Source organism: Centroberyx affinis, unplaced genomic scaffold (genome assembly GCF_046629955.1).
Source record: "Centroberyx affinis isolate AG114_WGS23_722 - 3 ecotype Tasmania unplaced genomic scaffold, CSIRO-AGI_Caff_v1 ptg004038l_1, whole genome shotgun sequence".
NCBI classification, from domain to species: domain Eukaryota; kingdom Metazoa; phylum Chordata; class Actinopteri; order Beryciformes; family Berycidae; genus Centroberyx; species Centroberyx affinis.
The window spans coordinates 1-70474 of record NW_027281836.1 but is presented as its reverse complement, the minus strand read 5'-3'; the positions used below and the strand labels follow the sequence as shown (position 1 = coordinate 70474).

General features: G+C 39.6%; 2 protein-coding genes across 2 annotated transcripts; one reads left to right on the top strand and one right to left on the bottom strand.

The window, feature by feature from the left end:
* Positions 1 to 7439: 7439 nt before the first annotated feature.
* Positions 7440 to 12241, top strand: cplx2b (complexin 2b). Its single transcript, XM_071542203.1, has 3 exons — positions 7440 to 7584; positions 10191 to 10366; positions 11129 to 12241. The coding sequence occupies exons 1-3, from the start codon at positions 7440 to 7442 to the stop codon at positions 11324 to 11326; spliced, it is 519 nt and encodes a 172-aa protein (XP_071398304.1). The 3' UTR covers positions 11327 to 12241.
* An 18733-nt stretch (positions 12242 to 30974) lies between these two features.
* Positions 30975 to 54582, bottom strand: slc25a48 (solute carrier family 25 member 48). Its single transcript, XM_071542204.1, has 7 exons — positions 54466 to 54582; positions 50130 to 50173; positions 48781 to 48852; positions 40244 to 40496; positions 36499 to 36759; positions 33963 to 34096; positions 30975 to 31596 (listed from the first exon to the last, which is right to left on the bottom strand). The coding sequence occupies exons 1-7, from the start codon at positions 54524 to 54526 to the stop codon at positions 31492 to 31494; spliced, it is 930 nt and encodes a 309-aa protein (XP_071398305.1). The 5' UTR covers positions 54527 to 54582; the 3' UTR covers positions 30975 to 31491.
* Between the last annotated feature and the right edge of the window lie 15892 nt (positions 54583 to 70474).

Below are 70474 nucleotides of genomic sequence, written 5' to 3'. Positions count from 1 at the left end.
AGTATTTCCATTTTATGCTACTTTGTACTTATACTCCACTACATTTTAGAGGGAAATATTGTACTTTTTACTCCATTACATTTATTTCACAGCTATAGTTACTAGTTACTTTTCAGATCAATATTCTATATTTAAAACATTTGATCATCTTTATAAAATAACTATAAAATAGCATTGTTATAGATTAGACTACCCAAAAGTATAGCTAAATTGTTAAGATTAGCTTCACGTTGACAACTTTAAAATGCTGCTTACATGTACATGTATGTCAATAAATCAGTATTAATATTCCAATAATTTATGAAAAATATAACTCTCTAAATGGGGACAGTTTGCATAATGAGTACGTTTACTTTGATACTCTAAATACATTTTGTTGCCAATACTTATGTACTTTTACTTAAGTAAGATTTTGAATGCAGGACTTTTACTTGTAATGGAGTATCTTTACATTGTTGTATTGCTACTTTTACTTAAGTAAAAGATCTCAGTACTTCTTCCACCACTGACAGTCAGTTTAAAAAGAGAGGAAAGGAAAGGAAATGAAATGAAAGGCAAGGCAGAGGGAGGGAAGAGAGGGAAGGAGGAGGAGGAGGAGGATGTAGGAGACGTGTGAAGGTTAAAGACGCTGATGGGTGGAAGGGGAAACATCGAGTCTCTGTGGGGAGCGCAGGAATAATGACTGTCCCACTTCATTCGCTCTCTGTAGCCTGCGGTCCTTCTCACAGCCGCACCAAGAAGACACAATGTTCATTTGTGGCTCTAAGGTCAGGTACATCGTTACAGAGCGCACGGAGAACGTAATTTGCTTAAGTGTATTGACGTATTTCCGAATGAAACAGAGAAAGTCAGGGCGGGGAAGGGTCAGTGGGAGGGGCTTATTTGAATATTAATGAGATATGGAGGAAGCAATCTCTGAACCCATCGTCTGTCGGTCTGACGACGATTAGACTCTGGGGGCGACGGCCAATATTTCGGGGTTTCCGGTGTAGCCAGCGGACATCCGGGCCAAGACTTCCTCTTCCGTGCGCCGGTCATTGTTTACAGTCCGATTAGCAACTTGAGACATGAGAGTCGAACGTTTCTCCACACAAAACACAAACATCAATACTTTTTGTAGGTGTTTTAGGTCCAGACGACATTTCGGCTAATCTCTATAAACAGATATCTGCATATGAGACGCCGTCTCTCAACTCCAACTCCAAAGTGCTTTACATCAACAGAAGGCAGATAAAAGACAGATAAAAGAGATAAAAGACAGATAAAAAGATACAATTCATATAAAAGAACAAGCAAAATGCATTGCATTAAAAGAATCAAATCAAGTAAAATAGAAAGATATTTTTACCCCCTTAAAGGAAACACAGAATCAAAAATAATAAATAGGCCAATAATGCAAGATTGGGAATCTTATTCTCTCGTTTTATTGTTTTGTCTGCATCAAAATTTGACAACCATTGCCTCTAATTAGCCATGATAGGAACCAAGGCAATCTGGTTGCCAGTTTCAGTGAGACCTATGCACTGACAGATGATATGGATTGAGTGCAGTAGGTAAAAATATCGCAACCAGTCCGTCAATAAACTAGTTGAACTTTTGACGAAGCAAACAGGTAAACATCATCCACTAATCAGCCAATGAAATCTGTCCAGAGCCGTTCTGCGACGGCCTGCTGGGAAAACAAAATGGAGGAACAGATTATCACCGCGGTCCCTGCCTCTCCAGAACGGTATAATCCAGCTCTTGGAAATGTCCAAAAGGAGCCCGCTTCGAAAGGTTTGGAGCCCCGCCCACAACAACACGACCGAGGAGGTTCCAACACCAAAGACTTGTCTGTGAATTTGTATGAGTTTACTTCTTCTTTGTAGCTGTTACTTTAACAGTATTTGTATTTAGCGCTTCCAACCTGAAACGAATAGCCTTGCGTTACACCAAAAAAGTAAATTACAACACTTCTTTAGAAACTAACATTGGAAATCAAGCTGATGCTGTCTAACAGTGTCAGAGGATCCGGGTGGATTTTTCCTTTAAGAAATGAATGGGCCCACCTGCAGCAAACCAGCATGGCTGATTAATCTGTCCTCCCCGGAGCTCACAGGTCTCCTCTGTGTAGAAACGAGGGCATTCATCTCTCTTTTTCCAGATCACCCCCCGCCCTCCCTACAACACACACACACACACACACACACACACACACACACACACCTTTAAAGCAGGAGATTCATGTACTTAAATCTCACGGTGACCTTGCTGAGCATCAGAGGGTTTAGTATGAAGTTTACTGATGAAACTACAAGACAAAACTAGTCGTAGTATTCTTTATGTTTTCTGCAGTTTTTGTCAATATGATACATGATGATGAACATTGCCATTGGCTGTTGTTTTGCTTGCACACGCTTGTTTTTCCTCTTGTTTTGTTCTCTTTTTTTCTTATCAATCCTGGACCATTCTTTTGCCAACTGAAAGAAAACATCTCCCCTGGGATCCTCTTACACTGTTATTAATTTGTGATGTCAAATGCGTTCCAGGAGTGCTGTAAGTTTCGTAATTTACTGTTCAAATTTGAAAAAAACAGTTGAAAAGGGAGTTGTATTTCACACGCTGCTGTTGCATTGCATTCTGGTCTCTCTCCTGCTCCTGTGGGTGGAGAAACTGGTCTCTCTCCTCTTCTACGATGGATCTCTCCCTGTATGATTGCTGAACGTCTCTCGGTGCAAAAATGGTTGGCCGGTTATCCACCAAGAAGAAAAATACAACAAATTACTGAATGGACCCAGAAATGCACCAACAGTTGTTTATTTTTTTAACACCGTTATATAATATAGCATACTATGGCATACTGCACTGTATTATGAGACACTACAACATAACATAAGATAAAACATTTTAGCACCTTATGGTAATGTGTGTGCATATATTTTTTAGCATAGAGGGATTCAAAAGTTATTTAGGTAATGTTAGTGCCGTTCACTGTACATTCAGCCAAATACGACCAAATACAGTCATAAAAAATTGCTTTTATTACCATCTATGATCACGAATATTGATTCTTGTGGAGCAGCTATTAATTCAGTGTACGTACAGTAGTCTCATGCGGCCATAATGATGACAGTGACAAATGCTCATAGCGCTGAATAGCAGACGAACAGTTTTTCCAGAGATTTAACTCATGTTTTTGTTTTTTTGAATATATTATTATGAGATTTTTTCCAATATATAAGCATACAGAAATGGAATAAAAAAGATGTAAAATACCAAAGACAGACACTAACAAACAAAATGCCAGATTACAAATGAAGTACATAACATGAATGACTATTAAACTCACAATGTGTTGAACTATTTTGCTATTTTACCATTTTTCACATTTTAGAATAATAGTAAAGACATCAAAACTATGAAATAACACAAATGGAATTATGCAATGACCAAAACACTATCTTATATTTTAGATACTTTGCCTTGATGGAAAGGCAAAGACTTTGGAAAGAAATTCATACATAGGATCAACTTCACTATTTGTATTTGTCTAGGAAACTAATTTCAAGCATTTAAGCAGAAGCCTTTAGATCAAAATGGCTTTAAGAGAATGAAAAACACGGAACATTCAGTCAGGTGGGTCTAAACCTTTGACTGGTAGTGTACATGTATGCACTTTATAGCATGTACTTCATCTTGATATGTGCGTGTCACCTGAGGCTTGATGACAACAAAGCACTGAAACTCTGCGGCTGTATCATTACCGCACAGTATGCATTTTATCTTAATAGGTGATTCCACTTTTCCCATGCGATACACTACAGTGATTGTGTGTTGAACGTTGAAATCCCTGCTGTCTGCTGTAACTGTCTTTTTAAGCTGCAAGACAAATTGCCTCAATGAGGACATTCAACTTTTCTAATCTAATCAATCAGTCCCCGCTGAGATGTTTTATTAGACGTGGCTTCCTGATAAATTTACAGCGATGTTTTTCCCCCTCGGAGGGTAATTTATTATGATGATGATGAGAACTACGACATCGAGTCTGGGCTGAGTGAAGCAGAGGAAGGCTGGACGCTCTCCCGTGTCCATGCCTCTGTCCTCAAACGAGCGTAAATTGATGCAGGAGGTCTAACCTTGACGAGCGGCGAAGGTTTTCTCTCGGCTCTGGCTCGTTCTGTTGAGGGAATAGTGACAGCAGGAGGCTAATAGAGAGGAGGAGGTGTGTGTGTGTGTGTGTGTGTGGGGGGGGGGGTTGCTGGGTTGCTAACAGAGTGTCCTTTAGTGTGTGTGAAGGCAATCCTGTGCATGTGTCCTTGTGTGCTTTTTATTCCGTCTCCATCTTTGTCCCTCAGCCTCTCTGTGGTGTTTCTGCACTGCACTTCCCACAGATCACCTGTCAATCAAACAGTGTGGGCGGAGCTTGGATTTTCCTGTTGATGCAGTTTGAGTTTCTCTTTTCTTTGTCTGTTTTCACCCATGGTGGCTATCGCTGCTCAAGCTAACTACCCAGTTCTTCTTCCTTCCAGAAAACCGGGAAACGTAAAACGCATCACTTTCTGTGCGGCACAGGATTTTTCCCATGAGCCACCAGACACCGGCTGATTTACTGGATATAGGTTGAATCACTATTGTGTTAGAGCAATCAGGCAAAGACGAGCAAAACAGACATTTATTTATATGAATGTGTCATGTCACTTTAACATTCATCCAACCATGAATTCCCCCTGAGATCAACAATCTCATTTTCAAGGGAGATTTGGCAAGAAAGCAGCATCAACACAATGTATGTGTAGGTGTGTGTGTATGTGTGTGTGTGTGTGTGTGTGTGTGTGTGTGTGTGTGGGGGGGGGGGGGTCTGTGCGCTTGTGCGTGATGAAAGCATCCATAACAGCCTTTGTGCATGCTCACATACGTGAACGCACTTGCCTATCTACACACATTCCTGTGCACACACACAGTAGATGTTTGCACACACACACACGGTTCCAGGACACACGGTGTGTATTGTTGTGAGGCAATGAGGCACCGTAGCGGACAGTCTGACCTTAACCCGCTCCCCAGGGGGTCCCGGGGAACATTTCACTGCCCCCCCCCGCCCCACCCAGCTGGGCGCTAATTTGTCATCCTGAGGTTTGCTGCCACACGGCGCTGCGGGGCAATTAGGACCGCCGTATGAGCCGGCTGCAGAGCGGGAGGACCAGCCGCCCAGGGGCTCACACACCACACCGCCTGTAAAACCACACAACAGTACAACATCTTTAAATCAAGATTTCTTCTCAATAATGTATTCTTTTTTTTTTTTTTCGGAAATATTTTGGTAACACTTTACAATAAGGGTACATTAATTAAGGGATAGTTAGTGCTTAATAAGCATTACCTAACCCTTAATTAACAGTTAACTAATGTGTCTGGTAATCATTTACTAATGGTGTTCATGTTAACTAAGGTATTAATTTATACAATATTTAATAGTCATCTTTATAAACTATTAAAATAATGTATAAATTAATACCTTAGTTAACATGAACACCATTAGTAAATTACACATTAATTAACTGATAATTAATTATTAATTATTAAGCATTAACTAACCCTTAACTTAGTGTACCCTTATTGTAAAGTGTTACCAATATTTGTATCTGATTTACATTATATGGTTAAAGGGGCAATAAGAAAGGTTTTCCCTGCCGTGCAGCACAAAATGACCATAATGTATCTGTGGGGGCTGATCAGCTACGAACGCTAAAAAGCCTTGTTCTTAGACCACTGAAGCACTGCAACACAGTTCAATTACCTAGTTCCATAACGTTACTTAAATACCACAAGATAATAACGTTACCTACAGATAAAGTTTGTAGGGCAGCAGAAGACGAGTTACTAACACAGGCGAGTTTGGAGCAAATTGTGTAATGTTGTTTCACGTTTGTTTCTACACCGGCAGACTCTGTGGATTGAATACAATGCTGCTGGTCTGCTGTCTGTGCATCTCCACATGACAGACATGACATGATGTGCACATCAGAGATCGATTTAGATACATTTCTATACACTGACCAACTTGATTTGGTGCCTCTATGGAAACACTGCACACTGCATCTCACAGTCAAAGACACCCTCTAGAGGCCATTTGACGAAGCGCATCATCTCACTAAGCGTCCCTGACTGACTGACTGACTGACTGACTGACTGACTGACTGCCTCACCTGAATTTGCCTTGTGATGCCGGCTGGGCCGTGGGCATCGCATAGCAAATGATAAAGCAGTTTTATTATTTTAGTATTTAGCATGTTGATATATTATCTCTTCACTAGACTTCTTTTTTTTCCTCAAGTATTATAGTATATAATTTTCAAAAAGATATTGAACATAAACATTACAAGATGTTGGACAACAAAACAGGTGTTACGGTTATTAATGGTCCATATAAGTAAAATATCCCTTGCTTCACTAGATGTTTCTGTTGGAGCTAGCTTACTCCTCTCTATTGTGAAAATGTGACTTCATTGTTTGTGTCAATTACAGGCCACTGTAGCTGAAGGGGATGGGTGCATTGGCACTGCAGACAATTCTTTCTTGAATGTTACGCAGAATAACTAAATTAATACTGTTAGACAAAACTAAATCGTCACCCTATAGAAATCTGGCCATCCCTTTTAATTGCTGAGAATTGCAGAGAGAGTAGACAGTATTTCAACAAGCATGTAGTAAAAGTTGAACTTGGGCACATACATAGAGCCTGAATCATCTGTAAGTCAAAGTGTATTGGTATAGTTCTTTTCCAAATAAGCTGAATCTCAATTTCAAAAACTAAATTTGAATTTCTAAAACTGAATTTTAAATTAAAGCTAAAAGTTAAAATAATTAATGATCACATTCAGTTTTACGTCATTGCATTAAATTTCAAATTGTGCCTTACAAATTCAATTTTATCATTTAATTTATTCAACAAATCCATTTTTTTTTTATTTTGACGGTTTAATATGAGCAAGACAAATTAAGACTCTAAGACTTTTGGCACTGATCTCTCTCCATACTACCTTTAAAGTACAGAAGGTACAGCTGGAAAAATTTCTCCAAGTCACATTTGGAGCAGAAGAAACAGATCTGCCTTCACTATACTTTGCATTTATAAGTCAATCCTTAGCATGTATCCTGCAGTGAAGTCAATTATAGATTTAAGCTTGTCTGCTGTTAATCATGGGCTATACATTTACTTATTTATTTAACAAGTGTACATGTTAACACACTCAATGCCCTATTGGAGCACTAATGGCTTTTCAATAGATACAACAGCGGGATATAAATGATGTTGAGCAAGGCTACGGTTTTATTTCCCAAGACATTTAATCCAGGGGATACATTGCAGAAAATACACAGCTTTGCATTATCCCCTTGCTTTTCCTCAAATAATCCCCTTAATGGTAAAATACCTGATTCTGGCAAGAGAAAAGCTCTGGATGGCAAACCAGGCCGGCAGCCAGGCTCTTCCCTCGCCAGCGCCCGAGAGGCAGATCAATACCCAGATTAAGTTTTCTCTCTGCTGGACGATCCATAATTCATACACTCTCAGGTGGTCCTGTATTTACTATCGATCAGACCGAGGTAACAACAGCAATATCAATAGGCCAGAGGGAGTCGCTTTCACATCTAGAAAGCAGCTTCTGTCGGGGATAAAGAGGTGAAGCTGGTTTAAGAACAGAGGCAGAGGACAGAAGCAGATCAAACACTCTCCCTTCCTCAGCTGTGACTGCCGAGGTGCCGTTGTGCAAGGCAGGTAACCCCAGATATGTCCAGTAGAGCTGCTCAGAAGCAGTAGGAGACTGAGGTTGAGCTGGGAAGGTCGCAGTGTGAATGTGTGTGAGTGAATGAATGTGAAGCAGGTTGATGCAGAAATGCCTTGTCAGGAAATCTTCCCTCGGTAAATCAAGATTAAAAAAATATTCTTATGTTTGTTATCAAGAACCAAAAAAAGGGAAATCTGCACTCTCAAAAAGAACCAGCATGTTTCAAATAAAAAATATATAGTTTGCCAAGCTGTATATTTTTTATTTTGAATTAAGAATTAATTTGAAATCGATGCACCAGATAAGCCTTATTTTATGTCCATTTTCTCACCCAGCATATGGACTTAATTAGTCATTTACTATGTTTGTTATCAAGCAAGAATAGCTATATAGCACGGTAAAAGGGAAAGAGGACTGTTTCTGATTGGAGTTAACCAACAATCATGTGAAAGTGTATAGCTGTGACAAATAACCCCCCAAAAAAAACAATTTAATTCATTTCTGTAACTAGTGTAACTTTGGTTTTAAGTCAGTTCTCTGGAGCGTCTTTTTCTGTTATAGGAGGCAGGCTGATGTAAGTTGTTTGTAACAATGTGATAAAAAAAAACATCCTAATATGAAATATGGTATGACAATATCGTCGAGATGATCGGTGTCCTCTATCTCACACCAGAGGAATTAATGTTTCTCCAAATTATGACCATATTTCCCATAAACCCTGTTGCTTTTTTTCTTTTTCTTTGCGTCTTCGGTCAAATTTTTTCTTTTCTTCGTCTTCACTGAAGAGGATCAACATGTTGGACGTGATTTCTCCATCTTCCTTTCCCTCCTTCCACCATCTGCTGCCAGAAACTCTGAAAGCTTTAGCTCCGTTTTGCTCTGGAAGAACAGAACCTCTTCCTGTTTTGTGCCGTAAAGCGATCCAGCAGATTTCCCTCCAGATCCACCAGGTGAAAGAGAAACAATGGAGGATGGAGGAGGCTTCTTGGCAACGGTCTCCTTTCTTTACAGTAATTATACAAACGTCTCAAAATGAATGATTTATTTATGTTAAAATGCTACACACAGCACCTTTTAATCTGTGATTAATAATTGAGTGTGAGGGTTAAAACCTGGCTGCCGAGGTACAGGTGGGGCGGACAGATGGCCGACACCGGATGGAAGGATGTGTCTTCTTCTGTTCCAGTGATTCTTTGAGGCTTTTCCAACTGGCTCTTCTTCTCTTGCTTCGTCTTCCAAGACGCTGCCACCGCCTCGAGGGTCTCCAGGGAATCCTGTTGTCACTTAATCCTCAGAACTGCTAACGCACGCTGTTTACATATTACAATATGACAGAGCTGGGTGTTACTGGTCTACTGTGATTTCTTTGTATTCATGTAGCCTTGAGTGTTATATGAAATTATGTCAGTGAATGTATTTTTGCTGCACTAAAACAGCAGTTAAAGAATTGTAGTAGTTTTCAGTTTTGGGTTTGTACAAGTTTGTTGCATCTTTAATTAGCGGAGCATAAGAACACATTTGGAGACAGGAGTTAAGCATTTATGCCCTTGGCCCAGCGTTAGAGTTACATCACCATGAGGTGGGAAAATCTGTTTGGGGGAAGTGAGCCAGATGTCCTTCCTCTTCCCTTACAGCTGATATGGGTTATTGAACCTATACTGATATTTTTACACTGAAGCTGCTAATAGCTGATATTTTGTGCTGATATTCAGTGTCTTTAAATTTCACCATTTTCATGCCAAGAAGTATAAATATTCAGTGTTTTCCTCTGAATTTTACTCTTTGGACACTAAAACTCTCCACTGAAACAAGAGTAATGAAATCCCCCCCACCAAAACACACACACACACAGACACACACAGACACACACACACACACACACACACACACACAGACACACCTTAGTCAATGGTAGAGAGGCTGTGGGATACATTACTGCCTTTTAATGAGGAATTAATTACAAAAAACATCACTGAACAATTACATTTTGCAAAGAAAATCAAATTTCATTGCAGGTTATACAGACTTTTTCTGTAGCTGTGGTCAGGAGGAATCTCCATCATATAAAAGGTGGATGATATCTGATATTTAATAAAAGGCCAATATCAGCCCAATATATCAGTCTAGTCCATGTTGAGATCCAACAATTTTGGTTAAAATGGTGACAATTAAAAATCCATTATTAAACACTGAAATTTATCTGTAGATTTGACCTTACAGTTCAATAGAAAATTATACTTTAACATCAAATGGGCAAATTATGCAGGAGAGGTGTGGTGGCCAGGTGTATTGTTGTTTTTCAAATTCCCCTTAAAATTCATAATTAAGATTGAATTTAATCAGTCCTCTTGCGTTAACAGTCGCCAGTCTCCAGTCAAATCGGCCCCCGCTTGACTCCAGTGTGTGTGTGTCCTTTATCTGCAGGAGCCACCAAAGACATGGGTAAGATGCTGGGTGGGGAGGAGGAGAAGGATCCGGACGCAGCCAAGAAGGAGGAGGAGCGGCAGGAGGCGCTGAGGCAGCAGGAGGAGGAGAGGAAGGCCAAGCACGCCCGCATGGAGGCAGAGAGGGAAAAAGTACGGCAGACCATCAGGGACAAGGTAAGGAAGCGGTCCTGGGGTTTGACTAATGCTTGATGCATAGCACTATGAACTATGATTGTGCTTAAGTGCGCACAGCATGTGTTACTTTTGTTTTAGCCAGCCATCTTTGTTTTAACAAATCTGTTCCTAGGGGTTTTTCCACCTTCATGTACATTCATCAGCATCAGGAGAGACAAATCTGACTTCAGTTCTTGTAACTTTAGCCAAGCAAGATGGAGTTGTCTGTCTCTTCTTCTCTGGTGTTCATACCAGTTAGGAACACACGAAGAAGTAACTGAGTTTGGGTGTCCTGGTGGCTCAGTTGGCTAAGGTCCGTACCACATTACCCTGATGTTCTGGGTTTGAATCCGGCCCATGCAGGACCTTTGTCACATGTCATCCCCTTCTCTGTTACATCTTTCCCGTCTCTCTATACTGTTAACTGGCCAATAAAGCAGAAATTCCAAATGATTTAAAAAAAATCAAGAATCAAGAAGAAATATCAGAATTAGTGAAGACTGCAGTTTGCTCATTTCATTTTGTTATGCTAGGCTTTTCAAGCATGAGGAACTGCTGGCTGTCAGATGCGTTTTGAGTGGTTTCCTGTAGTTCAGATTACATTCTAACTAACTTCTAACAAACCGAACTCTTGTTAGAGGACTGAGACTCGCTTTTTCAGGTGTTTCGGTGCCGTTATTTGGTGCCAGAGTCCATTTTTTCCTCCCCATTCATCCTCATTCTCTTTCTCCTCACATCACCTCTTCTCCTTTCTCCGTTCAGTACGGACTGAAAAAGAAGGAGGAGAAGGAGGCGGAGGAGAAAGCGGCCATGGAGCAGGCGTGCGAAGGTTCGCTGACCCGTCCGAAGAAGGCGATCCCGACAGGCTGCGGGGACGACGACGAGGACGACGAGGAGAGCATCCTGGACACGGTCCTCAAGTTCCTGCCAGGACCTCTACAGGACATGTTCAAGAAGTAAAAAATCAACAACAAAAAAAAACAAAAAAAAAACGAACCCCAATCCAGGGTCCAGTCTGGCCTGGGCCGGGCTGCGGGGCAAAGGGAGGAGGGGAACTTTGTTTTGGGGACTTGGGGTTGAAAGAGTTCAGCGAACGAGAGGTTTTGAGTGTTGCGGGTTTGTGGAGAAAAGAGATTGGGGAACTCGAATGGGTCTGGGGGTTTGGAAACAGGGTTTGGGTTTGGGTTTGGGGTGTGTAGAGGTTGTTGGGAGGTAAAAGGATTCAGGGAGGGGGTTCTTGCCAAACTGTTAGAGGCTACACACTGCCTTTCTAGAACACGTTTACTTTTTTCTTTTTTCTACTCCTAGACGATTATGTCATTCTTTCCCCTTTTTTGCCGTAATTGCTGTTCAGCCTTTCAGCTGCCACTTAGCATGTTTCTTACGATTACTACTTATGTCTTAAGTCTTTTTTTTTTGGTTTGTTTTCACTGAAACATTCCAGATTATGATACCACAAACCCGTCAGGATCAGACATTTTGATTGGTTGAGCATCATCTGTCGCCAGGCAGATCAATGGTGATCAATGGAGAACAGTATTCCCTGAAAGAAGGGCAGTGGACGCCTCAGTGTGCGTTCTCTTGCTCCTGTGGTTTTAAACGGCACTGCCACCATGTTTTCCAGTAGATGGAGCATTTTTTTTATTTCAATGGCTATTTTCTATTTTTATGAACCAGATGTAGGTCTTTTTATTGAAAATCAGCTTTTGAGTTTCTAGGACATGTGCCTTCATATCATCTCCTCCAGTTGAGGAATTGTAAATGAGGGTGTCATTGTAAGCTAAACAGGTGTACAGTTGTTGGTAGCATGTAGGCACGTATTCATGGATACATTGGACACTTTTGGAATAATGTACATGATGTTATGTTGGCTGGTAGGCTTGTCCTGGGGTTTCCAGAAGCCGCCGTTCAAACAGCGTCTTATTGCTGAGGTTCTTCTGGAAATCCCAGACACGGTGTTGAAAGCCTCCTGCTCTGAGAAGCAGCAAATTAACATACTGCAGGAAAAGCTGCAGCCATCGCAAGTCCACAAAACTATTAAAATATAGATGATGAATACTCATTGGTTACAAGGCCAGGAGCTTCTGAGGAGCTGTTTGCTGAAGAAAAAAAAAGTTTTATTTCCCTTCATATGGTCACTTCTAATCAGCTAGGTAGACTGCCATTTTTCTAGAAAAAAAACATTAGCTCTTTGTCATATTGTCTGAAACAGAGTCGATATCTAAATGATCAATCAATAGGATTTATTGTGATTGCATCACAGAATAGATTTTAGTTCATTTTGCTAAAGGTTTTATCCTGGCAAGTAAACAAGACTCTGGTTGCCTCGTTTGAATCTCACTTTCAAAATTTAATCGCCCATTTTTTGTTGACTATTACAGATTTACAAATAGTTCAATGTACAGGTCAAACGAAGTCACCATTACATTAAGTAGTGTAATCCCCATAGACAATCAAAACATCGACCACTGGGATACAGTGGGGGTAGCCGATACTGTACATGATGTCATTTCCTGTCACATCATCCATGATAAGATGAAAATGGGTTTACACACCAAGCACTTGATGAACTGATTGCTGTTAAGTGTAATTATGTGGACTCTGTTATTTTATTAAGATTATTTAGTCAGATCTTTTCAGTTATTCACATATGAATGCAAATACCAGATAATGTCTGTGTGATTCAGCAGTTTATTTGAAGTTTAGTGAATGTGCTGCCAATGAAAATAGTCATCTAACTCATGCTCCAATCAAGCTAACCTTTCCCCTCAGCTTGAAATGAATAATAGTTAAGTTTAACTGAAACTGAGGTTTGAATTCATCAACATCGAGACCAAAGAAATACTGGAGAGACCTTACTATTTCTTTCGTCACCGCAGAAACAAAGATGTGCATGCAGAGCTGAGTTTTGTCGGTCGCAGTTGGTCCGCACGAGAAAGACTCGGGCTCATGCATCCCAAAGACCGACGCAAAACAAAAAGGATATTCTCTAATTTCTTTAAAGGTATTCCATGTTAAAATAAAAACAGATTAATTAACTGTAGACTGAGCCTGAGAAAACTGGTTTGTGAGGTGTAGCTCAGTACCTCTAGTACCTCTCAACACCTAACGAATTCTCTTAGAGATGAATATATTCAGCGTCTTGCATCTCTCAATCCAATGAAATATCATAGTGATTTGTCATATAGCATTTAAGTAGATGTACTGTAAATGAGAACGATCTCTATTTAGTGAAACTACCTTAATATATGGACATTTATCGATAAGACAAAGCATGTTGGTTATCACCCGGAGTCATTTTTGACCAGAGATAGTTACTCCTTAATGATCCGGTGGCTTTTAAATGGTTAGTTGTGTGACGATGTATGATTAATACATTGTTCCATGAGTTTGTAACATAGAATAACCTTAAGGATTAATAAAATTAATGATGAAGTCATCATAAGCACTACAAAAATGTTTTTTTCCATTATATTTATTTATTTATTTTTTCATTTTCTAGCTCAGATAGGATTTTTCACTAGACAAAGCCATATTGTTTAGATTGCAATAATTACTCAAAATGATAAAAAGATATTTCAACATTGAAAGTTAATTGTCTCATGTTTGTTTTCTGTAAAAAATAGAAAAAGATATTTGCATATCTGTTTGTAAATCCTCACCATTCTTGTATCTTTAAATGTGTATACTGATGTATACGCAAAGAAAATGCGTGTAGAAAAAAAAGATGACCAAGCCATTGTTATAACTGTCTCAATGTACTACATGTGTACTGTATGTAAGTGTGTGTGTTTCTATATGTGTGTCCTTCTATGTGTCTGTGATGTGAGACCATGTCGTTGATTCATATAGTCCTGGTTTATACTACGTAAATGTGTCTTTGAACTATTTTGTGCACAGACTTAAGCTAGGGTGGCTCCCTAGTTGTGCCATGTCTAAAAAAATAATACTTTACACATTCCTTTCGAATCTTGAGCATGCAAATGTTAGGTGAAGAGAATACACCAAATGCCAAAATACAAAATAATAGACAATTTGCTGTTTCTGTCGGAGTCTCCAGGCAACAGAACCTGTGCATTGGATCCAGAAAGACTGGCTCTGCGATCGGCTTCGCTGAGTGTTAGATGTTCTTTGTCGTCTGAGTGGGTGGAGTTAGTGTCGGGAGCTTTGGTGGAGCTTAAGGCCGTGATCAGACAGGAACTTTTTTTTCCTCCTGCTCAAACTCAAAGCTCTGCTGTGAGCGGCGCTGGTAACAGAGAGAGCAAGAGGTCAAAGGGTGCAAGGGTGCAACGCAAAGAGACGTCCCCATCTTCCAGGGACAGTCCCCAGATTTGGTGCTTTGTCCCCGGCTGACACTGTCCCCAGAAATGTCCCTGGATTTCCTCCTCTCTCGACAGCATTAGTATCACCAGCAGAAGTTTGGTGATTGGTAATTTTACCTCTGCACCACAGGAATTTTATCCTGTTTGGGACGAACATTCCGGACATTTCAGGATGTTTGCTGAAAAACATTATAGGTTATTTGCTTGTCAACCACTATTCCCGCGGGGATGTACGGTCTGTAATAATCACAAATAAAGCTGATCAGGAACTGGACTGAAATCAGTGAATCACTCCGGTAAAACTAAATGACCAGATCTCCACTAGTAATATTAATGCTGTCCAGACAGGGCCAGTGATTTTCTCCGGCTTCCCAGGTAAAAATTCCAGCTGAACTACAAATATCCCCAAATTTGCTCCAAAAAATCTGGTCACCTTAGGCTAGCAGCTAAGCTTACTATGCCAGCCCCTGATCTCACTACGGATATAACATTAGCCACAGTTAGCTAATTTTGATCGTACAAAGAAGGGGAGACTGAAATCAACATCTCCATTTTTACCCCATTTTGACTGTTACTTATGTCTTCTCCTTTAGTCCTTCCTCCCTCCTCCCTCCTCCTCTTTGATTGGTCGGTCGACCAGAGGGTGACATTGACAAAATGCACGGTGAGGCTCAAGTTGAGACATTTTCCGCTTTGGGCCAGAAAACCGCATCCAGAACACGAGGCGTACAGTGTGGAGGAGACACGCGCCTGTCGTGACCAAACCATTGAAAATAACTGAAAAAGGCGCATTCAAAAAACATCATCCTATGTGATCACGGCCGAAGACATCAACGTTGATATGAATCTTAGCTTATGAAGTTTTGGGATGCAACAGCTTCATTTAAGTGGAATGCCATTTAAAAAGAAACTGGGAGACGTGCAATTAAAAAAGAAAAAAAGATGCTGTAATGAATATATTTGCTTTTTTGATAACCTAGGTGTAGTACTAAAACATTTTTGTCTCTTTGATTTCTATGTACCATACATCATGCAAACCTTTATGTCTCCATACATGAGGCCGACCTGCAGAGAGCTTTATTTTAATGCAGTCTCAATACTTATTGCTGTAAACTGTAACCACCCACAGTGGAATAATGCATTACCTAACACAAAAACATCAGCCACAGAGCAGAACACTACCACAGTTATGCAGACGTCTTCTAGTGTTACAGACATTTACAAAGAAATCAATGGCTGAAGGGAAGCACCTTGAGTTATTTGCTCCTTTAAACTAACACAAGGATTCCCAGAAATCCTCCCGCACCCAAGGGCCAGGCCAGCTTCACAGCATTTACTCTAGGCTTGGTGTTTTTTCTCCCCAGTGGAAAATAAATATATATATATTATCCTGGACTGGGTTTAATTCATGGGTCCGGGAGCTCCAGCCATACGTCTTCTGTATGTAAAATAGACTCTCGGCGGGACTCGTCTCGAGGCGTCACGGCATGTGAACTGCCTTCGCAAAGGGCTATTATCATGTCATCTTTACGTGAGGTTACTGGTAACTCATCTGTCACGTCTGTGCTTGTCCCTGCGTGGCGTATTGTTGTTTTGATTCATCCTGGTTGCATGAGATAGTGTGGAAAACAGTGTTTGTGGAGAGACGTGTTGATCTCGGCATCAGAGGCCCCTCGGCTATTTAGTGTAGATAAAAACATATAAAAATAGTGTTAAAAGCAAGGAGTTGTTTCATGTAGAGTAGGGAGTAGAAACAAACAGGATGATTATTTTAAATGGAACATATATATTTTCCTAACACTTGAACAGAAGTCCTTAGATTTGGATGAATGAGAGACTCGAAAGCTGTAAGTGTAGATTTTGAAAGGCCTCAAAGACATTAAACAGCTAAATAAAATCTCGGCTAGCGTTCTCTAAAACGCCTTAGCACTGAGGCTGTCGTGGTTCCACTGTCGGTCAATGGGACAACCATGGATCTAGCTGCTGAGATGGTTTAGGGGACAGCCAGGCCAAAGTGGTTGCAACTGAGAAACTGGATTATCAAAGCATCTTCTGTTGTCAGGAACTCAGAAACCTTCAGAAAACTGAGAAACAGATCGGCTTGGAACTTCCATTCAAAACGACAATCCCCCCCCCAAAAAAACAGTCAGAATTCTCCACTGGGTTTGGTGATATTTCTCATGACTATGAATACACAATATATGAACACAAAAAGAATTTACATTAACAGTGTGTGGAAGACACACTGTAGACGTTTACTTCCTAAATGTAATTTTATGAAATGCAATGATGCGACGGGAACTGATCGAGAGCGATCGAGATGAGATCATGATGCGTTTTCGAATAAAAACTGATTATAGTTTCCTTTCAACTTTATCGTTCGTCCAACGCTGAACAAGGCTGGACTTATTCGCCTGAACGCTGTGATGTCTTAACATTTGTCTATCTTCTAACATTTTTACGTATATTTATTAATATTTTTATAACTAGTCTGCTGACTCCTGCCAACTGACCTTATTCACACGGTGGCCATTTTGGACACTAGCGGTGGGAAACTCTACCTGGAAGATTGGCATAGTCTATAACTATGCCAATTTATATAAACAAGTGTGGACTTCAGTTAGATTGAACAGTTATCAAATTAGCTAGCAACCCCGGGATCAGCTACAACACTTGCTTGAATTTAGCAGGGAAGTTAGCTAGCTACGCTAGTAGCTCTCGTAGCGATAAAGGGACAAAAATATTAAAATGTGAATCATTCGAGATCCGTTTTTAATCTGTTTTTCAATAGAGCTTAGCTGTACTCCCAGGTAGTTTCCCACCTCAAGTGTTCAAAATGGCAGCCGTGTGAATAGATCTAGAAGTGTAAGCTAACGTGTTGTGCTCAGTAATTCTCTTACCAAAGCCAGCGCATTGCGTAGCTCGTCTTAACACCAAGTTTCCTTTCGTTCCAGTGGAAGTCGAGGGAAGATGCTGTAAGGTGATTTTGGTGAACACAGCCCAGGTTAGCTGTGAGCACAACTGTGACTGTGAAGAGAAACCCAACTCTTTCAATACATTCCAATTTTTTGGCATTTGCACTAGAACACGTTCAAATGTTATGTTGACAACGGTTACGGGATCAAAGGAGTCGCCACTATCTACTACCTGTACAATTTTATGTTGTCCGCTAGCCTTCTAAACAAGACAACGATAAAGTTGAAAGGTACAAGTGACAGAAAAAAGGAAAAGATTTTAAAAAATGTTCCTATAATTGAACCAAGAGGGTCTTTCGTTTTTAATTCAGGGTGAAAATAATTTCAGGGTGCAGAGGTTGAGAATGTAAAATATCAGTTCTTATGCTATTTTTTCCTTAACTGCATGTCATATACTCTATGTGGAGCCCAATCACTGTAGAATTGTCTCATCAATGGAACTGAATCATACTTTTTGGAAATTAAATGCATAACACTAATAAAAAAGGTTTATAAAAAGCTTTCACCTGCGTTTTCATTGGGTGTTTGTGCATTGAGTTGTTATATTTCAAATGTGTGGACATCAGGTAAAAAGTTTTTTTGTGTAAGTAGAGCATTTTGGGGTAAAACCCTCATGACAGGCTACAATTACTGCTCAAAAGGAATTGGTGCTTTAAGTACATGGCAGAGGAAACTGTTTTGCCTCCCTGTGTTTAGTATTCCCTCAGTGACCGACCCCCTTAATTAAAGACATCTCTTCTATAATTAAATATTTTGCTGCTTGTATTCCCTGGCATTGATAAAGCTCCTCATGAATGTATTAATCACCAAAGGCACGGCCAACAAACACTTACAAATCCTACAAACAAAACCTCGGATGTTGGGGGAGGACGGACGTGAAACTGAATAAATGCCCAAGCAATGCCAACTGTCTCCTGAAGAAAATGTTCACTTTAATTATCTCTAGTGGTGCATTGACTCCACAATAATCAAGATATCAAGAAAATAGAATCCACTCACTTTTTACTTGTTTATTCTTCTATTAAAAAAAACAGTGAACACACGCTTACACTAACTGCCTCACACTGATGAAAATGCTGTGTGTATTCCCTATGGAATTTTAATAGGTTGAGATATATGAGGCAGACAAGTGGACCTTCTTCTTCTTTTGCTCTGCACAAGAATAAGCAGATTCACTCATTTGCAGTCTGTTGGACTTGTGTAAACATGGCAGAAGTGAACTCACAGTGAATGTGCAGAGCGGTACAGTGGTAGTCTGGCCTCAGTTTGCTTCGAGAGCCGAAAGACAGAGGAAAGTATTTAAAAACAAGTAAACACGTTGTCCCTCGCTCAGGCCAATCAGTAACACGATGCATCATTCTGCTTTGTCAAAATTGGACAGGAGCGTATCTATATTCCCAGGGTCCTATGTTCCCAGGGTCCTAAGTTCCCAAGGTCCTATGTTCCCAGGGTCCTGTGTTCCCCAGTTCAATATTCTGTTAACACACATTAACCCTCCTATTGTGTTCGGGTCAAATTTGACCCGTTTCAAGTTAAAATATTTCATAAATATTATCCAGTTGTTTTTTTTTATTGGAACAAGGCTTCAAAACAGCTATATAAACACAACAAAACCAGTGGTTATCATTTTATTTGATTTTGAAGGTCTCTAACCCTAACCCTAACCCTAATCCTAGAACTGGGGAACATAGGACCCTTTGTCATGTTCCCATTATGTGCCATATAAATCTGGTGAACATAGGACCCTGGGACCATAGGAATGACTCCAATTGGACCAGTGGTGTATAAGTTATGACTTCTCAAAGTTTAACGTTTGATTATAGCGCCTCCATCAGGCCAATCAGTGTAGTGATATTAAACACCAGAACACAGTGCCAAAATGTCCTGGACAAAGCTTTAAAAACACTTAAGTTTTTATCATTTGGTGGTTAAAGTAAGTCTTGGCTCTAATAATCTTTACAGGTTGCGATCATCCTTAGCACAATCGTTTTAGGGTGTAACGCAAAAGTAATGTAACAAGTGGTGTAACAAATTACTTTTCTACAGGAGTAATAAATAATTTGTTACTTTTAAGTAGTGGGTAATGTGTAATTACTTTTTTCCTGTAAAGACCCTGTAGGGGAAAAATGAGCTTCACCCTTGTGGGTCAAAATGAATGAGCAAAGGTTCAGAAGTCTTCCGTGGATTCTTTATTCAGACATGCATGGAGAGAAAACCTTTAGCACACACACTCAAGTGGGCTGCGGGATATTCTCTGACAAAGGGTAGAAATGTAAGTTTCTTTACACACTTCAGTATGTATAGTTGCTTTGTTCATCCTTTTCTCAGAATCAATATATGGCTAATGTAATATGCACGCTTCAAACTAGTCAAAACCAGTTCTACAATACACACTAACATAAAGTCTATTCTTACATGAATGTCTCTAACAATGAACACTAGTCTGAGGGCTAAACTTCTAATATCATGTGGAAGTCATACATGCACTCATGACAGCTGCATGACTTACTGAATACTCCACTATGATATTCAGGGCAAAGGACACAGTGTTCTATTTTATTTCCTACAACCCCGACACTGCTCAGATACCACGTTTGATTTTAAAAATTTGACCTTTAGTTATAGCGCCTCCATTAGGTAAATTGGTGTATTTTTGTTTTAAACGCCAGATCGCAGTTCAAACATGCATCATCCCCCCAAGTTTTGTCAAAATCAGACCATTGGTGTCTGACATATACAGTATATCACGTTTGAGTTTCAAATTTTGACCTTTAACAATGATTAGTTGGACCTTGACCTGCCTGCCTATCTGACCTTTGTATATTTACACCACAACCTCTCTTTAACTATAACTTACTTCATAGCCCCCCCCTTTTTTTTCTTTTTTCTTTTATATATATTTTCCTCCCCTTCTATGTATTTACTTATTTATTTAATTATTTATTATTTAGTTTGTTCATCGAAATGTTTGTTGTTTGTTAATCTCTCTCTTGTTGTTGTAACTGTGAAGCTCCATGTGTTGTATTGAGATGTACCTGTGTTTTGTTTGTGATACACTGTTTGATTTGTAAACCTGATAAAACCCATAAATAAATCATAAAAAAACAAAAAAAACAATGATTAGTTGTGTTTGTATGATTGTAGCCCTGCTGACAATCTGACACTTGCCTTCTGTCTCGAGTCTTGCTGTGAACACTGTGTTTTGTGGTGGCAAAATCACCCAGAAATGCCGTTATGCTGAGTTACGCAGTTCAAAATTAAATTCTTGTAGTTTACAATCCAAGCAGTCGTCCACGTTGGTATGAAGACTACAGTTCTAGTCCAAAGTGGGACCAGCTGCACAAGTGCAACGGGGAATGAGGACCGTCGACGGCTGAGCAGGTTGCTGGCCAGAGACATTACACATCAGAACTGGATTTTGAAAAGTGGAACTGTAACCGCATTACCGGGTGATTTTGCCACCACAAAACACAGCAGGAGTCGATATAGAAGGCAAGCAGACATGTGACCAAGTCAACTTCGTTCAAGTCCCAAGTCAGTCTCAAGTCTTGAGGCATGAGTCTCAGGTCGAGTCTCTAAATGTAGAACACCAAGTCCAGTCCATGTCATTAATGTCAAGTTTCAAGTCTAAATGTAGAACAGCAAGTCAAGTCAGAACAAATCAAGAGTCCAGTATCAATTTAATATCTTAAAGAAAACTAGATATCTAGGACTTTTCAATGCAATATGGTTTTAATAGGATAAAAACTTGGTAAGAGCATCATGAGTTTGATTTCTATAATCAGTTTCAACTTCAATAAATTCAATCATTCCATACAAATTCAGAAAACAGAATTTAAATTCAGTCGTCTGCTGGAACAAATCTCATCACTTTCAATCTAAGTCATTTACACAAACACAAGATCTCAAGTCAAGACTTTAGAAACCTTTTCAAGTCATCAGAGTACAAGTCAGAGTCAAGTCCCAAGTCACCAGAACCCAAGTCAAGTCAAGTCTCAAGTCTTCTCTTCATGCATCAAGTCAAGTGTCAAGCAATTCAAATTGTGACTCGAGTCTGACTCGAGTCCAAGTCATGTGACTTGTGTCTCCACCTCTGTAGGCAAGTGTCAGATTGTGGATCTGGAGTCCCCAGGGCAAAGATTATTAGAGTCAAGACTTATTTCAACCACCAAATGATAAAATCTTCCGTGTTTTAAAGCTTTGTTTGTCCAGAGAACGGTTTAAAGCTCAGCATGCTGCTGTTTTTCAGCAACACCCTGCTTCACGCTCACTAGATGACATGCCCTGATGACCAACACACGGAATCTAAAAAACTGCCTTGAGAACATAAACTGCTGGATGGCTCAAAACCTTCTTCAATTAAACAACAACAAATCTGAAATCGTTTTATTCGGCCCTCCCGATTCCACAAACATTATTACCAAAAGCCTGGGCCAGCTAGCTACCTATGTCAAACCATCTGCCAAAACTCTGGGTGTGATATTTGAGTCGGCCCTCAAATTTGAAAAACAGGTCAAATCAGTAGTAAAAGCCAGCTTCTTCCAACTAAGAAACATCTCCAAAATCAAACAATTTGTCTCATTCTGTGATTTTGAAACAGTCATCCATGCTTTTATTTCATCTCGACTGGATTACTGTAACTCCCAATACTTTGGTATTAGTCAATCTTCCATGTCACGCTTACAACTAGTCCAAAATACTGCTGCCAGGCTTCTGACTGGCTCCAGGAAGAGGGACCACATCACCCCTGTGCTGACCTCTCTTCACTGGCTCCCCATACGCTTCAGAATCAATTTTAAAATTCTACTGTTTGTTTTTAAAGCCCCTAATGGGTTAGCACCTGCTTATTTGTCAGAGCTCCTCTGCACCCCTGCGACCCCCAGGGTCCTCAGGTCATCTAACCAAGACCTCTTGGTCGTTCCACGGTCTAGACTGAAGCTCAAGGGAGATCGTGCCTTTGCGGTTGCAGCCCCTAGATTATGGAACAACCTTCCCCACTCAGTCAGGTCCGCCCCCTCCATCAACACTTTTAAATCCAGGTTAAAAACTCATTTCTACTCCTTAGCGTTTAAATCCTCCTGACTGCTCTGTGAGTAGAGGTGTGTGTGTGTGTGTGTGTGTGTGTGTGTGTGTGTGTGTATACACCTGTTGTTGCCCTGTTTTTGATTTCTGTGTACTCACTTCTTATTCATTGTATTTGATATGTTTTGTTTCTTTCATTGTGTGCCCACTGTCTGGCATCTTTGCACTGTACAGCACTTTGGTCAGCTACAGTTGTTTTTAAATGTGCTCTACAAATAAACTTGACTTGATTTGACTTGACATTTACTTACACCTTGTCCAGTACAACCAGTCCTGTGCTGTCACTGGTGCAGCTGGTCCTCTGGCCTGGCCACCAGCCTGCCTCTCTGCCTGCCTCGCTGTATTGTAACTGATGAATTAACCGCTGTGGGTTTTTTTTTTACCGTCTTGTTAATCCTGAATGAAAGACTCGCTGACAGATTAGTGTGTGGGTTGTTTGTAATTTCCAGAGACCAATAGACTTTCTCGTTAAGGGGCTTTGAATGACGGACGGCTGAAAAGTGGCTTAGTGTATTTCTGTCTCCTGAGGAAAACTCAGCACAAGGCATTTAAGTGTGTGTGTGTGTGTGTGTGTGTGTGTGTGTGTGTGTGTGAAGAGAGAGAGCGAGATTAGCTATTTGTTCAGCTAATTCTTGCATTTAACAGGGCTACTGTAAATGCCAAGAACATGGAGGTTGTGTGTGTGTGTGTGTGTGTGTGTGTGTGTGTGTGTGTGTGTGTGTGTGTAATTGCCTGCTCTTTCACTCTGTTTTTTTTTCCTTTCTGAACACAGGCTTATACGCTGTGGAGCTTAGAACAGGTATAATTATATATTTACTGTAGGTATTATGTTCAAAGCAACAAAACACAAGCAGTGCTGGAAGGAAAATCACATTTATTTATGTTATTTATTTTTGCTCTGGAATACAATGCTGTGGAATATAAGGTAAGCAGAATGGAAGGTGCAATATAAGCCTAACAAATACAGAAAAAACAGTCAAATTAATTGTGAAAACACAGTTGTGGCCTTGGAAAAGTAAGTACACAAGAAGACTGTTAGTTCTTCATGAAGTCTGACATGGGATATATCAACACAATGTACTGTAAACACAAACTATTACATTTGTACACTTTGTACTTCCGTTATGTCATTACATCCTTCTAAATAGGGTTTGATATGTTTGTACTGAGGCAGCCGACAGCTGATGTTTTGTGCCTATATTCAGTATCTTAAAATATCTTTTTTTTCCCCCAATATCTTTTTCCATTGTCATGCCAAAAATTCAAAATATTTAGTGTTCTTCTTGTCAGGGTGGAAAAGCGTCTGAAACAACATTTAGACCAGACAGAGACGCTCTGCCATGAAAAACCTCTTCAGACCAAAGAGACACTTTGATGAACATGAAGCTGAGTGGACACACTATTAGACACTGATGAAGGCCAGAGGGCTGAAAACGTTCCCTCCATTATGAAATAAAATAAGCGCTTAACAAAATAACTATCCATTTCATGTGACCCCATCCTTTTCAACCAATAAAAGCATTGGAGGCATTTTTCCCCTTACTTCCTCATTGAATAATAACAGAGAAAATCAAATAGTACTTTGAATGTTATGAACCGTCCAGACCCCTCAGGTCTTCAGGTGCTGGTCTGCTTACTGTTCCAGGGTCAGAACAAAACATGGAGAAGCAGCTTTTAGTTTTTATGCTCCTCATGCCTGGAACAAACTTCCAGAACATCTGAGGTCTGCCTCCACTTTACAATCTTTTAAATCAGGGCTTAAAATGTTTCTGTTCACCAGGGCTTTTTAAGAAATTTAGGGCAACACTCATCTGCACTGTGATATTTATTTATTTATCTTATCTTTTTTATTTTCTTTTAAATGTGATTTTAATGCACTTTTCACTTTTCTAATCCTTGTGCACTGTCTTTTCTTTTGTCTTTCTGTTTCACTTGATTTTAACTGCACTAGTTTACTCTTCAAGTCTTTTATCTTGTGGATCTCTTGTCTGTACTTTTGCACTTTTTAATTGTAAATTTTTTACCTTTACTGTATTTTTTATTACTCTGTAAAGCACTTTGAATTGCCTCAGTGTATGAAATGTGCTATACAAATAAAGCTGCCTTGCCTTGCCTTGCCTGAAAATAAAAAAAAACTGATTATAGTTTAGAAAAGGCAAGGTGTCACACACACATCCACATACACACGTACATCCATATATACATATATACATACACACAATATACAATAATTAAACACACATGACCCAACAGGAGAAGCCTAGTCAAAGTCTTGTTTTGGAGTGTCACCCAAAAACAAATTCTCCTGAAAATACTGGATGTTAGAGAGGAATTTAAAAACCAGTGATCCAGAAGGAAGGATGCTGATGTTGGAGCAGAGGAGAGGATTCCTCCACTCCACTGCTTCAGGAAACACCAGCCAGGGTTTTCTTTGTTTTGTTTTGTTTTGTTTTGTTTTGTTACATTACTCACAGCTCGCTCCAACATGGCTGCCGCTCCAGCAGTGTGACTCATTTGTTAAATTTACCTTGTGATCCTGCCAATTTATGCCGGCTAATCACCCATCCATCTATCCATCCATCCATCCATCCATCCATTCATCCATCCATCCATCCATCATCTCCATCCATCCATCCATCCATCTTTCCATCCATCCATCCATCCATTCATCATCTCCATCCATACATCCATCCATCATCTCCATCCATCCATCCATCCATCATCTCCATCCATCCATCCATCCATCAAACCATCCATCTCCATCCATCCATCAAACCATCCATCTCCATCCATCCATCCATCCATCAATCCAGTATAGGATGTAGTAGGATGATGGGTTAGAGGTAGACTGGAAGTGTGTGTGTGTGTGTGTGTGTGTGTGTATGTGCAGCAGTGGAGACCCTCAGCTGCATTGGGGCAGAGCCAGTGAGGCTCAGACATTTCACAGACATTTGAAGTAAAAATTAAGGGAGGGAAGAATGGAGGGGTTCGGTGTGTGTGTGTGTGTGTGTGTGTGTGTGTGTGTGTGTGTGTGTGTGTGTTGGGGGGTGGGGGGTTGAGAGATGAAGGACAGAGGAGATGGATGAGGGAGGAAGAGGAGGGGAGGAGACGGGTTAAAGGAGAAAGGAGATACAAGTAATTACAGATGGGAGTTGCAGGGTGAGGACAAGGAGAGAGGAGGTGAGGAGAGGAGGATGGAGGGGAGGAGGAGAGGAGAGGAGGGGGTGATGAGGAGGTCAGAGATACAGCAGAGCGAAGAAGAGGCAAAGATGGAGAAAGACTTTAACTTTTGATGTTCTTCCAGCTAATATCTCTATTCCAGGAGTCATTTTGTGTTGAAATGCTGTAATTTACTTTTTTGGTGAATCCACTTTCCCTCAACCTGCTGGTTAATGATAAGCTGACTCATCTCAAACCACTCTGAGGTCTTTGCAGTTGTTTTTTTTTTAAAATCTATATTACCAGACCACTAAATACAGCTGTATAACCTTATCAGTAACCGTATCTACAGCCATGACTTGTATAACATAAGTATCTTTTTCAGATATTGCTTGTTTTCTGGCCTGTTTGTAATATATTTAGCTGTTATTAGAAAACAGGCAGCAGAACAGACTAATTCCTCAGTGAGTTCTCCAAGATGGCGCCGGCTTCCCTGTCGACCCCCGAGCTCCTGGAAGGGTGAAAGTGAGGACATTAGCATATCAGAGGTCAGAAGCGTCCCAGGTGTCTGAGGATTTACAGTGGGTCACTGCTTTGGTTGATCTGTGGTTCGTCTGTGCCGGTCGGCACCCAGAGGCCCTCACACCAAACCTGCTGTGGTGCTGTGTTGGTCTGTCACCATGCAATCTCTGAACCCATTGTCTATCGGTCTGACGACGATTAGACTCTGGGGGCGACGGCTAATATTTCGGGGTTTCCGGTGCAGCCAGCGGACATCCGGGCCAAGACTTCCTCTTCCGTGTGCCGGTCATTGTTTACAGTCCGATTAGCAACTTGAGACACGAGAATGGAGTCGGAGTTGAGAGACTTGTCAAGCCGACCATAAGTTTCTTAAATTTGACGGTGAGAAAAAAAAAACATGTCCAGAGTGTTAGAAACTTTGATTATGGCTGTATTGTGTTGGTATGATGGAAATGGTTTCTTTGGTGTTTCCATATCTTCCAGTTTTCTCGGGGCGGAACAAAACAGCACATTTCATCTGTCTGGCTTTGTAACATCAAGACGCTCCGAAGTTTGGAGTCACGTTAACACCCGGCAGAGAAAAGATGCAGATATCTGTTTATAGAGATTAGCCGAAAAGTCTTGGCCCGAATGTCCACTGGCTACACCGGAAACCCCGAAATATTGGCCGTCGCCCCCAGAGTCTAATGGTCGTCAGACCGATAGACGATGGGTTCAGAGATTGGTAAACATGGAACTTCTCTTTTACATATTGCTTTTTCACTCTTCAGATGTTTAGCTGACACTTAACCAGAGCGACCTGCAAAGACTGCAACAGTAGAAACTTCAATTCTAAGATCATATATATATATACACACTGATGTCAAAGGTTTGGACCCACCTGATTGAATGTACTATGTTTTTCATGATCTTAAAGCCATTTCAAATGTGTTTGTTGTAGTAGTTGTGAGGAGCAAAATAAATAAATTCACGCAAACTTTTAGCACACAAACTCTTTGGACAAATAGGCTATTCACATTGAAAAAATAGCGACAAAATTTAATACCTCATAAAATGGCGATTAAGACTTTTTAATACTTTTTAAGGGCTTTAATTTTCGCTAAATTGATTTATTACCTTTTAATTATTTTTAAGACCCTGCCGACACCCTGTAAAGGGCTATACAAATAAACAAACTATATAAATAAGGTTATTATTATTACTATTATTATTTAACTCTTCTGTTACTGGTGATCAGTCAACACAAAGCAGTTTGTATACAGAGAAAAACACACAGAGGGATGAAGTGAGATGTGAGCAGACTGGGAATGAACAGCTGCTGGGTTTATTTTGGGAAACACTGCCATCCAGCGGCCGTTACACAACATCACAGCGAGGTTCAGGTTCCTGTACTCAGCAAACAGAGTCTGTTCTGATCTGTACTGTAGCTGTGTGACAGTGGCTTTACACTCTGTTATCAGCTGCCTGCAGGCCGACAGCAGGACTCATATCTACTGAAAGGTCACAACTGGTTCTTCCTACCAGGCTGAGGTAGAAAGAGTCAAGTAGAAGTGCTGTTACTCTGCTGATATTTTACTTAAGTCGAAGTAAAAGTACCGGTGTAAAAATGTACTTCAGTAAAAATAAAAAGTGTGTGATTTAAAATGTCCTCCGAGTAAAAGTTCCTGAGTTCCTCTTTAGAACAGAGAACGTTGTCAGCTGTGATCTTTTCCATGTGATTCTAAAAGGAGAGAGGACAGAGTTCAGACTGGATTCTTTTCACTGGAAACATTAGAAATGACAAAATAAAGTGCAGAAACAAAGTAAAGTCAGATTCCTCTTCTCACTGTGAATGGATCCACAGTCTGTCAGTTTACGTTGATCCAGTTTCTGCTGCTGATGGAGAGACACACACTCTGTTCTGTGATGGATGGATTTAAAATGGACTGAGGGACAACACTTGAAAAAAAACGTACTGAAGTAAAAGTAAAATTACTGTCCTTAAAAAATACTCAAAAAAGTACAAGTACACAAAAAGCGACTCAATTACAGTAACATGATAAATATAATATAGTTTCTTCCACCCTTGTTTACAGCAACAGATAGTTAACTCCTCCCTGTGGCCTTTAACTTTATTTTTTTACGGTCTGTGCCTTTAAACACATGCCAACACCATAAAGCTCTTATCTATCTAGTAACGACTCATTATCTTTGTGCAGCGGCGGTCACATGACTCTCCGCCACGTGAGACGCACGTTCTTCTGAGAAGACGAGATTCAAAGAAGCGCCGGGACTCGCTGATGATGTGTTTAAGAGCTTTATTTAAAATAAGACTTTTCTGGCTCGCCGCCATCTGGAATGGCAGTTCACATATTTACAGATATTTACATGAGATGAAAACAAACACATAAAAAAAGAACTAGAACAAAACATATTATTTTGAAGTGATTCTAAAATGAGAAATATCCATTTTGTAAAGGTTTCATCAGTCAATACTTCAAAAACAGAGATGATTAGATTCTCAAAAACAACCTTTTTGGTGGGAAAGGTCTTAAGATTACATGTTTTTTTTCAAAATTTGGATATCTCATTTTGTAATGAAACTTCATCTGTGTGTGATTAAGTGTAATTAAGTGTATTAAATGCTATATAACTGTTGAGAAGTGAGTGATTCTACATTTCTGCAGTGGATTAAAATAAAGCAATAAAATAAAGCAATAGCATAACTGTATTGTATTTATGTATCTGAACTCATGCATTTGAACGGTATTATGTGAAACGTTTCTGTATGTTAACGAGAAGTTAAAATAAACTTGTAAAACTCCCTCGCTTTTCTTAATATAAGAAACACATTCATATGTACAAGTGGCCGGTGACACGGGACGCACACGCAGCACATGTGCAGTGGAAGGCGTTATGAATGCTTCATGTGCATTCATGGATGAGACGTTACAACAGGATCTAACAGTTTGCACATTATGAATTAAATGATGTGACATTTTCAAAACAAACAGTGTGTGTGTAGTTTGGGACGACAGAGGTTCAGACTAGTTTTCAACACAACATGTAAACAGTTAAACTCCCAAAAACCAGTATGTCTGTATTTCAATCAAAGTGAACTAAAACGAAAACTAAGATGAAAACTAGGTGTTAAAAAATAAAATAAAAATAAAAATAAAACTGTGAAAAAACTAAAACTGAACCAAAACAATCTTGTCTACTTGTAAAATTTATATAAAATAAAAATATACATGAAATGTTTTTGTGTTTGTCTTTTTGTTAATTTGAGGGGTAAAAAAAATTATGAATTTTGGGTGAAGAATTTTGAAATGGTCCCAACTTGAATGTATCGAAAAATTTATGTAAATACTTTTAGAGAATTTTTACGTTTTTTAAGTTTATTATTTGTATTAAACAATACCTTTTGAAAACCAATACTTCTATCATTATACATTTAAAAATACCAGCCCTACCAAAAATACTAAAGCTAAAACTGAAACTATATAAATAATGAAACTAAAAATAAAATTGAAACTAAACTGAAATTGAACTAACACTGAAAATAAAAAACTAACAAAAAATTCAAACTATAGCCTAATAACCCTAAAATATAGACTATCCATTCTTTAAAAATGTCAACCAAGAACTTAATTACTTACTATCTTTTAAAATGTATTACCAGTTGTTTTTATTTGCTGTTATTAATAATTTTGTCAGAATAGTCACTTTTTCCGTATGGTAGAGATCTAATTTTAGAACCAAACTCCTCAGATTGATGCTGTGTTGAAAAGTAACAAAAAATGTCCCAAACTAGACTCAGATGTGTTGAAAATGTCACTTCCTTCATAGGAGCATTCAATCAGATTACTACCATTAATATTCCTTCATCTTTCACAGTTGAAAGTAAAACTCCCTTCATATTGATAAGATATAATATATAATATAGATACATATACATTTTTCCAGCGTATTATCCTGTGTATTCACCTATGGACAGATAATTAATTGCACATGATACTGTACTACCAATACTGACACAGGTGCACTACCAATACTGACACAGTATTAGTGTGTACTAATACCTCTGTGACTACACAGGTCAATACAGAAGAATAAGGCCATTGTAAAGGAAAGTGCTGCCCATCTGGATTAAATATGTCTCCCGGGAAAAGACGGATCCCAGACTGACGGGGCTAACGCTGGTTTCCCAAACCTACTGTACATTAAAGGAATACACCAATTTCTTTGGCAAATTTGCCTTAAAGGAATATGTTGATATTTTGGAAGAATGGCCTGTTGGTCAGTTTACCCATAAAGTGACGAGAACATAGACACAAAAATCATCCATGTGTCAGCGGTAGATCGTTGGCTCCTGAACTCCATGCTAACTCTTTAGCATACACTATGTTGACCGATAGTAGGCCCCATGCTAACGCTTTAGCATACACTAAGTTGAGCGATAGTAGGCCCCATGCTAACGCTTTAGCATACACTATGTTGAGCGATAGTAGGCCCCATGCTAACACTTTAGCATACACTATGTTGAGCCATAGCAGGCTCCATGCTAACACTTTAGCATACACTATGTTGAGCCATAGCAGGCTCCATGCTAACACTTTAGCATACACTATGTTGAGCGATAGTAGGCCCCATGCTAACACTTTAGCATACACTATGTTGAGCCATAGCAGGCTCCATGCTAACGCTTTAGCATACACTATGTTGAGCCATAGCAGGCTCCATGCTAACACTTTAGCATACACTATGTTCTCATCACTTGACAGGACAAGCTTAACAAAACTTGGTGTATTCCTTTAAAACCTCATTGTTGGACTAACCCATGTGTGACAAGAAGATCGGTAGCAGTTTCACCTCTGGATGTGATGTTTATGTTGTTCATGCTAACGCTCCGGCACACTGTGTTGGCACAGTGTTACAAGCTAGCACCGTCTCTAAAAGCATTAGAGCTAAACGCTGATTCACAGCCGGTGAAACTGCGACCAATCCTGTTGTCACAAAGTAACTAGAGCTTATTTGCCAAAAACCAAAGTGCATTCCTCTAACACCCAGAACATCTTGTCGTCTCTTAAAGACTCCTGAAGAACCTGAGGGAGAGTTCGTAGGTCAGGAACATGGTGGAGCTCATCGGGAAACCTCGGATGGCGTTCACTGACGCACCGCGGAAGAACACCTGCAGGCAAAAACACATGGAGGATTCTGAAATTCACTTTCATCGTTCAAAATATGTCTAAAGCCTCCGATGTTTTGACACTGCAAAACATAAGCTGAGGACATAAAATCAAATTTCATAATTACAATGAACACATCCGTGAGCATTTTAGTGGTTTGAATCAATAATTATAATCGATATTGTGGTCATTTTATGCATCTTGTTCTGCTGCTTTCCACCATGTTGTGTTGTTTACTTTCAGTTATCTCTCTGCAATCCAATTCAGTTGTCTGTCATCTTGAGTTTTTTGTTTGCTTGATTGTTTTTGTTTGTTTGTTTGTTTGTTTGTTTCTTTGTTTGTTTCTTTCTTTCTTTCTTTCTTTCTTTCTTTCTTTCTTTCTTTCTTTCTTTCTTTTGGTGTTGAGGAAAGATGCTTTTTTTTAAGTCCCCTTACTTTTCTTTGTTCATTTTTTATCTCATCTATCACACACATATGCATTTTTTTGCTCTTCTTCTTCTTTCTGTGTCATGATTGTATTTTATCACTGTTTTTTATCACTTTGTATGTTTTGCAACTGTATGAATAAGCCTAGCTAAATTAAAATGTGATGTATAAAAAAAAAAATCAATGCAAGATGACATGTCATGACTTAACAAATGAAAAGCAGAATCTCTGGAACAGAATGTTTGATGGCCTACTTTGGGTGAAACCGCCCTTTAATAACCCGCCTCATCGACCGGCCCGATGAGCCGATGAACTCGTTCGAGTCTCGTTTCCTAAAACGCCAATGCCTGTCTGCTATTGATCTGCTGTTCAGACTCTTGTGTTACTCAACGTTGTCCATGTGGGACGCTGGACGGTTTGAGAACGTTACATAACAGATGTGTTTGTTTAAGTGTTGAGTTACTGAACTCTGACAGCAGGACGCCGCGTCTGGCATCAGATCTGTTGTTGGTCTTGTGACTGTCGGGGCGACACGTGTTCCCACAATTCACCTGGCCTGACCCCGGTCAGGCTTTACAGGGCGGCGGAGCAGGAAACTGTACAGCTGCCTGTTTACATGGGCAGCAGTTACTTATTCCTGCTGACGCATTTATTGATCCATCAAAACATACATAATTTCAAAAGACTGCTGAAAACTCTCTGTCTCTATTTCATGAACACGTACAGTATATCATACCTTGTTTTGTCTCTTTTTCTAACTGCAGATTTTTGACAGGAGGCAACTTATTACTCATATACAGTATTGTCCGAAATTCACTTTTTGGCTCACTGCCAAGGGCTGGTAAACTAAAAAAATATTTATCCACAAAGACATTTTTTTGTTGGCCGCAATAATTGGTATACATTTTTCATATGTTTTGTATACAGTCAGGTTTAAGCAGATTAAGAGTTTAAAAACTTAGATTAAAACTCCAAATCTGCTCTTGTCTCTTTCTCTCACTAGAATAGATCTTTTTTTTGTCTTAGTCTTCATTTTGTCTGTTTCTTCGCCACATGAGAATAACATTGAGTTTCCACTAACATCATGCTAACGTCCAGGAAGTTTAGACGCTACTGCTTTGTGTAGAGCAGCCTAGCAGGCAGCCAATCAGGAGCCTGTTTCATACAGAGATGTTGTTCTGCTTTTTGATTGGCTCACGGCCAGACAGAGTGTACGGTGGCCAGCAGGGGCAAAGTTTGAAAACAGGCAAAGACCAAAACATGTATATAACTGAGGCATTCAAATGTTCTTTAAGTTTATTTTTGGGCTTTTTGCCATTTATTGTTATTGTTTTACAGTAGAGATAGACAGAAGAAATAGGAATAGAAATAGAAATAGAACTTGAACTTAAAAAGTCGTCTTAAAAAGTTAGCGGCCAGTAACTTTACTGTCATTTGGCGCTTGGCGGGGAGAATTCAGACCCTGTCAGTATGTTTGGATGTTTCCCTGGCTGCTGCTGCTGAGGTTCATACACACACACACACACACACACACACACACACACACACACACACACACACACACACACACACGCACACACACATATGGTTCATCGCTCTTCCACAGAATCTGAATTCTGAGAAGAGACATGTTGAGCTGCTGCTGCTGCCTCGCTCTGTTTTCCAACAAACTCAGCATCTGCTTCATTACATCGCTTGTACGGTATATTATACTGTGACAGAATATTTCCTACACATGGGAGATGATATCAACTGTCATTTATGGGGAAAAAGGCTTCTCTAATCTCTCTTTTCTTCTCATATCTGGCACAGACATAACATCCTTACACTTATTCTGTTTTTATTGGGTTTTTTTAAGTATTTTTATGTCTTGTCTTGTGTTTCTACCGTAAACCAAGCCAGTTTTCCCTTACAGTTTGGACTGAAGTGAGTGGGTGTTTACCTGCAGCCCCTCGGCTCTGTAGCTGTGGATGATGCAGTGCAGGATGCCCCTGTACTTCCTCTGCAGCTGAGCGTCCGCCTGCATTCGGCTCTTCACCACGTCCGCCGGCGTGGCCGTGACCCAGGAGATCGAGCCTGAGGAGGAGAACAGCCGGCTTTAGCTCCTGTGCTCCTGAAGCCAGGCACTGGGTTTACAGATTCCCCCACTTTGCAACCCTTTGTTATCTATAGATTTTATAGAAACAAGACTGAAATCTTCACTTTACCTGCCTGCCGTTCTCCTAGGTCTATTTTAACAAACTGTCCACTGGATGAGTAAGGGATCATGTGGGATAATGTACAGCGAGCCATTACCTTGTCATTATTTTGCAATTATGACCGGCTCTCAGTGCATTATGCCTTTTATTACACAGCTGCTTACCAAAGACAACCATTTAACACAAAATATTGATTTTAAATGTTATTACAAGCTAAAGAAATTTGCAAGCTTCTGGCAAAAAAAAAATGTCAGCAGAACTGTAACCATAGAAACGACTGTAGCTAGCATCCATGCTACACTGTAGCACAGTGATTCTCAACCTTTTTCATATTAAGGACCCCTAATTTAGTCCACATTAGGGCCACAGACCCCCACTTTATGAGATTTTGTATCTCGGACCCAAATCTGAGAATATTTTTATTGTTTGATATGGTTTTGCTATATAACTCAGACAGAATGGAAAACACAACCATGTTACGACAAATGGGTTTTAGCATCTGTTAAAGGCTGGATGATGACAGGACAGGTTTAGTTCTTAAGAAAGGAACAATCATTCTGAAATCATACGCCATTACAGGCCATTCAGTGCAGGCCTGAACTTAACTTTCTGTCTGAAAACTATTCTAACTACAAAGCTAAACTTTGCAATGCAAATACTCAACGCACCGACTTTATTCTCAGTCATGTAACATCCCAGAATTTATAGAATGGGTTAAGCTCTTCAGTTACACTGTAAAGCTCAATATAATATGTATTTTGGATATCTACTGAGTTGGATGGTTCAGTTTGGCATCAGCTGAAGATAAATCCAAACTTTCTACCAAGGGGGTAATAATTAGCCAGCGATTAATCCACAAACCATCTACAGTCAGTATCTTTCCGCTCAAGAACTCTGATGAGAGGTTCAGCTTCCAAACCTCCTTGATAAACGGCAAGCAGCTGCTTTTAGCCTTCTCTCCTCCACGTTTTCCTTTATCACGTGTAGGTGGCCTGCATCTGGAAGGCATTTTACGGGCTGGAAATAAATAGCTTGGACCTCTGAGACCAAACATTTCCCACATCGGTGCAGCCGGAGTCCACAGGCTCTACACTGAGAGGCTGCTGCGGACACAGGCCGCATTCAGCTGCTCTATATGTGTCAGTGCTCAAGTCAAGCCCTGTGGTTGTTTGTAACTTTGTCAGCTAACACATGTACTCCTGCTCCAAGTTACAGGAAACTTCACCTCAAAAAACCTTTCGATAGTTAAGAAAAAGAGCTGACTTTGGGACTGGTCGAGTCGGAACGTTTCCACATGTTCGCAGAGAAAGAATGCTTTCGTGAGTTTTTGTATTTATGTAATTATTCCCTGCAACAAACTCATTACACCAGTAAACAAGCTGGACTCGCAATCAACACCATTCTGTGGTGTAATTCCAACAGCCAACTGGCCTAAAGCTGTATGCAACACAACGGATACAAATGAAGCTTTGGTTTATACAACAGAACGTTGACATCTTGTGCCAATACAAAGTTTTACAGATAATAACAACGCATATAGTGAGACTTAAGTTATTATTAATAAATAGATCTATTTTCACCACCAAAGTTACCAAAAGTCATGGCAGAAGACCCAACACCCTCCCCAGGAGTTTCTAAGAGAAACACAATGGCTTTAGAGGATAAGTTCGGCAATTTTGTTCCTATATATAATGAGTCTCTTCCATCCCTGCAGTACTTGGACCCACAAACAGTACTGTTTGTCAGAATATCTCCAGTAAAGTCAGTCTGTGAAAACGATCCGGAGAGCGACCGACATATTTCTCTCAGCGGGCTGGAAAGCAGCGGCACCGACCGTTTCCACTCAGCGGATCGTCTTCTACCGAACTCTACTGTTTACAATCTGACCTGACCGTCCAGAACTAGATCACTCCGCCAGGAACCGCCTTTCACCCCACAGCGCTCTGTGCTGCGGCAGAGAAAAATAGTTCTGTGATTTCCTGATTATTGAAAGTGTGCGTAATGGAGGAACTGAGTCATGAAATCAGATCTAATTTTAATTTATGTACATTGAAACTTTTCTGTTTCCTCTCAACTCCCTGTGGAGACACAAATGGCTTTTGATGAATAGTTTGGACTCATTGTTAGCAGCACGAGGCAGCGGAGCTCGCTGTTTCAACTAACAGCTGCCTCTGGAGCCAATATTGTCTGTGGGTCCAAGTGCTACAGGGATGGAAGATATATAGGTCAGAATTTGCTGAACTTATCCTTTAAACTCCAACTTCCAGCCTCCACATTTACCTGCCAGGCCTCCAGCCAGCCAGATGGAGCAGGGATGAAGGCTGGACATGTTGTCCGGCTTCAGCAGGTCGCAGAAGATGGTGTAAGGAATGAAGTAGAGCGTGTATCCCGGGACGTCCCGCAGGATCATGGCCCCGGCGCCCCTGTACAGCCCCTGGACGCCCTCCGTCTGCAGGATGCTGCTGATGCAGTGGATGGGGCCGCGGTACAGGCCGTGGCCCTGCAGCTCCACCGAGCGCAGCGGGATGTTGGTGCCGTTCGCTGCGTTTCCGGCCAGGTGCAGGTTCTCTGGATTACAGGAAGTAGACGTGATAGGGAAGTTAGTGGATGCGTCATGCGGTGTTTCCCCTACTTACTGATTGTAAAAGCTTGATCATCCCTCCTAGGATAAGATAAGATTAACTTTATTGATCCCAGACAGTAAATTGGGTCATTACTGCAGCAAAGAATAGAGGCAAAGGTTGGCAAATGAAGAGTAAAAGGTACTAAATGGATATGGATAAAAAGGTAATGAAGGAATAAAATGAGTTGGAGAACAAGAAGTACAAAATGCAATAAAATAAAATTACATTCAAGATAGAGTGTCTTCATGATGCAAGTAAGAGATTCTCCTGGCCGTTGACAGATTTTCTGATGTCTGCAGTTCACAGATTTACCAATCTCTGAACCCATCGTCTATCGGTCTGATGACGATTAGACTCTGGGGGCGACAGCCAATATTTCAGGGTTTCCGGTGCAGCCAGCGGACATCCGGGCCAAGACTTCCTCTTCTGTGCGCCGGTCATTATTTACAGTCCGATTAGCAACTTGAGACGCGAGAGTCGAACGTTTCTCCACACAATACACAAACATTGATACTTTTTGTAGGTGTTTTAGGTCCAGACGACATTTCGGCTAATCTCTATAAACAGATATCTGCATATGAGACGTCGTCTGTCAACTCCGACTCCATTCTCGCATCTCAAGTTGCTAATCGGACTGTAAACAATGACCGGCTCACGGAAGAGGAAGTCTTGGCCCGGATGTCCGCTGGCTACACTGGAAACCCCGAAATATTGGCCGTCGTCCCCAGAGTCTAATCGTCGTCAGACCGATAGACGATGGGTTCAGAGATTGCAGATTTACAGACTGACAGTCCAGTGTAAGAGCATTTATGCAGGATGAGCAAACCTGCATCGCTGACTATTCATATTATCAATCTTACAGATGGCTGCTACTTTACTGAGCAATTAACCTAGAGCAGCTGCCATCCTACCTAAAGCGATGAAAGGAAAAATCCACCCTTGCACACTCCCTCAACCTGCCTCGTCTCCTACTTCAGTTAGTGATTTCCTATGTTTCCCACAATATTGACACCAGCGGCTTCCAGTAATCTCAAATACACTCATCAATGTGGTTTTACTTGTTTGGTTTAGTTATTGAAGCTGGAAAAATAAATATTCAATATCCAATATCAATTTGCCCCCTTACTCAAACCACAACCTGTCTTGTTGCTGCATTGCATTCTGGTCTCTCTCCTGCTCCTGTGGGTGGAGAAATTGGTCTCTCTCCTCTTCTACGATGGATTTCTCCCTGTATGATTGTTGAACGTCTCTTGGTGCAAAAATGGCGGCTCTAGAAAGAAGCCCTCGCTCTTTGATTCTGAGGGACAGACACCAAAACCTGACGTTTACCGCTGAGGTTTTAGATCGCTGAATCATTTACCCTGGCAGTGTCAATGCCCTGCTCTACCGTACATACTCATTTCACAACGTTTTATCAATGTTTCCCAACACCAATGCCACCAAGACATTCACCGCGCTTAAAGTGATTCTGACTTTTAATTGCAGTTGCAAAGTTATTGCCTAAACTTTCTGGCACCATCATATCATCAGTCTGGATCGATCAAAATCTGGGCCAAAACGAGTCACTGTTGGAAGTCATTCAAAACAAATGAGTAATCAGTACATGGTGTCAAATGGTCAGCAACAGACAAGGGTGCGACCTTGATTGACTCTATTAGATTAGACATCTTTATTGTCCACTCACGTGGAAATCCGTCTTTGGTTTCACAGACTTTTGGCTTCACAGACATACATACACTTAAGAACTTCCTCTGCCATGGGTTAGAATACATGAGATAAAGACAATGAATAAGTGGGCCTGTAGTAGTAAACGGTTGGGATGAAAAGTGCTAAAATATTAACTAATTGTTAATATTATATACACATCTTAACAGACATCGTAAAGACAGCAGCAGTCACTAATATCCAATAAAAGGTAATTTGTTTAGTAAGATGACAGAGGATGAGAAAAGATCTCTTAAAAAGGTTTCTCGTTGCTATGGCTACCCTATATCGTCTTCCTGAAGGGAGTATAAACAAATAAAATGCAATACAGTTGTCACGAATCATTTCCTCTTGCAATTAAACCGGCTGACCTCTGTTTTATTGCTTTACAGTGTGACAGAGTGACGTTGCTTGACTCTGTGGGGCAACAAAGTTCACAGACAAAACAACATGGCTGCTCCTGACTGTCCTTCCTGCAACTATCCTGAACTAGAACTGTGACAGCCATAAAGCTGATTATTTGTCCATGTTGTAGATCGAGTGTCATAAATCTCCCAGCAACTGGCTCCATCATGGAGGTCCTTGGAGAACTCTGGACAAATAATCTAAATTTCTACCAAGCAGCTAGAAACAGAGAGCAGCTGAGTCAGCTTGTTGTGGTGTGGCTGTAGATCCATTCAGTAACGTTCTCAGTAAAAGTGAATAGTGTGATAAGGTGGATTTGTTTCCAAATGTAGGTTACTGTGACACAGTAAACTGTCTTGTCTTTAGCCCTAGTCTCTACTCCAAAACATGAAGAGTTGTAGCTTGAGAAGAGTCAGCTCAGTTAACCTGAACAAACTGTTAGCTAGCTAACTAGCCAGCAAACACACCGATGTTAATGTGAACATGCTAACGCTAGCTGCTACTAGGTAGCCTATGTTAGTTAGTGTGCTAATCAGATGTGTTAACAACAAGACAGTGATGGTTAGCTGACCAGATACTATGGTTAGCTAGCTAACAAGCTGACATTATCTAAACACTAAATCAATCAGATGGATCAGTGATGAAATGATCAGTTCAGTCAGAAACAGACAGAAATTAACTGTCTGTTGAATTCGGATCTTTAGAAGCACAATCAGCTGTTCACAGAGCTGATCCCTTCTGATGAATTTCCCAGAGACAGAAAGTGTTAAATTTTGAATATTAGATGAATTTTATAAAGGATAAAGTTGGAGAGGAAACTGGAGAAAAAAGATACCAACGGAAATCAATGAGTCCGTGCCAACAGGTTGATCTCAACCACTCAACCACGTCATTATTTGAACTTTGGAATAAAGGGGAAAAAAAAAATTTAACAGCAGAGCGTACCTGATTGCTTGAGGAAAACAGTCAAATACATCACAACCAAAACCAATTAACCTGCTATAATGGAATGGGTCTGTGTTTACGGTTTCATTTTGACTTGGCCATATTTTAAACTTTGGAATAAAAGTTTGTTTTTTGGCAAACAGACAAGATATTGCGCCTTATCACATAAGGGAAAAGATGACTTGATAAATAATTTCACCTGCTAGGATAGGTTGGGTTTGCATTTGCGGTCTTAAACTTTGGCATAAAATACTTTTCTATTTGGACTTTGGAATAAAAGACTTTTATTTTTTTCAAACTGACAATACACTGGGCCTGAGGAAAACAACAAATTAAAAGCGATTCACCTGTGAGGACAGTCTGGGTCTGCATCTGCAGCCTGATCTTGACCAGATCCACAGGCGCTCCCAGTCCCACCGACACGAATCCGGTCAGCATGCTGGCCACGGTCAGGTCCAGCATGCCGCAGGGATGCCGGCCGTCGCCATAGCGATGCTTGCTTATGAGTCTCTGGGTGTTGCTGAAGAAGCCAAACACCAATGAGTTGTAGACGGTGATGCTGGCCAGGGGGAACGACATGCCTTTAAAAAACCCTGCAACCTGCAACACAGACAGATAGATAGAAGGATAGATAGATAGATAGAAGGATAGATAGATAGATAGATAGATAGATAGATAGATACAGAGTTACTACTTTTTTTTTTTTTTTTAGCTGGGTGCCAACCCAAAATAAACAAAAAAAAGTCATTTTCCCTGGATTGAGTAACTATGGATTTCAAACTCAAATAGTGTAATAATGAGAATATATATTAGCTTGTGCCAACTGTGCACAGAATGCAAAATTAAGAAAAGCCTATCGAACATACAACTTAAAGAAAGGTGGACAATTCGGAGAGAAAAAATGGAAGAAAGTTGGGACTGAACATTTGATGAACCTGTTGGTCCTTTATCCTGTCTAGACAAATTGAACTACAGCCATGTAAACAGTACAGCTGGGATGATTACTCCTGTAGTGGTTGACATGGGGGAATGTAACCCAGCTGTTAGGTGTGTGTTGTTTGTTTATTCTATACTGGGGGGTCAAGTATTCTTCTTGAGGGGTGGGGGGGTTTCTTATGGGGAAAAGGGAGGATAAATCTTGGCGTATAATTGTACTCATGCATATTATTTTCAATAAAAATATAAGTTGCAAAAAAAGGCTTAAGTTACTGCCAATCTGTTCAGGGTGTTTCTGAGTTAAAACGTTCCCTCCTGGAGTGTGGGAGACACTGAGATGAAACTGCAACACAGCTGTCCACCTCCTGAACAAAGTGTCATCTGACCACTGAGACGAGTCACAGTCATGTATCTGATGTATCTACCGGGAACAGAGGCCGGCCTGCCAGTGACGCATCAGAGCGGTTATCAGCGGTTAGGAGGAACAGGTTACAGTAAGTTTGTGCACAAGGACGCTTTCCAGACTGTCAAATGTGTATCAAAACTGTATTAAACAGAGGTGACGGCCTCTGAGTCATAAAACAAACAGGGATTTTCTTGTTGCTTTTTGCTGGAAATATGTAGTCATGATTAATTAATATATTTATTTATTTGTTGGTTTATTTAACAGGGACAGTGCACATTAATAAACATTGCTGTAAATGCGCCAGAGTTAGCCAAGAGGCTGTTTTTCATCTGTAGTCCCTGGACAGATGCTACAGAGTCACCCTAAAAACAGAATATAATATATAATATAATATAATATAAGATTGAAATTACAAAGTTATTGAGATCATTTATAAGCATGCAGAACACACACATACAGAAAAGAGAATATTAATGTTAATCACAGACATAAAAAGCATGCACAGTGTATAAAATACATAAATCAGTCTGACTCAATAAAAGCAAAACCACAATAAGACATGCATGCAGGTACATGAGGGCAGACGGATGATTCACACTTATTATCAGCATTGTTATTATTACTATCCTGTGTTTCAGTGGACAGTTTTAGTGTCCCATGATGGTCTAAATGTTTCAGAGGCTTTTGGAATTTGTTATTTGTTGGATTTTTTTTGGCATATATCTTGCCAAATGCTTTGCCAAAGAAGGAGACATACCAGACTGTCAACCTGTATGAAACCTGGATTGAGCAGAAGCTCTTTCTCAACATCTCCAAGTCATAAAACAAACAGGGATTTTCTTGTTGCTTTTCGCTCTAAATATTTAGCCGTGATGATTCAGATTGTGTAATTAATAATCCTTTGATAATCTACCACACCTCTTCATCATTTTTCCCTCTTACACAAGTAACTTGGCATCTCCAGAGAAAACTGGATATGAAAATGCAGCTGCTGGCAAGCTGGTTTTTAACTAATTTAGCATGCAGCAGCAACAGTAACAGGACAGAGCAAAGAAAAACAGAGTATAACAAGGAAAATACAACAATGAAAATAGAGAAAAGGCAGTTATATAATCATACGCAACCGACCAGTTCAACACAAGATTATCTTAAGTGGAATGTATGAGTGGAAAGTATGGGAAACATATAATTAGAGTTTGCAAAATAACAGCAACAGAGCGTATGGAGACAAAAGGGAATGAGTGCAGAATATGTACAATATGAAAATATACCAAAAATATGAAATGTATGCAGCATGAAATAGGCACAAAGATTATAAAACTATACATTTACATGCAATATATATGTTAGAGAAAATTGCTGTATATAATGCATAGTTTACTAACATCTAATATTTTTATAACATTTAATGAAATAGCCTGTCTGCCTCAGAAGTGACCTTTCTACTGACACTGTTTTAACTTCTCCATTAGTAGTCATTTTTTTTTGCTGACCAGGTATATTTTAAATGTCAGCAGTTCTTGGAAATCAGAAGCAGACAGTGCATGATTAAAAGTAATCACTTCTCTATTTAGCTCATTTACATCAACTTGTTTGCATCACTGTGTGAGAAATCACTTTCTCCTCAGAGAATACAGGAAGTCATGCTGTGATGAGCTGTGTTGTTCACGCAATAAACACTACTGACTCCACCTGTCATGATAACACCTGAGTGATTTCTTTGATCCAAACCTTCCAAACAGAATATTTTATGCAACAATATAGAAAACAATGAGAATATGAAGGGAATATGGGAATATGAAGAAAACAGATATGTGAATTGACAGCAAATATATGCGATTTGCAAAATGTGTCACATTAGTTTATATTCACATCCTGTAGCTCCTTATTGCTTTGCATGTTTGTGTGAATTGTCAAAATCGACAAGACAAAAGATTTAACGTTACTGCCTCTTCCTCCATGACAAAACCCCTGGAAAAAAAACCCCCGAAATCCCTCATTTCTGTGCAGGGAAATGTTTGGTTTTCTAGAAAAGTATCTGTTTTCCTCTCTAACAGTATAACTGGAACACGCTCCCACCGCACAGACGTATGGTATTTTCTTTGTTTTTGTTAGAGAGAATGTGGCAGTAATGTTACAATCCTTCATTTTGCTGTCACTCTTCCAACATGGCGGCACAGCACTGGGTGATCACTCTCCTGTCCTCCTGCTCCCTGACAGGCTGAGAGACACACACTCGAACACCTTCCATAGACACACGTCATCGTTTTAATTTCCACAGTTTGGAAAAGGCTGAAAACACGGACTGAGAGTTTCCCGGTCTGAGCTCGGTGCGGTCGACGCCCTGCAGGAGCGATAAAGTTCCACTGAAATGAACTCCCACTATTTTTACTTCCAAGAAAACACAGTGTCTGTCATGGCGACCTCATGCTGCACCAGCAGTTGGCGTAAACCAATAAAACCATCAGATTTTTCAACAGTCCCGCCCCTCCGCACCAGTGTTAATTTTGACAAGAATTTTAAATGTAGTTTTAGTCTTAGTCGCTTACTGAAAATTGTAGTTGGTTTAAAGTCACATTTTAGTCTTTTTTTTTTGTTTTGTTTTGGTCAAGATTTAGTCAGTGGAACTCAGTTTTTATTTTAGTCTAATTTTAGTCATAATTTTCTCAGACAGTTTCATGATACTGTAATGGATTTTGCTGAAGGATATTTCTCCTGGCTGTAAAAATGCCAATGAGAAGTCAGCATACCTTGAACTATGTGTTTAGTCATCTAGGCTGAGAATGTGTTACTGACTTACAGTACTTCTTTCATATATCATATAAAAATAAATGCCTTAAGTTTGATAGAAAAAGTGCAAAACAATGTTGCGGCCCGCCACAATATCAGCAGCACTGACCGCCACAATATTTTTTTTTCCCACTCTTTAATTGTAGAACTGAGTGTAGAGCATTGATTCGCTCAGCTCCTAACTGCTCTGTGCGCTCTCTCTCTCTCTTTCTCTGTATCTTGCTCGCTCTCTCTCTCTCTCTGTATCTCTCTCTCTGTATCTCTCTCTCTCTCTCTCTCTCTCTCTCTCTCTCTTGTCCGCCCGAACAGAGCCGACTATTTCCTCTCGTCTTTACTCGTCTGGGCATAATGAACAGAGATTTCGTCGTAATTTTTGTTGTCAATATTTTTTCATTTACGTTGTCATAACAATTTAGTCATGAAATAAAATGACGTCAACGAATACTTATCGTCAAAATTTCCGTTGACATTGGTTTAGACTTTTTTTTGTGAATTTGCAAATAGACTATGTTTATTTTTCTTATTGCAAACTTGTATCAGACTTGTACTGAACAGAAGAGTGGGACGCAGGTTGTGGCCTGTCTCAGACCGGCTGGAGCGGTTAGCAGCTGCTATTATATAACATCTGCAAGTCAGAAAACAAACTTCAGATTACGTAATTGATAATCGTTTAATAATGTACCACACACCTTCATCATGTCTGCCTCCTAAAATAACTTGGCACCAACAGAGAAAGCTGCATATGAAGGCCTGCAAAAGCCTTTTTTCTTTATGTTTTAGACCTAAAAACGCAGCTGTATAATTGTATAAAAGCTCTCTCTTATTTATTGTAATTATTTGTATACGTTATATTTTATACTATTATATTATTTATACAGTTACATTGTATAAAAGCTCTCTTCTGTTATTACGTTTTTGTGTGACTGTTACCATCATCCCAAGAAGAAGAGCAACGTGCAACTGGCGGAAGGTGTATGTGTGTGTGTGTGTGTGTGTGTGTGTGTGTGTGTGTCGTGGGGTTAAATGCGGAGCCCTAAAAAAATGCCGCCTGCTGTTTCTCTTTGGCCGGTTCAGTGTGTTTTCCTGGTGATCTGGACACAAGCCGATCATCAGCTCCACCCGGCGAACACAAGGCCCATTGTGCTCTGTGATTGGCCACTTCGCACCTTCCATTCATATCTATGCGAGCGTGTCTATTCAGCCTGTGGGAGGAGGAAGGGCCTGTGGGTCTTCCTCCTGAACGCCGGTGGAGAATCCTCGCCACCGAGAGAAAAGCTGAATCCAAATGTCCGGACTTCACCGCTCTTGCAGACTCGCGGACTTTGCGTGCTGAGGCTCCAAATCCACAATCCATCCAGTCCACAAAAGGGGCCTCAAGCGGACTTTCTGCAGACTTCCAGAGAGTCCGCTCAGGGTGCAGACTTCACCAGACTTCACTGATTTAATTACCCACGATTCACTGCAATACGGACGTGACGTTGTAGTTTTTCCAATTGCCGAACAAAAAAACAAAAAGAACTTATCATGAATGTGTAAAACAATGACTTTATTAAAACGTTACTTGAATCATGTAGGCCAGAAATAATATTCAACCACATCATGACACAGAAGTATGTAGAGGTATAGGCTATAGAGGAAATCAAAATGCTTTTTATTATTGTAGTCTTTAAGTGATGGTAGCCTATAAAAGCTGTGCAGTGTAATGCCAAATACGCAGGCTATGAAAAATGAACGAAAAACCACAAAAGAAAGTCTTCCGATCTAAGAAATACCCAATTTATTTAGCCATAGTCCGGTCCGTATTTACAAACATTTCTGTATTTGAATGTGTGTAGCCTATATGTTGTATAGAAATGTGTGAGTATCATTTTGTTCACTCACAAAACAAGCCTAGAATGATTACATACGCAAGCGCTGCAGTGATCACCGTCTCCATGACTGTTGGCGCTAGACTGTTGCTTTGAACGTTTCCACGGCAACGAGTGAAACAGACTTGAGGCCCGTCTATCAGCCTTGCAGTCTGGCGCCCTCTCAGTCTTGACGTGATGACGGTGAACACGTCACGGTACGTACGACTGAAGTCCGCGAGGGCTCAGTCCACAAGACCGGAGGGTTTTGGACATTTGGATTCAGCAAAAACCTTTTGAACACAGTCAAAAGTTTCCCAAACACATGAAGCGTCCCAACAGGGAAGCAGACGCGGAAAACAAAGATTACTGCAAGTTAGTTCATGTTGAGAACCTGGACACACCCGACACTTCTACTGAGGTTTCAGACTTGGGCTGAAACCTCGGGTCTGTCCGGGGTGTCGTCTTTATTTCCAGTGTGTGTCCTGAAATCATGACGCTACTGTTCATCCATTCTTGAACTGCGCCCATGTCCCAGTGACTGGACCCACATGTGATGCTCAAGTCACACGTCATTAAGATGCAAATTCATCCCGCAAAGAAAAACAAATGTTAACAGCTGATTGAGCAAACCAAGCGTTTCTCTTCAGACTAATAACTGGATTCATTTAAATCTGCTTTGAGGCAGCAGCTGCTCACACTCTGCACTCTAAAGTCTGATATCAGCGTTAGACTGACTCTTTTTTTTTTTTTTTTATCTCTTAAGGCAGCAGCTTGGTGCACTTGTATTTACAGTCTATGTTCAATTCCAGTTCTTCTATGCTTGTTGCTTGTTTATAATTGTTTTCTCTTATTGTTTTGGTACCACTGGTTATTGGTGTTGTGTATTTGCATTATGTTGTTTTAATGTTCATTTTATCTGTATTTAATTTTATTTTTACTTGTACAAGCACCTTGTAACCTTGTTAGGAAAGGTGCTATACAAATAAAAATTATTATTATTATTATTATTAATTGGTTTGCCGATTGATTATATGTATCAATATCGGATATCAGCTGATCAGTGTCGTTCATCTTTGCTATGATGATATGATGCAGTTTGACTGATTGTTTATTGTAGAATTGATCAATACCACACTGGTTGTCTGTGGGAAGACCTGAACCTGAACTGACTCTAATGAGACATTTTGATTGGATTCCATACACCTATGCATGATTATGTATTATCATTAGCATTATTGTTATTATTATCCATGATTTCAGTGTCCCATGACGGTCTAAATGTTTCAGAGGCTTTTCCACCCTGACAAGAAGAAATGAATGGAGGAAACACTGAATATTTGGAATTTGTTGGATTTTTTTCTGGCATAAATATTGACAAATTTAAAGACACTGAATATCGACACAATATATTGGCTGTTGGCAGCTTCAATCCAATAATATCAATATCGGTTTCTACATCGGCCTTCAGAAACCCAGTCGAACCCTATCGGACCAGAATGCTTTGCCAAAGAAGTCCACATACCAGACTGTGGATCCTGCATCAAACCTGAAGAGGAAAACACTCCTTCTTTCAGGTTAAGCAACATCTCACAGTCATAAAACAAACGGGGAGTACCTTGTCTGTTTTTCATTGGCAATATCTAGTCATGATGATCCAGATTGTGTAATAGATAATCCTTTGATAATCTGCCACACCTCTTCATCATTCTAACCTCCTACAGACAAGCAGAGATCACCAACAGAGAGCTGGATATGAAAATGGTTTTTAACTGATGTGATGCAGTTTGTCTGATTACATAATTATTACACTGGTTGTCTTTGGGGAACCCTTGACCTGACTTGATATGAATATGACAATTTGATTGGATTTCACACAAATATACATGATCATTATTATTCTTATTATTATCATCATCCTGGGTTTCAGTGGAGAGTTTTAGTGTCCCATGACAGTGTAAATGCTGCTTCAGAGGCTTTTCCACCCTGAGAAGAAGAAACTTCTGGTGGAAACACTGAACACTTGTCATTTTTTTGCATAAATATTTCCAAATTTAAGGATATTAAATGGCTATTGGCTTTGATCCAAAAAATATTGGTATTGGTTTCTGCATTGGTCTTCAAAAACCCATATCAGTCGAACCGTATCAGACCAGAACACCATGAAGACACTTAAAGAAACATTATTACTGAGCAGAGAGTCTGTGTGCCAGTCTAAAGATTGTTAGAGCTGCAGTATCTCTTGGTTATGGGTATCTGGGTATTATGGGTAAAAAACTGCAAGCTGGAATTGGGGCTGGGCAAGATATCGATAGTATATCGATAACGTGATATGAGACTAGATATCGTCTTAGATTTTGGATATCGTAATATGGTGATATGGCATAAGTGTCTTTTCCTGGTTTTAAAGGCTGCATTACAGTAAAGTGATGTTACTTTCTGAACTTACCAGACTGTTCTAGCTGTTCTATTATTTGCCTTTACCCACTTAGTCATTATATCCACATTACTGATGATTATTTATCAAAAATCTCATTGTGTAAATATTTTGTGAAAGCACCAATAGTCATCCCTACAATATTGTTGCAATATTGATACCGAGGTATTTGGTCAAAATTGTCCATATTGCCAGCCCTAGCTGGAATGAGACTCATGGATTTCGAGCTAAACTGGTATTTTACAAAAGCCCAAGGACCGTGTAAAGAGAGAGAGAGACAGTGACAGTTGGACAGAGAGACAGACAGGCAGGCAGACAGACAGACAGACAGGCAGACAGACAGACAGACAGACAGACAGACAGGCAGACAGACAGACAGACAGACAGGCAGACAGACAGACAGACAGACAGACAGACAGACAGACAGGCAGGCAGACAGACAGGCAGACAGACAGACAGGTGTCTTACTGTTTCCTTCCTGTAGATGCTGATGACGCAGTGCAGCATGTTCCTGTAGCCTTTCCCCGCCTGGAGCCGAGTCTGATGGAGAGGAAACAACCAGCGTCAGAGCAGAGCAGCCATGTTAACTGAACAAGAGCAAGGCAGTAGAATAGAATAGAATAGAATAGAATAGAATAGAATAGAGAGTGGAGAGGGTTCTTGTAGTCTCTCTGTGCTTGTAAAAAGAAATTAGAATAAAATAGGACTCAGAGGATTTAAAAAAGAAGAGAAGAAATGTAAGTATTTTCCAATTTAACACAGTCATAGAAACTCTAGAACAACGTAACTGAGAATGAATAATAAAATAATGCATAATTAGTGAACTAATAAAGCAATCAAGTCAACAACAATAACCATGCATTCACACTGTGAGCAGCATGTGAGAAGTCCATTCATTTCCCACAGAGCAGAGCGACCAGGAGAAACCTGACGACTGGACGCTCAACAAGCCTGTCGCCACAGCTTCACTCTTCACCGCCACCAGCTGTCAACAGCCAATCAGATTCCTGTGCTTCCTTGTTTTCCTACTGATGTGATTTAGTTTCATGAACAATAATTCAAAATGGAGAAGTTAAAACACACCTTTTTAGCCTGGCTTTTATCTAGTGTGTGTTTATTTCGACTTGCACTTTTACTGTTATTTTTCATTTCTTATTTTCTTATTATATTTTTATTTATTCATTTCCATGTTTAAACTCATGTTCTTTTTTAACTTACTCTTATTCTCACTTTTTATGTTCAGCACTTGGAGTTGCATTTGATGTATGACTTGTGCTATATAAATTAAGTTTCATTCATTCATTCATTCATTCATTCAAGTTGAGTCACAGTTCTCTACAACTTTTATTTCAAAGACGACAGAAACAAACGTCTCTAAAACGAAGCAGAAAGAAAGAGTCGATCCATCGTTGGGGTCGATGTGAAGCTCTGAAGATATTTTATTTTCGGTTTGACTGTTTGTTTTCAATTAACTCGACCTAATTAGTGCTTTCTATACCAAAGGAAATACTAAAACAGTGATTTGCCTGTTCAGAACTTTGTAGCTGCAGACCGCTACACAGAGACAATCGAAGCCTCTGGCTCCGCCCACAGCGGTCAGAACAGACTCATGACTCATCGACCAGGTTGGTCACAGTGTGAATCTCATGGAACATATGTTGACAACAATCAAACCAAGATGTGCCACAAAAATGCTGCTAAAGAGCAGGAGATGAACTGCAGGCTTTTGTTCTGTTTCATAACACAAATAAACAGGTTGGGACAGCGGTGAAGTTTGGTGATGGCCTGGTGGAACGAATGGTGCAGGTGTTAGTTACCTTCACTGTGTCCAGAGGATGGCCCACCACCACACTGGAGGCTCCTGGAGGCCGAGACAGAGAGAGAGAGACAAACAGAGAGAGAGAGAGAGAGAGAGAGAGAGAGAGAGACAAACAGAGAGAGAGAGAGAGAGAGAGAGAGAGAGACAAACAGAGAGAGAGTTTGAGTTTGAGTTTTAACAAGACCTTTATTAGACCATGTACCAACACCCAACCCCTCAGTCAGCAAAACAAAAACAAAGCAAACAAGACATTCACAAACCAAAAACACCGACACAATGTTATCCGCTCCTCATCTCAACTCCCTGGTAAAAACTAACTCTCCTCCTCCAGACTGCACACAGCTTCCTCCAGACTCCACTCACTATGAAACACTCCTACATCCTGCATTCTTCTGTAGTATTCATCATCTAGTGATACTCTTGCCCTAACTAAAGCCTTGTACAAGTCTAAAACGTCTTCTTCTGTTACCCCAGCATCTACCTTCCTCTTCCTGCTAAGGTACACAGTAGGGCTGAACGATTTAGAAAAAATATCTAATTGCGATTATTTTGACTGACATTTTCGCCTGCCCCAGCAAGAAATGATGATACACCCCATCCTTTGTTTACTCTTACTGCACTGAAAACCAAAAGTAAAGCCAGAAATTGTAAAAACTGCCCCAAGAGAGACAGAGAGAGAGAGAGAGAGAGAGAGAGAGAAGATTGAATGTCCAGAATATGTGGAAATAAGAGACAGATGCAACCATGAAATTGAAAAATATGCTTACATTTTTTCTCATCTCCCCCATTGTCATAAAACTCCCAGCAGCGTTTGGTGGAAAGGAAAAGACTGTGTGTGTTTCCGGAAAGTTTGTCTCAGCTACAAACCCTTAGGAATAACTTATTTAATTTACTCCTGATTTAAACTGTTTTATTGTCTCTGTAGATAACAGTGTTTATTACCCAAGAATACATTCTTCAGTACATATAACCCTTTAAGTCTGTGTATTCACTGTGTTTTGATTTTACTTGTCTGTCTCTATCCTGTTCTTCTTCTAAGGTAAATGCAGTGGACTATTTGGTTTGCGATACACAGCAACACTTTGGCAACACTGTTTGTCTTCCATTCATGCCAATAAAGTTTACCTGAATTGAACTGAGAGAGAGAAAGACAGAAACAGACAGAGAGAAGAGAGAGAGAGAGTGACAGTGAGAGGTGATCATCAGGGGGAATACAGCTTTCTTCAATTTAAGACTTTTTAAGACCTTTTTAATGCCTAAAGAACATTTTAAGACACTTGAAATCCTATTTAAAGCTCCAAAGCTAAATGTAACCATGTTTAAGACCCTTTAAGGCCTAAATAATGTGGATAATTCAATAAAACACCTTCATTCAAATTTCACAGCTCAGTATAATTCAGCAGCAATGTAAAGATATTTTGGAAAGTTTCAGACAAAGGCGGAGAGAGAAAAACCCGTAAACAAATAAATCCCAGCTCGTCTGGGTTCTGGCCGGCGAGCCTCACAACCCGCTGTGTGTTTATCTGAACCGGTCCCAAAAGGATTTAGAAGAAAACAGAATCTGGAGTTACAGGCTGAGGCTTTCCAAAGTCCCTGTCCCGAAAAGTCACTACAGTATTCCTATGATAATCCTATAATATTCCTATGGGACCTTAGAATGTGTCTCTGGCGATCAATAATGAGTTTATAATCACCTTATTGTACTTTATGGTATTCTTTCTTCTATGGTATCACTACAATATTCCAATAATATTCCTCATAATGAAGCTGTGATGTTTTGTTCCTTCTCATTAGAGTAAATAGGGGAATTAATCTTAAATAAAGTGTAAATTTTGCTTAATTTGCCAATGAAACAGCCCAAAAAATTAGTCTGGGATGTGAGAAAAATGATTTTGAAACTGCGGCTCCTGAGCTAAAAGTCAGACTGTCCAGTGGGTTAGAGCAGTGGTTCCCAAACTGGGGTCCTGGGGCCCAGAAGGGGTCCTTCAGAGGCTCCTTAGGGGTCCTCAAATGAAAGCTGGTTTAACTTCACTGATACTGTTAGTTCATGTATTAAAACTTGAAGAACAATGGGAAATTGCATGAGAAAGGCTATTTCAGTCATAGTTTTTACTCTCTGTTCTCTCTCTAACTATCAAATAAAAGTGTTGAGGACCGCACACTATGAAAAGTTTTTATTGGACTTTATTAATACCAACATTTTTCAGCCATTGCCTTCATCAGAGTACCAACATTTACTTGATTTCATAATATATATATATATATATATATATATATATAGATATATAAATATACTGTATATCTGTTTTGGGTTCTTGACATGAGAAAGAAGCTGCTGGTTTAGAGTAGAGAACTAATAACAGACCAAATTCACCAGTTTATCATCTAAAAAAACCTAAATCTAACCTGACTCTAAACCTTTCACGACACTAACTGATTTGATTTTCTTTTCTTTTATTGTCATGTCATGCACACAAAGTGCCCAACCCTCATGGGTTTACAAGACACCAAAGTTACAGTTGCAGTGGTCACACATTTCATTTCATTACAAAATTACAGATTATCGGTCTTAAACAAAATATTCTGCCTTCTCTCCCAAGCTTGGCAAATAAAATCTGCTACAAAAAAGATTCCCTTCTTGAAGCACAACTCAAGCTTTTCATAATCATCCAGCCCAAAGAAATCAACATAAATAGAGGAAATTTTACTAAAAAGTAAATCCCGTACATCCTCGTAGACAGGACAGTAGAACAAAAAATGAACTTCATTCTCAATTTCACCTAACTCACACAACAGACAGAGTCTGTCCTCCTCTGGAGTGAGATTAAACCTGCCGGTCTCTAGGGCTAAAGCTAATGTTCCTGAACATAACTGTGCACATAGGGATCTTTGTCTTCTGTTTAAATTATACTTCACATAAGGTTCTACACTGTAGCTACTCTTTATGAGACAATAAGTTCGTAGTTTTTGTTTATACCATATATCAACAGATCATTTTTCTTTATACATGAGAAACTTTTTACTCCTAATCTCCTGAATATCACAAAGTAACCTGTTCTGGAAAATTAATGACAAATCAAGTAAAATAAGGATTTCAACTCATTGGCCCAGGGATGACCATGCGAAATGTCCCAATTAAATATCTTTTTAGTGAGTCTCTGATCAGACATCTTCACAAGTCTGTTCCAAAGCCGAAGCATTTGACCTATATGTCTGATGTTTGGAGATTCCCATCCCATATCTCCACTGATGGCCAAAACTGAAGTAAATTTATGGACTCCTAAAAAAGATCGAACAGCTCTGTGATGCACAGTGTTGCAACTTGTATGTTCACGGAAACTAACAATAAAACATGTAGAAATGCATGAGTCATAGCCAGCGTTATTATTGGGTTTGTTTGTTTTTTTTACAAATGTTAAGTTTCGTTTAGTTGCAGTTCTAGTTTAAATATTTGTGGTACAGGGGTTAGATTTTTAAAGGTATAATGTTCAGAACAGGTGTTGTGGACATTTTTGACATCTTCTTCCTCACATTAACTTTCCAACACATCCAACATTCATTCTCTTTTTTTTTACTGTAGTTTCTGTCTTCATTTCAGATTGACTTCCCTGCTCCCAGCTCTCAGTATCAAGGGGTTTGGGCCAAACTTCTTGTTCTGACCATTAAACCCCGCTGCAGCAGCGCCTCTAGCGGCCGAGGGCGGCAACATGCATTCCTTCCGAAAAACGTTTTCTCAGGAGAATCAGGACTCCTGTTCTATAAAAGGAAAGAAAACCTCTGCCATGCATGTCGGAATGAAACACTTCACTGCTGACATGAGTCTACTGCATCGTCAAAAGACTGGAGGTGGAAGTGTTTTTTTTAATCTATCTGAAAATCTGGGCAAGAGAATTGCAGAGCTGCAGGAGGGGAGAGAGGGGAGAGAGGAGGGAGAGAGAGGAGGGAGAGAGAGGGGGGGGGGGGGGGTAGAGGTTTCTGCAACCACCATTGTTTACATTGGATCTCTATGCACGCGGGGGTTGCAATTAGCCTACTTTTCCTGCAAGACAGACTTCAGTGCAAGAATATAGCAGCTGTGTGTGTGTATGTGAATCTGTTTATTCCTGCATGCAAACTGCAAAGCCAATCAAATCAATCAATCAAAACTAGACTACAGTTATGCAAAGCCAAGCAGAGTGGACCCGGTCACCGGTCACCCCCACCCCCCCTCCTCCACCCCTCGCACACACACACACACACAGACACACACCTCCTCTATCAGAATAACACATAGCACTAAGAAATTGAGAGTTTTTGTGTTATAGAAGAAACTATAAATAACTTTACTGACTCACCGCCGATCCATCCTGCAATGAAATCATCCAAGCGGAAACAGTTTCTCTTTGAACTTTGCATCTTCTCAACTAACTCAACTACAACTTCATCCGACCGCCGCTCATCCAGTCGCACAAAAAAACTCCGCAAACAAACTGCCGCAATGAAAACTAACTTCACCGTTTATCCAAAATGAAGTGGGCGGATCCGTTTCTGTGAAAGAGATCCAGTGAGTGTGTATTGATAAGAGAGCCCCAGTCAAAGCAGGCTGGCGCGCCTCCCGCCAATCACAGCCCGTCGTTTCCGTGCGGGGCAGTTCTCCCGGCCAATCAGCTGCGGGCTGTCGGAGGCCACTCAGCAGCCCGCAGCCTATAGAGAGAAACCATGGAAATGAGCCATGAGGAGGAAGGCTGTACACAAGAAAAACATGTCCGCTGCCAGCTTTAGCCTACTTACAGGGAAAGTATGCATTTCACCGCCAAGGAACAGGCTCTACAGTATTCCTATAGTATTCCTATAGTACTCCTATAGTACTCCTATCATAAACTATAGCTCAATATTGAGTTTATGGTGACTTACAGCGGTGTGACTGTAATATTCCTACAATATTCCTATAGGGATTTATAGTGTGTCTGTCATACACTGACAAAAAAAACTGACAAACTTGTTAAGATATTTTATCTTGTCTCCAGACTTATCAAGCTTATTTTAGGATTTTTTTTTTTTGTGAAATCATCTTACTGTACTGGCAAATAATTTTACTGGTTTTAACAAATTAGACTTTTTTTTTTTTTTTTTTGTAAGATTTATTTGTTGACAACGCACCAAACAAGTACACTTGTCATTTTTTATACAAAGTGTAAAATACAATAACAGGAGAAAGAAAAGAAAAAAAAAGAAAAGAGAGAAAGAAAATAAAAATAAAAATAAACACACCCTCCCCCCACACCCGTCCCGGTACAGTGGTTCCAAGTCCTTTAAGGATATGTTAAAGAGAAAAATAAAATAGCAGGTCCGCTAAGTGAATAAATTTGGTATCAACTAATTAGACTTTTTTTTTGTTTCATGCTTTTCTTCATTGTTTTATGATGATTTCTTGAAAGAAGTCATATTGGCATGTATCCACCAGCAAGATTATCTGCCAGTACAGTGAGATAATTTGACTAAAAATATCACAAAATAAGTTTGATAGATCTGGAAACAAGTTAAAATCACTGGACAAGTTCACATTTTCTGCAGCAGAGGTGGAAAGTAACACAGAACATTTCCTCAAGAATACTTCAGTTCAGTTTTGAGGTTCTGACACTTTACTTGAGTATTTCCATGTTGTGAGACTTTCTACTTTTCCTCCACTACATTTATCTGCAGGCTGGAGTTACTAGTTACTTTGCAGAATAAGGTTTTTACACGCAAAACATACAATAAGCTCATAAAATATGTTGCATTGTTAGAGTTTAAACTCCCCAACAGTATATGGAGCAGTTAGACCGACAACATTAAAATACTTCTGACAGGTTCATGCTTCAATAATTTAACTCTCTGAAAGCATGAGGACTTTTACTTTTCATACTTCCCTACATTTTATTGTTATTAATAAACTTTTGAATGCATTTACATTGATGTGGAAACTGAAATGTAGATTTACATGCATTGTCCCAGTTAAATAAATACATAAATAAATAAATAAATAAATAATAACTACATCTAGGAATTTGTCTATTAACCTGTTGGAATGTATGTATTTTGTTTTAGTTTTTTTGTCTCTCGGAGAGTTCATGTCTCTAAATGCACTTTGTCTCTCCATAAAATTGTAGAAGTTAAATATTTCAGAGCAATTCTTCTCAGCACATGAGGTTCAAGACCCTGTCCCCATCTCACACACACACACACACACACACACACACACACACACACACCAGACAAGCCCAGCCTCGCCCTGTGGTAAGACACTGATAACAGACACAACATTTCACACTTCGTGGAAAATTACCAGAGAGAAACAAGTGGGCCAGTAAGCCCCACCCCTCAGATACTACTAATAAACTAATAAAACTAATAAGTAAACAGCAATAAAAATAAATAACATGCAATAAATCAAACCATTTCTAGCTCTCTCCTCAGCTCCTGTTTCTTCTCCCGGCGCTTCTCTGTCATCATGATCATTCTGTCACAGGAATATTTTGTTCCATCTATTGTCAGGCTGCTGTGACCTCTGACCCCTGACCTGCTTACTGTTGGCTGTCTGTAATGTTGGTGATTCATAGGAACTGAAGCTGATTCCACTATGGACATAAACTGCTTCTGTTTCTCTTCCAGAACAAATTAAAGTCTCATTTCGCCTCGTTTTCCCATTTCTTCATCTATCAGCAGGCTGTTCTGAGGTCAGTAAACTCTCCACAGATCACTAGATGTTCACTTGACCTACAGCGACACTGTTTATGTTCTGTTGTCCAAAACGTAGAGAGCTCATGTGAACCTGAAAGTGGCCAAAGTGAGTTTCTTTCTGTCAATAATCAAACCATATAATCACATGCCTCACAGGCTTTTAACTGACAAAGAAATGTGTCTGTTCTGCTTCATGACTTGCATGACTTGTAATTTTATTTGGTTGTTTGTTTGGTGTGTGTTTAGATTATTTACCCGTTCCCATACTGTGTTGGGTTTCTCTGCCTCTGCAATGTATGTACATGATAGTCTTATCTGCATTGTTCTTTGTTTAGTTTCTTTTGCGTGTTTTTTTTTGTTTTGTTTTTTGTCCCCTTTTCCCTTTACCCTTCGAGAGGTCCTTCTGTCCTCTTGCTAGGCCATCACTGTAAACAAGAATTTGTTCTTAATTGACCTGCCTGGTTAAATAAAGGTTAAATTTAAAAAAAAAGTTAAAAGAGTTAATTTCCAAAGCATTTACAGATAAACCTTGAACATTATACCTGAAGTTCATCAGTGATTATCTCAAGAATATGCAGCACACTATCTGCAAAATTTGAAGAAGAAATTGAGAGGGGTGTGTGTGTGTGTGTGCGTGTGTGTGTGTGTGTGTTGGGGGGGGGTGGAGGTTGGGGGGGGGGTATGGGCTTTCCATCAAACATGATATCTCAAACATCCCTGGTCTGATTTAGACTTTTGGCTCTTTGTTCTGCTGTTTAGAAATGACAAATTTTCAAACATTGAAATTCCTTAACTCCTGCACTGTAAAGTCCGATCGACATGAAACTTACAAATTACACTGATTGGCCTAATGGGGGCGCTACAATTAAAGGTCAAAAAAACATTTTTTTTAGTTCCCTAATGTCAGAGTTTTTTAATGTTAATTTCCCTGTAGTATTGGAGTTACTGTTGACCAACTCTGGACATTGTGTTGCTTGTCTACTAAAAGACTAATTATTTTAAACTGGAAGGAGCGTAAGCCAGTCTGCTTCTCTAGGGATTCTTGGCTGGAGGAATACCTGGACTTGCTGGAATATGGAACGGGCAGCCTGCCTGTTAAAAGACTTTGATAAGGGCCTGGAGGACCACTGGGACACTGTCCACAAGTTCCTTGTTTGACCATATAGTAAATAGTAACCGATTACATTCGCCCTAGCAATTAAGTCTTGTTAAGTAACACAACTCTTCTTTCCCTTCTCCTCTCATTTGTTTTCTTCTCTTGCTTTGTGTGGCCTGTAGTAAAACCCTTGCTTATTCTCTGACAAATTTCTATTTCTCAGGTACCTGCCTCCGCTTGAGAAGGCTTGTATAAAGAATGTATAAGAAAGAAAAACCTGTCGAATGCTATTGTGGGCTCTGGGCATGACCCTTGCATCCCAACTTGGAGGAATGATGCATGTTGAAACTGTGTTCTGGTGTTTAAAAAATACACTTTGGCCTGATGGGGGCGCTCTAATTAATAGTAAAAATTTCAGACTTTGAAAGGTCAAAAATGCTGTACTACCGGCCTGAGTTTGAAACCTGGAGGGATGATGCATCTTGCTCCTGATTGGCCCAAGAGCTGCCTGCATCATCTGTGGGGGACGACATGTTTACTCGCTCGATGTGTTTATCGTCGCTCCGTTCAGACTCTGTGGATATGAGACAGCAGATATCTAATCCAAGTCCACCAACTGAAACCGGCTGGCAGCAGCTCATAACTGACCACCTAATACACTCTCTTGACCAAGTTACATTTATTTACAGCAGGCAGTGTTAGTAAGTAAGCAAACTTTATTTATAAAGCGCCTTTCGAAACCAGAGTTACAAGGTGCTGTACAATGAAAACAGGACTGTAGTGGGAGCACTGGGGTGTCAGGTGTGACTGTGTGGCAAATGGTTTACATGGCTCACGGGTCAGGTAGGAGGGCCCCTTAGCAGAATTTTGCTTAGGGCCCCAGGGAGGTCAGGACCGGCTCTGGTTCCAAAACAAAAACAGCCAAACAATCACACTGTGAATAGAAAGACCTATACACCATTATTTGTTGCAAATCAATCAGCTGTAGTTCAGATTTGCACTAAATGATGGTGTAAATATACTGTAGGTCTTTTTGGAACTCTGAAGAACTGGTCCCCACCGACTTCAGTTGTTTTGGAGAAGGCTGCTATGGAGTTGTGCTGCAGCCTCCCTGTGTGTTATATGGACAAACTTCACCTGTGATTCAACTGGCATGAGGGGGAGGAGATGATGACAGAACTTTCATTTTTGGGTGAACTATTCCTTTAAGCCTAGACTTTAGGACAGCCAGAAGGCCTTGGTCAGAAGACCTGAGAGATCTCAGTGATCTCACTGTGGCCAAGGGACACAATAATTCAGAGATATAAAGTGGGGCCGGCTCATGTAGAGCTTTATAGGTGATTAAGAGAATTTTAAAATCAATTCTGCAGTCGATGGGTAACCAATGTAGAGTGGCCAACTCTGGTGTAATATGTGACCTATGGCGTGTATTGGTTAAAAGTCTGGCGGCCGCATTTTGGACCTGGAGCCGAGACACAGAGGAGCGACTCAGGGTGAACAGTGAATTGCAATAATCAAGACGGGAGGAGACAAAAACATGAATGATTTTTTCCAGATCTTGAAAGGATAATAATAATAAATTTTATTTGTATAGCACCTTTCATACAAGAAATGCAGCTCAAAGTGCTTTACAACAAAGAAATTACATGCACCAAGTGCTTCACTTAAAACTTGATAATAACAGTGAAATAATAATAATAATAGTGAAAATAAGATAAACATTTTAAAAGAAGTGCAGCAGTGCATAACTGCGAAGCAAAGAGCAAAAAAGAGTTTCAGGCCTGTATCAGGAAAGTCAGAGTTAGTTAAAGGCTAAAGTGAAGAGAGAAGATTTTAGCTTTTTTTTTTTTAAATATAAAAAAAAAAAAAATACAGATTTGATTTTGGCAATGTTTCTTAGCTCAAAGAAACAGGACTGGACCACTTTCTTTACATGCAACTCAAAGTTCATACTGTATGTTGGTCAAAGAAGACTCCTGTAGGTTTTTTGAGGTTAGTGCCTGGCTCCGCCCACTGAGCCACACAGGACCAAACATTAAAGCCATCATGCTATCTGAGAATGAATGAGGAAGATTAGATAAGAAAAGTTTATTATCCACACGTGGAGATTTGCCTACCAGTGGCATATAAAACACATAACAGACATAAGACATAAAACACATCGGCATCATATAATAAAACACAGACATCATATCATATAAAATAGACATGAATATTCCATGAGTGTTTACAATAAAAAGATAAGAGTACAAAAGAGAGAAAGAAGAGAAATGGAGGATTACTCAACCACATTTTAAGAATTCATAATACAAAAGAGCTCTTATAGAGGTTTTGAGTGGAGATTTTAGATGCTAAAGCTCACTGGAGGAAGGAAGACTATCCTCCACTGTAACCTGAATCCTCTTCTCATCCTCCTCTCCTCCTTCTTTCTTCCTAGGCCTGAACCGGACCAGCTGAAGTTAGAAAAACCAAACAGCAAGAACAAACTTTTCTTCTCTTACTCTTCGTTGCTGTCCCGTGAAAACCTCCTAGCACCTAGTGTTGTAGAATCCCTTCAAAGAGGAACATGTAATCCTTCAGCTGAAGTTAAAACATGAAAATCAGCTAAACTGGAGTTACAAGGTTTTCACTTGACAGTACGGAAGCCGAGAACGGCCGTGCTTGCAATTATTTTTTTAATGCCGTTATCACAAGTTAACTATTTCGTTATCTCGAGGTAACAAAGCTTGTTTTCTTGAGATAACGGGTTCATTTATCTCGTTATCTCGAGAAAACAAAAGGCAGATTTCTCGAGATAACGAGATAATTTATCACAAGAAAACAAATTTTGTTTTCTCGAGATCACAGGATAATTATGGAGAACTCGAACATGATCACTGTCATGACAGTCGGGGAGGATTCATAACTGAACAGTAAGTCAAGGCACTCCTGATCTCTGATAAACATTATAAGTAATAAGAGGAAACAACATTTTGTTTTCTCGTGATAACAGGTTGATTATCTCGTTATCTCGAGATAACAAAGCTAATTTTAACGGCATTAAAAAAAAAGAATTGCAAGCACGGCCGTTCTCGGCTTCCATATGACATGATGATCATTATAAGGTCACAGGTAAAACATTTTTTTTTAATCTCTGATCTGTTTTCTAAGCTTTCACCTCCTTACTGTTGGTTGCTTGTAATGTTGCTAATCTACAAATTTAAACTTATTCTAGTGTTGTGCTCGTTGTAACTCATTCTGCTAAAGCGCATCGCTAGATACTGAAAATGGAGTGTAAATCTAAATATGTCTTATATGTCACCTGTTACACCTTTAGGCTTTGCATTAGAACACTTTAATAATACTTTAACACTTTAATAATACTTTAATAATACACTTTAATCATAAAACTTCCAGAGAATCAGTCAAATTACAGCCAGTGCAAACTATACATGATGCTTCCCCTAAGCTTTTAACCCTTTGACTGAAAACTACATGATCAGCCAGCAGAACCATAATGAAGCAGAAACATGTCAAAAACACAACGCGACTTGAAAAATCCATGATAAACATTATGTAACAAACTTTAGAATTAAGACTTCAGTTTCTCCCAAGTTTTACCATTTTTCTATCTATTTCCGCATAATTTTGTTTCAGCATAAACCTTCATCACACTATATGAAGAGGCACAAACAGAAACTCATCAAAACTCATCTTTTCATGTTAGTTTTCCACTGATCTCTCGTCAGTACTTCCTTTACTTCTGTTAATAAGTTTCTTTTATATTGCTATTCCTTTCGCCTTGTGAAGCAGTTTGTAACCCCGGTGCTACATAAATAAAGATTTACTTACTTCGCTTTCTGATCTCCTTCAATGTTATGAACCCTCCAGACCCCTCAGGTCTTCAGGTGCTGGTCTGCTTACTGTTCTAGGGTCAGAACAAAGCATGGAGAAGCAGCTTTTAGTTTTTATGCTCCTCATGCCTAGAACAAACTTCCAGAAGATCTGAGGTCTGCCTCCACTTTACAATCTTTTAAATCAGGGCTTAAAATGTTTCTGTTCACCAGGGCTTTTTAAGAAATCTAGGGCAACACTCATCTGCACTGTAATATTCATTTATTTATGTATGTATATCTTTTTTTTTTTTTTAAATGTGATTTTAATGCACTTTTCACTTTTCTAATCCTTCCGTCTTTTCTTTTATCTTTCTATTTTCACTTGATAAATTTTGTTGTACTTGCACGATGACAATAATAGAATCTTCTTCTATCTTCTTGATTTGTACTGCACTAGTTTACTGTTTAAGTCTTTTATCTTGTGGATCTCTTGTCTGTACTTTTGTACTTTTTAATTGTACATTTTTTACCTTTACTGTATTTTTTATTACTCTGTAAAGCACTTTGAATTGCCTCAGTGTATGAAATGTGCTATACAGATAAAGCTGCCTTGCCTTGCCTTGCCTAAACTACACATGCTGCAGTTATCATGGAGGTGAAATGAACACCACAGCTGATCTGTTTTGCTATAGATAGTGTGCATCAAGCTGCCAGGATTCACCACACACTATGACCGGAAAAAGAGAAACTGTATATGTGTATCAAACTTTACGTTGCTTTAGTTTAGTTTATAGTTTATAGTTTAGTTTAGTTTCACAGTGATAAAAACACAGTGATAAATTAGAGAAATTGTTACTAATTTGTGGAGGTGAGATGAAAAAATCCCAAAGACTATTTAAGAAATCATTGGCAGAGACTGACCCGCTTTTCTATACATAGGCTGTGTGTCAGCGTGCCATGCCAGTGTAGGGTGTGTGTGTGTGTGTGTGTGTGTGTGTGTGTGTGTGTGCTGATGATGCATCTCATATGTTTCTGTATCACATTTCAGTGACTGGAGCTCTTGTTGACCGGCACGTTTAACCGGGGTCAGATGTGTTGTCATCAGACTGGCCTCGTGTCAGAGTAACACCGCTGATCTGTGAGCCGGGATGTACGGTGGCCCAGAGAGCTCAACGCACTGCAACTTAAGAAAACATCTTCATCAATCTGACAACACATGTGCTGCAAATACACACAACACAACCAAATAGACAAACTCGCTGCAACTAGCACAGACGATAACGGATCTGTTTCCAGGGGACACAAAAAAGTGATGAACCTGGCTGGGACATGCTTGTTGTTCAATGCTTTGTGACTTTTAAAGATTTATTTTTTTAGGCATTTTATGCTTTATTGACAGAGAGATGGGAAGGTATGGGAGAGAGAGAGGGGAGGGCATGCAGCAAATGACCTGCTTTGTGACTTTTGAAGTTATTCAAAAGTCAAATTCAAATTCTGCTTGTCAGTGGTGTTGGAAAATGAGCTAAAATGTACGTTTTTTTGGTTTATTTTAACGTTTATTTTAGCCATTGTCTATTTGGTTGTGCTGTGTATATTTGCAGCGCATGTGTTGTCAAATTGATGAAGATGTTTTCTTAATTTGCTTGTGTTTTGTCTATTTGTTTTCTTAAGTTACAGTATGTCGAGCTCTTTCAGCCACCACAGGGATGACTGATTTCAGTTCAGTTCAGTTCAGTTTAAAAGCCAGTGTGCGCTGCATGCAGATCAGTGAATCCCTTCCTGTTTGCCAGTGACAGATTGAGGAATGAGATTCCACTGGTCAGAATGAAAGGATCCTTGCATGCAGAGAGGCTCCTGTTTCTTTAAAGGGGAAACAAGTCAGATCTGCTTTGCTCCATCCAGAGTTCCCACAACTTTTCACTGATGAAACTCCAAAACCTTTCCATGACTTCTCCATGAACCTTTTTCAACCATCAACCATCAGGTTGGGTTTACTCAGACCCCAACCTGTCTCTCTGCTGCATTGCATTCTGGTCTCTCTCCTGCTCCTGTAGTGGAGAAACTGGTCTCTCTCCTCTTCTCCGATGGATTTCTCCCTGTATGATTGTTGAACGTCTCTTGGTGCAAAATGGCGGCTCTAGAAAGAAGCCCTCACTCTTTGATTCTGAGGGACTGACACCAAAACCTGATGTTTACCGCTGAGGTTTTACATCCTGAAACATTTTCTCATATCAAACTCCACTGGAGCTGCTGGAAACATCTGGAGGTGACGTCACCTCGTCTACGATTGGCCGGTTATCCACCAAGAAGAAAAATACACCAAACTACTGAATGGAGCCAGGAATGCAAAGTACATCACCAATAGCTGTTTTTATCAGTGTTAGTGCTTTAGAGTGGATTTTTCCTTTAACCCATCAAAACACTCTAACACTATAAAGCCAATACCAAAACACTGAGAAATCCATGATTTGCCTGTTCAAAACTTTGCAGCCGCAGACCGCTGCATAACTGAAGCCTTGAAGCCCCACATCGGTCAGAACAGACTGTCTCATCACCAGATTAGTCACAGCTTGTGTTCAGTATGGCTGAAGTATTTAAAAGAGCCTTGATTGAACTTATGTAAAAATAAACAAACCAAGATGTGCCACAAAAATGCTGCTAAAGAGCAGGAGACTGGATGAACTGCAGGCTTTTTTGAAGGTCTTTTTTTTTTTCAGCAAAAAAACAAAAGATTCAAAGATTCAGAAACCTTTATTGTCTATCATAATGATAGAAAATTGTCTTAGGTTAGGAGCTCACAAAACAACATAAAAACATACACCCATGAAAGACTCACATAAAATTACATGAAAAACACAAACAATTCCATAAATAAATAGGAGCAGGTGTGCAAAGCTGCATTAAAGAGTAGTGACAGTCTATTTGGCCTTATTTAAAAAGGATATTGCAGTGGGAATAAAAGAGTTTTTGTAAGTTCTCTTTTTGGCCAGAGGTGCTCTGAAGCGTCTGCCTGATGGGAGCAGCTGAAAGGAGAGGTGAAGGTGAAGGTGAAGGTGAAGGTGAAGGAGGTGTGAAGTGTCCTGAGTGACTGAGTGATGGAGTCTGCCTTTCTTTTTACTGCGTGAGTGTAAAGGTCTGAGAGTTGGGTGTGAGTGGTGCTGGTGATTTTGTTTGCATGCTTAATGATTCTTGTGAGTTTTTTCTTGCTTTTCTCTGTGAGGAAGTTGTACCAGGATGAAATATTGAATGTGAGGACTGATTCAAAACCTTTCAGCCTTCTCAGGAGAAACATGCGCTGTTGGGCCTTTTTGTAGCTGTGTGAAGGACAGGTGGTGGTCGATCTCAGAAGATTAATTAATTTCAAAACATTAATATAGTAACATTATTGAATAATGGGAATCAGCATTTTCATTTTTTAATCACAGATCGAAAATGACATGATTTTCAACATGTAGGCTACAATATCACGTGAAAAAAAAACCTGGGATCATATGGAACAATGTCTGTTTTTCACTTTAACATTTTAAGGATGAGCTACTTGATAGATTTTACACCAGTAATTTTACTTATTTCACGTGAATACCTTTGAATACCTCTCACTTACTTATTTCACTTATTGCACTTCTACTTGAGCAGGATGTTTTGGTTTTCTGAAAATGTGAAAGTGCAAAGTGCATGTTAAGATGTGAGGTCACACACTGCACATCTCTGCAAAACAAGCGCACGTTTTGTGTCTCTTGTTGTGCTGCGTGTGTGTCTGACATCAGAGGCCCAGGGGTGTGTCCTAACGCTGGCTTCTGATTGGCCCATGGGGACAGGTGCAGGTGACATGCTGTTGAGTTCCCATGCTGCTAAAGAGCAGGAGACTGGATGAACTGCTGGCTGTCGGTGTTAGACTGAAACGCAAGACACATCACCACTAGCTGGTTTAGAGATTTTCCTTTAAAATCTCAGCATGGCATGATACAATTTCAGCAGAACATGAAATATAATTGAATCTGTGGGTCGATACAGTTCCAAAGGCAAATCTCAGAGGTGTCAGTGCTTTGATGAGTCTTCGATGGATGATTGATATTACAAATCTCGTATCTTCTCCGTCATCTGTTGGGATTTTTGCCATGACTGTGATCTGAGCCAAGAGTTTTATGATGGGTCACATTTGATATAGTGATGTTCTGCCAAGATTTACGGCTCATGAATAGAAAATTTAAATATCGTCTCCATCAGTACAATCCGTAGCCTGCAGGTCGTGATGAAAGCTCTTTCTCACTCAACCTAAACCTTAAGCATCTTCGTTGTAATCGTTACTGCTGAGCCTGTGACTGCTCTGCTTATGTATCGTCTTTATCATTTATCATCTTAAAAATATAACCAAAGTACGGGGTCTTATGTCAAAACCTGATTTAGAAAAGCGGATACACGCTTTCATTACGAGCAGGTTAGACTACTGCAATGGTCTTCTCTCCGGTCTCCCCAAAAAAAAACTCTGGGGCGTTTACAGCTGATTCAGAATGCTGAAAACAGGACACATTACACCAGTTCTTAGGTCACTGCATTGGCTTCCAGTGTGCCACAGAATTGATTTTAAAATTCTGCTGCTTGTCTATAAAGCGCTAAATGGCTTAGCTCAAAAAGACATTTCTGACCTGCTCCTAGGATATGAGCCACCCAGACCTCTGAGGTCCTCTGGGACCGGTCTGTTAGTTGTTCCCTGGGTGAAAACTAAATCAGGTGAAGCTGCTTTTATTAATTATGCTCCCAATTACTGCAATAAACTTCCAGAAGCACTGAGATGTGCTCCCCACTGTCAGCTCTTTTAAAAGTCGGCTCAAAACATTCATTTTTTTTCTTTCTTTATTTCTTTTATTTCTTTTGTTTTCTTATGTTTTACCTATTTTATACAAAATTATTCATCAGTTGGCATCACAAACAGGATCCCAACAGGAGTCTAGAGGAACTCTGGTGAGTAGTTTCTCCGCTCTGACGGGATCCTCAAACCTGTGTTGAGAATTGAAGGATTTCTTGAAGTTTACAATTGTAGTTGTTTAGATGATCTGTGTATTGTTCTACAGGAACATTTACAAGTCCTATAGGGGCTGTGGGGCCTATAGGGAGGGGAGTTAGACCACTGGAAAGACTCTAGGCTCCTTCGAAGAATCCTTCAAGATCTCATCTAAATTGATTTCCTTTTGAGAGGAAAAGTCACTCTCAGAGAAGTTCTACTGGCCGACCAGAGGTGTCACCAGTGTGAGAGTGACTGCTCAGTATCTTTCTTTCCTTCGTTTTTAATGTCATTTTATGTATTTTTTCTGTTTTATGTGAAGCACATTGTATTTGCCTTGTGTATGAAATGTGCTATATAAATGAAGTTTGCCTTGCCTTGCCTATGTAAGAGCAACACACTCAGCACAGCCGGCCTTACACTCAAAATTACATCAACTAATGTCAAATATCTGCTCCTCTTTCAACAGAAGGCTCTGCAGAGTGAATGACAGAGTTCACTGTTAACATTGCAGGTTAGATAAATAAAAACTGCCTCTGTGTGTTTATGCATACGTTATCTGTCTGCGTTTGCGGGCTTGTGTGTGTGTGTGTGTCTTTGAGTAAATGTGATGGATGTCTGTGCTTCAGTACATTGACAGTAGAGGATCAACTTTAACTAAATATGAATAATTTAACACACAGAAGTAAAAAATTACATTCTTGTCACTGTAATTTAGTTGGGTTTTTTTGTGTACAGTTGTTTGAGTAGTTTTTCAAGTTTCTAATTTTATTTTTTCTTGAGTACCTATGTTTTGACTGAAGGACAGACCAGAGTGCAGATTTTGTTGGCTATTTGTTAGCTTTGCATCAGAAACTGGACAAACATGATTTACTTCTGCATCTAACCAGGGCCTCAGACCAGGGCATCAGTCAGAGGTGATTGCTCGGCTAAATTTAGGAAAACTGCTTTTGGACAATCAGCATTTTCAGTCAGAGCAGCAGGTAAATGGAACTCAATTCCCGCCCATATCAGAGAATGCACGTGCTTCAGTATTTTTAAAACAACACTTAAAACATGACTCAAGACAAATCAGTCATGTGATCACTGATCTAAACCTTTGTATGGAACCAACTGTTTTCCAACATGGAGACTATAATATATATTTTGTATGACGTTGTTTTATATGTGATGTAATGTTTGTAAACTTTGCAAATTGTATTGTTTTTAATTGTTTGTATTGTATTGTTTGTATTGTACTGTATTGTTTTTTTAATATCTTACTGCCCAGGGACTGCAGATGTAAATTAGCTATAGCTAACTCTGGCCCAACGGTTGTGTTGTGCATGGACCCTGTTAAATAAACTAATAAACTAAACTAAACTAAACTAAACTAAACTAAACTAAACTAAACTAAACTAAACTAAACTGTGCGAGCATGTGGAGGAAACATTAACTGGAACATATCATTTCTGTAATTGATCCATGATAGTATCTTAAGATAGCTGACATACCCGGGAAGACATCCATCCAGTGTTATTGGTTGTGTTAGCCTGGTTGTTGTCTAGCTAGCTAGCCTTGCTAGCTAGTTGGATCAAAAGGAAAATGGGGATGGGCATTTGCAGTTGTTGTTTTTTTTAAATCACAGGTTGTATAGTGACATGAATTTCATAATCTCATAATCTGATATAGTATTTTATTAACATTAGCCAATAAGCCATCCATCCAGCTACTGTAGGCCTATTATTACTTTGTTTTTGCCTTGTTGTTGTCTAGCTAGTTTGCTAACCTTGCTAGCTAGTTGGATAGCTAACAGCAAAAAAACAAAACATTAATATAGTAACATTATTTAATAATGGGAATCAGCATTTTCATTTTTTAATCACAGATCGAAAATGACATGATTTTCAAAATCTATAACATGTAGGCTACAATATCATGTGAAAACAAATCTGTCCTCTCATCCATTGACTTTGCATGGGATCATATGGAACAATGTCTGTTTTTCACTTTAACATTTCACATTTTAAGGATGAGCTACTTGATAGATTTTACACCAGTAATTTTACTTATTTCACATGAACACCTTTGAATACCTCTCACTTACTTATTTCACTTATTGCACTTCTACTTGAGCAGGATGTTTTGGTATTCTGAAAATGTGAAAGTGCAAAGTGCATGTTAAAATGTGACGTCACACACTGCACATCTCTGCAAAACAAGCGCACGTTTTTGTGTATCTTGTTGTGCTGCGTGTGTGTCTGACATCAGAGGCCCAGGGGTGTGTCCTAACGCTGGCTTCTGATTGGCCCGTGGGGACAGGTGCGGGTGACATGCTGTTGAGTTTCCCCTCTCAGTGAGGAAGCAAGTCTCTAATCTGTGTGTTTTCATCTTGTCCTGACAGGGAGTGACAAACAGACAAACAGTGGAGGAGAGAGTACTAGAATGTCCTAGTCAAGTAGAAGTACTGTTACTTTGCTGATATTTTACTTAAGTCGAAGTAAAAGTACCGGTGTAAAAATCTATTTCAGTAAAAGTAAAAGGTGTCTGATTTAAAATGTCCTCAGAGTAAAAGTTCCTGAGTTCCTCTTTAGAACAGAGAACGTTGTCAGCTGTGATCTTTTCCATGTGATTCTAAAAGGAGAGAGGACAGAGTTCACACTAGATTCTTTTCACTGGAAACATTAGAAATGACAAAATAAAGTGCAGAAACAAAGTAAAGTCAGATTCCTCTTCTCACTGTGAATGGATCCACAGTTTGTCAGTTTACGTTGATCCAGTTTCTTCTGCTGCTGATGGAGAGACACACAATCTGTTCTGTGATGGATGTGAGTAGCTAAGTGCAACACTTAAATTAAAACATACTTAAGTAAAAGTAAAATTACTGACTTTTATACTCAAAAAAGTAGAAGTACACCTGTCTGCCTCTGGTTTCTCTTCCTCTTCTTCCTTCGATCTGTTTGTGTCTATTTGCAGCGATAAAACATAAAAGATGAATGATAGACAGCATTGTCATAAAGTACAATGATAAAACACACACACAGGAGGAAAAAAAAATCAAAATTGTGCAGGTGAGTTAAAAATACCAGGACATCCAAGCCAAAGACAAACAAAAGAAAGACAGATGCCCCAAAAAACAAGCAAGGAAATCAAGATGACAAGCAAATATTCAACTGAAGTGAAATACAGGATCTAAATGACAAGCTCCCCATCGCTCATAATCACTCCATGACCTGGATTAGCAGCATTACATGACATAGTTTCATAGTTTCATGGTTACCAAGATGGAAGGAGGTTTGGTTTGTTTTGTTTTTGTTGTTTCTGTCTGTCTGTCTGCCTATTTATTAGCAAGCAGTGGTGGAAAGTAACTAAGTACATTTCAATTTTGAGGTACTTGTACTTTACTTGAGTATTTCCATTTTATGCTCCTTTGTACTTATACTCCACTACATTTTAGAGGGAAATATTGTACTTTTTACTCCATTACATTTATTTCACAGCTAAAGTTACTAGTTACTTTTCAGATCAATATTTTATATTTAAAACATTTGATCATCTTTATAAAATAACTATAAAATAGCATTGTTATAGATTAGACTACCCAAAAGTATAGCTAAATTGTTAAGATTAGCTTCACGTTGACAACTTTAAAATGCTGCTTACATGTACATGTATGTCAATAAATCAGTATTAATATTCCAATAATTTATGAAAAATATAACTCTCTAAATTGGGACAGTTTGCATAATGAG

Excerpts from the sequence above, each read along its gene's own strand:
- cplx2b (XM_071542203.1), top strand. The coding sequence starts at position 7,440 with ATGGCAAACCAGGCCGGCAGCCAGGCTCTTCCCTCGCCAGCGCCCGAG. Across the intron at positions 7,585-10,190 it reads TTACTATCGATCAGACCGAG|GAGCCACCAAAGACATGGGT; the intron begins GTAACAACAGCA and ends CTTTATCTGCAG. Across the intron at positions 10,367-11,128 it reads GGCAGACCATCAGGGACAAG|TACGGACTGAAAAAGAAGGA; the intron begins GTAAGGAAGCGG and ends TTCTCCGTTCAG.
- slc25a48 (XM_071542204.1), bottom strand. The coding sequence starts at position 54,526 with ATGCAAAGTTCAAAGAGAAACTGTTTCCGCTTGGATGATTTCATTGCA. Across the intron at positions 50,174-54,465 it reads CATTGCAGGATGGATCGGCG|GAGCCTCCAGTGTGGTGGTG; the intron begins GTGAGTCAGTAA and ends CTCGGCCTCCAG. Across the intron at positions 34,097-36,498 it reads GCTGGCTGGAGGCCTGGCAG|GCTCGATCTCCTGGGTCACG; the intron begins GTAAATGTGGAG and ends TCTCCTCCTCAG.